The following is a 72089-nucleotide window of genomic DNA, read 5'->3' as shown; positions in this document are numbered from 1 at the left end:
GTTGTTTGCATTATAGTCTGATTCTGATTCAGTAAAGTTTGGGTATTTCACAATATTTTACTATCAAAAGCTTCCTTCACATTTCTTTCAGTTTACAGTGATTTAGATTTTCCCATAATCTATTTGGTTCCAACATAGGGTTATAGCACTGAGAGGAACTATGGAGGTCATAAATGTCCTGTCCCCTGTGTTAGAAATAAGGAAACTGAACCCTTGTGAGACCCTGTGACCAATGTTACTAATGTAACTAATATGTGGCAAATCTAGGGAGAAACCAGAGATCTCATTTTCTCCATGCCCCTCCCAGCTTGAATACACGGTTGACCACTAAAATATTTTGAGCTTTAAAAAAAAAAAAAAATTCTTTCACTTATGTACTATATTTTAAATTCAACCCAGAAAGATGTTTAGAAATTCCTGAGAATGACTGTAAATTAAAATGTTATATTGTGACCTCTCTTGAAAAATGTAACTTTAAAAACAAATCATTATGTTGGTGCCTCTGAATTAGAAACAAACTTGTACTTCTTCAATTTGTGTATTTTTTGAACATTTTAAACAAAGAGGTCAGTTTTTAAGCAGTAAGTCTTCTCCACTTAAGTAGTTTCTTGAATGTAAAGTCTGCAAATGAAGAGAAATGAAGTCATCGCGAGATCATGTCATCGAGGGTCATATGTAGAGCTTTACTTTACTCACTAGGAAAAGAAAGTTTTAAAATTTAATTCACATGGAAAGGAAAAACCTTAAAGAACCAAACCTTTTCTTAAACAAGACCAAAAAGAATATAATTCAGAAAATATGTACAGTAAACTCTAGTGCATAAAAATGCCTTCCTTTTAATCACAATCCACCTTTGATTTAACTGGTATTGAAATGAGGAATGCAAAGGCAAGTTTAAAGTGTTTTTTTTTTGTTTGTTTGTTTGTTTGTTTTTTTTAGTGGGATAACTGCCAACTACTAGAATTGAGTAATTATTTTCCCCACAGGACACCTTGGGCTCATTGGAATGTGGCTTAAGATAATAATCAGATTCAAAGAAATTCCGATGCCAAGGTAGCATGGAATTTGGTCTTGACGCTCTTTTCAGTAACATATTAAACTTTATTTATTAGAGAAATATACTCCAGTCCTGTTTAGCAGGATACACTAAGGATCTTCAGTGAGATGAAGTGAGGCTTCTTTCCACCAGCTCAAAAAGTCCACCAAATTTCATCTATAGGGTTAGAAGACCCTGATTTAATTGTTCATCATCCATCATCTTCAGTAATGAACTTTCAAGTACCCTCATATAAGTGTACTGTGCTTGATATGGAGAACAGAAGTTGATTCTATTTAAATCAATGTTTTCCCCAAGTGTATTTAGTAGAATACCATTTTTTAAAAGATTTTATTTATTTATTTGAGAGAGAGAGAAAGTGAGAGACAAAGCACAAGGGGAGTGGGAGGTGCAAAGGGAGAGAGAGAGGAACAGACTCCCCACTGAGCAGGGAACCTGACCTGGAGCTCCATCCCAGGACCCTGAGATCATGACCTGAGCCAAAGGCAGACGCTTAACCAACTGAGCCACCCAGGTGTCCCTAGAATACTAGTTTTTTTTTTTTTTTTTTTGAGAAAAGTAAAATAAATGTAAGAATCTTTAAAAAAAAATAATGATAGCTAACATTTATTTAGATATACCATGTGCAGATACTGCATTAAACACTTTATATTTCCCATATCATTTCATTTAGTCCCCATGAAAGTCATAAAAGTAGGTACTATATTCTCTTTCTGTGAGAATCATTGAAGATTAAAAAACTATTCTAGATAGCTAAACTACAGTGAAGTTGAACTTCAAATGCCTTCTGATTTTAGACCTGATACTTTCAACTCTGTAACACAACAGTGTGTCTAGAGGGCCTCCACAATTATTTTCTATGATTAGCCAGTTTAGTTGATGCTATGTTTTAATGTGTAAGGTGAATTGTTGATATCCATTCTTGGAATCACCTTGAAACAAATGTTAATGTACCTAAGATTTAGTGTCTGTTAGATGTATTTTATTACATCTGTGCTAACTGCAGTATTAATTTGCAATTCAAATTCTGTGATTCTTCTTCAAAAAGGTTTGACTATTAAGAGGGTTACCAAAAGATGGAGGAAGCTGAAAGCAAAATTGTAGTTCATAGAATAGCCCTTAAAGATTCTCATCCCTTTACTGACAGGAAAGTTTCTGCCATGAGTTGATGATGAAATTTCTAGGGGATTATAAACCCTGAGTTTGTTCCATGATCAGTGCCATAGGATACAGTATACTCTGAAGGACTGGAATAACTTGGAACACTGGGGTTGTGAGGCATGGATTGCTGATTTGGTCAACCCAAACCAGGTACTTCAACATCACAAAACATCAGCCCACTTGAACACATGTAACAAGATAAAACTTTAGGAATTCAGTGAGGGTAAAGCTTGGCAATATCCAATATATGATCCTGACCTTGCACCACTGGTCTGGACTATGGCCGGTTCTAGGACATAGACACATTTCCAACAAATGGGAATCTGAGGTTTTTGAAAAAGCTGAACTAGTCTATTATGAGTCCCTTGCCTCTACATGGAAGGATTGGTACCAGGAAGAGATTGGGCTGCTTGCAGGAAGACATGACACTGTATAAAATATGATGGCCTGTGTTTTACAGAATGATCTTGCCTTGCTATTTTTATTATCTAATAAACAGCATGTACATGGAAAATAACTTTTGATATAACATAGTATATCTTCAATCTTGGAGATTCACCTTGTTTCTGCATGTGGTAAAGATGCTAAAAAGTCTTACAGTCTTATAAAATAGTGTTTCTCAAGCTTATTTGACCATGTGTTCCCATTTTAAGTAATCGTTATTAACGTTTAAGTAATCAAATTAACATTTAAGTAATCATTATTAACAGAACTAGTATTCTGTGGAAAATGACAGTCTTCACATCAGAATAACCATTCTGATATAAAATGTCTCCTTTTCCACATCTCATTGATTTCTTTTTGTTTTCTACTTTTTATCCTGCAATCTTTTAAACATACATAAGAAGATATGTATAATGAATTCTATATACCTATCACTTTGATATAACAACTATTTAGATTTGCCCACATTGCTTCCCCCAATTTTTGAGGTTCTTTCTTTTTTAAAAAAATTTTTTTATTTATTTGACAGACAGAGATCACAAGTAGGCAGAGAGGCAGGCAGAGAGAAAGGGAGAGGCAGGCTCCCTGCGGAGCAGAAAGCCCGATGTGGGGCTCAATCCCAGGACCCTGGGATCATGACCTGAGCTGAAGGCAGAGGCTCAGGTCTCTAAGTCACCCAGGCACCCTTTGAGGTTATTTTCAAAGCAAATCCCAGACATCATAATGTTACATCCTTAAATACTTTGGTATGCTATTACAAAAATAAATAAATAAATAAATTCTTCCATATCTTCCATGCCATTATCCCATCTAATAAAATTAATACTACTTCTTCAATGCTATCAAACACACAGTTGATATTAATTTTTTTCTAAATTGTTCCCCATAGGTCTTCCTTATGAAGGGTGCAATTCAATGGTTTTTATTAAACCCATAGAGTTGTGCATACACTACCACAATCAATTTAAGAATATTTTCATTAACTGCCCTCCTCCCAAAGCCTTCTACTTTCCTTAGCCCTCACATCCAAGTCCCCACATCTTCTCCAGTCTCAGGCAATTACTAATCTAATTTTTGTTTCAGAGATTTTAGTCTATTCTGGACATTTCACACATAGGGAATCATACAATATGTGGTTCTTTGTGCCTGGATTCTTTCATGTAGTATGATGCTTTCAAGGTTCATCCATGTTATAGCATGTGTTGGAACGTCATTTTTTTAATGGCTGAATAGTATTCCATTGTGTGGATAGACCACATATTATTCATCCATACACCAGGTGAGGGAAATTTGGGTTGTTTCTACTTCTTTGTGATTTCCTTTTTATTAAAAAAAAAAACAAGCAAAACCTTTTTACTATGAACAATTTCAAACATATAAAAAGAGAGAGAATAATGTGATAGTAACATTTCATAGTTTCCATATTTTAACTTCTGACCCATCTGGTTTCATCTATATCTATACTTCAGCACTCCCTTGCTTTCTAGGTTATTTAAAGCAAATTCCAGACATCACATCATTTCATTCATAAAGGTTTTAGTATGTGTTTGTCAATGTTAAGGACACCTTTTTTAAAAAATCACCATTACTTTTCCTAAAAAACACAGTAATTCCTTAACTATCAGATATACGGTTCACTAATACATTAATGTTCATCAAGATGCTTGTCTTCATACATTAGATTTGTTTTATCTCGTGGATATTGAAATGATCAAAGCCAATTGATTTATATTTAGAATCACTTACTGTGCTAGAGGAAAATGCTGATTCTTTCTTTGGAATTGCAAGACATGAATACTTTCCATGGTTAGAGCTATCACATGCAGAATCTGTCTCTGCTTGTCACTCCTAGGTCCTCCAAAGCCCTTTCAGGTTTAGAGGTACCCAAACCAAAATCTCAGAGATGAGAAATGCTGAGGTCTGGCAGAGACAAACTGGGTCAAGTCTCCATGAATTGGAGCGAGGGGATATTGTTCTGCTGTAGGAACAAGTATCTGCCAGCCAGGACTCCTATTTGTATATCCAGGTAATGGAACATAGTCTAGGCCTGAGCCATAATCAAGAAAGTGGAAGAGCAATACCACTAGATTAGATGGGGGAGATTAATGAAATCAAGTGCTCCAGGTAGGATATAATCCACTTTTTCAGGCAGAAAATGGGGACTGATTGGTTTTCTCAATGTACACTTACATTGATGTTTCTTTCTTTCTTACCTTTATGGAGGAAAATTGAAGTATTCGTTACTGAAATCATAACTTAGTCTTCAAAATAGTTTGTAAAGGCCTCTACAATTCTTTCAACACACAAAAATTTGTGTTTATCTAATCTATATGAATAACGCAACTCCTCTTCTCTTACTTTTTGTACTGAATGGTTATAGTAATAGAGAATGTATATTTTGTCCTGTAATAGAGTGATGAGCTTAACTAGTGTCAGATTTATTGAATGTTGTATGTGTGTGTGTGTGTTCTCAAGTGATTACTGAAGACAGGGAAGGTATGATACTGACCGGGTACAGACTATCAGCAATTTATTAATCGGAAGGATTTTGACTTAGAGCAGTGATTTTTAGGCATGTATCTTTTGGTAAATTTCAGGGACACTTGAAAACCTTTGAAGTAAATGTTTGTGTGTTTGTCTGGACTTAGGTATTTTGTTTTGTGTTGTTTTTTGGAAGGTCCATAGTTTTTAACAATTTCTCTAAGGAATCTGTGAGACTTCTCTATAATGTTACAAACCAGTGATTTAAGGGTTTGACAAGAGAAGCCAGTGAAGCTCATAAAAAAAAATTTTTTTTTCGTATGTTTTTATCTGGTCAGAAACTTTAAAAGGCCAGGCATAGATGACTATTTGTTGAATGAATGAATGAATGAAGTAAACAAATATCCACTTCCCTTAATTTACTCTCAATCAAATAATGATTATTTATTAATTGCTCTATTGAAGCCCCCAATAATACCTTCAGTGTTCAATGGAAAGCATAAGTATAGAGAGAAGGCTATATGACCCCCTACGGCACTCAGCACTTCCAGAGGTCCCAGATGTTCTCACAGACCATTACTAATGTGGAAGTGCTTAAGATTTAATTGATAGATTTTAGAGCTACTCTTAAGAATGCAGTTGTGTGGCTCTGTTATCTATAGCTGAGGAAAACACTAAAGATAACTTAAATTCACATAAAAAGCAGGTGTATTTTGCATGCTGGATACAACTTGGACCCACCTATCCACCTTCCACTAACCTTCTGAGAGAGATGAATTATTGCAAATGCAGAGTATTTTGTGATCTAATGAGCTGGATTATTTGGAGAAACTCAAATAGAGTCAAATTCTGGAGTGAGCAGTTCCTCTGAGATTGTTGTTATTTGTGTAATTCTGTGCTTTATTAATTCTTCTCTTAACTCATTAGGAGATCAGGAATTTCTGTCCCCCCAAACAAGAGCGTGATGCCATGGAAGACAATAGAATATAGATAATATCAAGAGATTAACACTGGTCATCTCAGGCCAGCAACTGGACTTTTCACATTGACCCTGAGAATGTATCTCAACCTTAATCCCTTCACCCCTTATAAAAAATGATTGTGCTCAGGATGTCTGGCATGGGAATGAGGTAGTTCACCCAGTTGCAGAGGTGCTATGACCCACAACACAATCCTGAGAGAACATGTGACTACAAATTCGGGCAGGAATAGAAGACTAATTCAAAGCCCACTGTAGTTTTCCTTCATTAGACGGTCAGCATTTGGTCACAATACTTACTGGAGAAGCGACCGGTATTCTTAAAGGCCGTTATGGGTGGCAAGATAGGTCTGCATCTTATTTGAAAAAAGCAGTTTAAAAACAAAAGAATAATCTTTCCTGAGTGCCCGCCTTAATTTGCATTTTGGAACCAAGAAAAGGAAAATTCATTTAAAATAGATTATCTGATGACAAGGAGTCAGACTTATGAAAAGAATATTTAAGCTTTATACCAATGGAAGAAAGAATAAAATACATTTCTTACTAGAGCATAATCTTTGTGAAATTAAACATGTATAACAATCATACTCCAAACATGTCAAGAGGCCCTGTAGTAACAATGAAGTCATAAGTAGAAAAGACAGGAAACATGATCTCATCAAAGAGGATATATACATAATCATACATATATATGCATTCATAATACATTGGAAAATTTCTGAACCTACTAAATTAATGAATTAAGTTTTTATCATGTAGATAGTAAGATGGATATTGAGAAAATATTAGATCCAAATTATTCCTGAACAAAATCAACGTAAAATATTTAGTTCAACTATACTGTGAATTTCGTAGATGTCCAGTAGATATTTTGATGAAAATGACAATAAAATATTGCCTTAATACATTTTAAGGAAGTTCAGATTTGGCACTTCCTTTTGCAACTAAATTCAGCTCCCTAAAATTCTGTTTTCTGCTTATATTTAGATATGTCTTCATAAATGTAACTGCCAGAGAAAGTATAATAGACACAGAAATCAAGTCAAGTATAGTGTGTTGGAAAAAAAACAGTTGATAAGGATTTGGGCATCTTAGATATTTATTTTTCTTCTATAGCTGAACTAGTGGTATGACCTTGGTCAGGCAGCTTAATCCTTTTGAACCTGAATTGTTGAGCTATATAATGAACTGATTGGACTAGGTTTAAGTAAAATTATAAATTGCTCTGTGAGTTAAATCAACATCGCCAATCTGGTTAATTCTGAGTCTCTAACCCCTTTAAAATGGAGAACAGTTTATGTGAATTATACAAAAAAATTGATTCATCTCTTCTCCTTTCCATTTTGCCTTTGAACACATGGTCTCAGATTTTTCGTCTGTATGGTGGCATTGTGGGCCTATTTATTTTTCCAAAGACCTTTTACTCTGATTGTTTGATAAGAAACAATATAGTTTTTTCAAAGGTATTGAGTTATTCCCTTGGTTTGTATTAGGGTAGATAAGTCCTTCGAGTTTTTAAATGAGTTTACATTTTCATTCCATCTCTTTGATTCAAGTTTGAAGGGATTCTATTTTGGCTATTTTATCTCTCTGCCCCTAGGAAAGCCAGACTTTAAGTTATCCCCCAAGGTATCACTGACAGCATTCCACACCATCTGTAATGTATAAATATATTCAGTTATTCAGTATATTCCAACTTCGCTCGCTCTAGTAATTTTATATTATTGGAGTCTTTGAGGAGAAAGGCATTCATTCTCTACTGATTTATTCCTGACTCTTAGTCCTGAACTTTTGATTCAGCTGACAAGTAATCTAATATAGAAACAAAACCCTAAAATTTTTCACAATGAGTTAAGTAACAGAGAGTTCTGGAGCCCATTCATTGTCTTTATTGCAGTTGACTGGCTGAATACATTTGAGCACCCTTGGCAGATTCCAGACTTGAATTTAGGAGACGTAAAGCAAGTCAAATCATTCTCAATAAAGGGTGCTTGTCTTTGGGTCTCCTCACTTGATAGAATCTTTTGTTCACCTTCCTGACATGGTATCCCATTAGTTGCCTTGACTATTCCTTCTTTGTTTAAAATTTCTTCTTTTCTTTTCTTTTCCTATCACAAAGAAAACACACCCCCCCCCCAACTAGTGTATGGTTCTAAAAAAATGGCTTTTTAAATTTAAATATTCAGTGTGAATTTTTTGGACTTTCATACAAGCACAGCTCCACCTACATAAAAGCTTGTCACTATATAAATGCTTGGTTACTGTATGTGACCTTTTGTAAAATGAACTCTTAGAGAAAAAGTACAATGGAGCACAGGGTTGTGAAAAATATCAGTGATGGTAAGACTGACAAGAGTTTTAGTACCAGCTCTCCCACTACAAGTTATATGACCTTTAAGTATGTCATCTTTTTCCACACCAGATTTTGTCATCTGTAAAATGGGACACTTTCTATAAAGATTAAATTTTATTACTCTAAACTTTACTGGGCAATGTAGGCTTTCGATAATTATATGTTATTTTTAAAGCTCCTATGTATTGAACAATGTCCTTGCCTTTGAAAAAGACACAGAAAACTCATAAGGTATGACCGTCCTTGGGAATTTATGATTTAGTTGAAGTGTGAAGTTTGCTGAGATAGATTGCAGGAGGCTTCATTCACCATCCATTCATTCTTTCATTCACTTACTAATTCATTGATTCAACAGATGTTTCTTTTATGTCAAATACTATCCTTAGGGTCGGGAGGTAAATCAATGAGCTACAGTCCATGAAAATATACAATTATAATGGACTTTCCCCCGCTAGATATAGCACGGTTGGCATATTAGAATGGTTCTGACAGTGCTCTGGGTTCAGATTGCCTGGGTTAAAATCTCCACTCTATCAGGAACTATCCTGATAATTCTGGGAAGATCATTTGTGACTGCTTTGAGGCTCAAGATCCTCAACTGCAAAATGAGATAATAATCATATGTAACTTGGTGTGAAAATTAAGTGAGTCAGTATTACATAAAGTGCATAGAATAATTCCTAGTGTATAGTAAGGCACACAGGACCAATAAAATATTAACTTTATTATTGTTATTGTTAACCACTCTTTTCCAGGTATCAGATTACTCATTTTCTCTTAGATAATAATCTCCTCACTGTTCTCAGTCTGTTTTGACCTTCATGTGCACCTGCAACTTACACTTAAGTGAATTAACATAGTGCATTTCTCTCAGTCATGGTGATTGGTTGAGTTAAGACAAAAGCAAGTCTGGGGCGCCTGGGTGGCTCAGTGGTTAAAGCCTCTGCCTTCGGCTCTAGGTCATGATCCCAGGGTCCTGGGATCGAGCCTCACATCCGGCTCTCTGCTCGGCAGGGAGCCTGCCTCTTCCTCCTCTCTCTCTCTGCCTGCCTCTCTGCCTACTTGTGCTCTGTCAAATAAATGAAAATCTTAAAAAAAAAAAAAAAGGCAAAAGCAAGTCAATAAAGTTCAATCCAAGTCCTTTCTAGGGCTTTTGGGGTGCATTCTCTCTTTTCTGGTAGATCTGAACCTGAATTGATGTAGCCCTAGAGTTTCTGGCAATCTTCATGTCACTATTTGAACCCAGATAATAAAAACTTACGGAAGAACAACTATTTGAAGAGAAACTGGACACTAATGATAACATATGAGCCTCTAGATCAAATGATGCCAAAGACATTACTCCTGAACTTTTCAGTTTTATGTGGTGACAAATTACAGTTTCTCTATCTTACTTTCTTTTTAGTGCTTGGCTAAGTTAGCCAGAATTGTTTTTGGTTGCTTGCAGGTTAAAGAAACCTAATGGATAAACAACTTAGTTACTTAGAGGTTGATGCAAGTTTCTGATTATGAAATATCTTTCCTTTCTTTCTTTCTTTCTTTCTTTTTCTTTCTTTCTTTCTTTCTTTCTCTTTTTATTATACTCATCTCATGCCACTTCATTAGCATCAACAGAAGTTTCCTTTTGGAGAGAAGACTGTGATTATCTTTTCTAGGACTAGAGCATTTTTGGAATCCACTTGAGGTGACTAGAGTATAGTCAGGAGATATGACAAAGTAAAGAAAACTGTAGATTGATCCAATGGTGGGTAAATAAGTGTTTTTGTGCTCAGCAAACAGGAGAATTGAATAGTACAAATTTGTGGGGGGGGGGTTATATTTTATTTATTCACTTGAGAGAGAGAGACATAGAGAGATGAAGAGAGAGAGAGAGCATAAGTGAAGAGAGGGGCAGAGGGAGAGGAAGAAGCAGACTTCCTATCAAGCATGGAGCCCAATTTAGGACTCAATCCCAGGACCCAGAGGTCATGACCTGAGCGGAGGGCAGATGCTTAACTGCTTGAGCCACCCAGGTGCCCCTGAATAGTACATATTTGTTACTGTATATATTACAACATAAGGGATCTGGTATATTTATTCTAAAAAAAAAAAAAACCCACAACCAGATTAAAGAAGGACAATCAATGAGCTATAAAAATTAATATATAGTTATGAATTCTTGTAGGTGCTATAAGAGGAAAAGAGGGTGCAAATACTGGAGCGAATAACCAGAAAATTGTCTCTTTTTCTATTTCCTTTTTTTTTTTTTTTGAGGTCAAGATGTGAAAAGGTCAGCAACTTGAAAAAAGTGGCACGTGACATACTTAGTCCATGACTTACTTCGTTGTTATCATTTTTGCAAACCACCCTGAATCAAAACAAAGAAGGGCATCACTAATAGTATTGTTGCTATTGAGGGCTTAAGTATTCTAAGTACTTAAAATTCCAAGTACATAAAATTCACCTGACTTCTCATCCCACATGCAGGGGTGAAACCCCAGAATCCTTCTTAATTTCTCCAAAGATTCTGGGGGCTGGGGGATTAGATTTCTCTGACTTTGATTATTTTATATATCTATATCTATCTATATTCGTATCTATATCTATATCTATATATCTGTCTTTGAACTTGTCACTGATTTTTCATCCTGATAATAAATTGCACTTTGGTCTCTTATCCATCAAAAGACTAATGAAAAATCTAGGGACCTTCCTCCTCTAAGCTATCTGCTAAAAATTTTATTTATTTCATACTTAAACCACTCCATGAACTATCTCTATATTTTTAGTGTCAGGTGAATAAATTGCCCTACTCAAATAATTTGGGGTTAGGAATTACCAGGATTTCCCTGGTGTAATATGTCAACATTTGGCCAATGAAGCAAGAAGACCTGTCCTGTCATGACTTCCAAGTGAGCTGGTAGAAACCTCATGTATCTATACAAGGAAAAGCTGTTGGTGGAAAGGGAGAAGTGGAGATTATAGAAAGCATAAAAAAAATTTTTTTAAATCTTAGGAGTTTTTATAAAGTCTGATTTGTATGTTTATAAGTAGAAGGGACAAATCAGCTAGGAAAATAATTCAAAACCGAGGGACAAATACCAAGAAATAGAAAAAAAATTTTTCTTCTCCTTCATCTTTTTTTTTTCATAGCAAAACCGTAACTTGCAAATTCCTTTTTTAAGACTACCCAATCAAGGTTCATCACTTTCTTATAAAATAATGAGTTCTTTTACCTCTTTGGTTAGGTTTGTTCCTAGGTATCTTATGGTTTTTGGTGCAATTGTAAATGGCATTGATTTCTTGATTTCTCTTTCTGCTGCTTCATAAAATAATGAGTTCTTATTTGAGTGACTGTTTTATTATTTATAAGGAAAGAGCTGAAAAACTTCTACCAAATTTCTCATACCTAATTTTAAATAGCAATGTTTATGTTGAAGTGGAATGTTCTGTTTTTTTTTTTCAAACTTGTTCCCAAAATGGTAATCACAGCTGAAAGCTTATCAGTTATAATTATAGTAATATGGTAACAATAGGAAATATTGATGGGGCTTTTATGGGATGGTAGGTACTTAGATTTACATGCACATTATCTCATTTAAGTCTCAGTGATTCTGTCGCTATCTCCATTTGATATGTGGAGAAAAGGAAGTGGATGCAGAACAGTGAAATGACACACCCAAGGTCACATCAAGCAAACATGGTGTCCAACTGCTCCTTGTGTTGTGAAGGCTAGCATCTTGATGATTGTTTTCCTTGTATGCCTCATGCTTACTTGGATAGTTAGAAGCATCATTCTGGATGCTTCCATGATTGATTCTCTTGCAATTTAGTATTTATAACAACTCGTGAGATGACCAATACCAAACCTTTCTCTTCTATTTTATAATTAACAATACTATTTTGAAGAAATGAGTTGAGTCAAGAACAAGTGGCAAAAAAGGCTGTCACCACAAAGATATAATCATAGAAATTTTAGAAAAATTTAAGGAAAATTTCCCAATGGGTAAATAATAAAACATGAAGAAACCCAAGGCAGAGAAATGTCAACTGAGTTGCTCAAGGTCAAACAAATAGTTACATAAGCATATCATTTTCCTTTGTCAAAGAAGTTAAGTGTTTTAAGTAACTAATTTATTTTAATGTTGGAAGATCTCTATAAATCTTCCTGCATTACTCACATAAATAATTTGCCACTAAAATTGTTTTTTAGTAATTTTGTTTGGCTATTTTAGTGTGTGTTTTTCATAATCTCTAACGCTGAATTTCTCATCAGTTCAGCCCTCAAGATTTTATTAGGTTCTGCGTGCTCAGGAAATAACACCATCAAAGCAGAGTTATCTTCACATACGCAGGACAATTATATTGATATATCATGTGCTGTATTTTAATTTCAGAATTATTGCCTCATTGTTTTCTCCTGGAGCCCAGTTTTTATTTCTTTCATCTTATCATTAAAGGCACAGCGACAAGTAATTCACCCTTTAAAAAAGAGGAGAAAAGAAAAGGTTTGCTTAAAAAAAAATGTAGCTAGAAAAATCTCCCACAGAGTGAATTCCCACAGTGTTATGGAGGATGTAAATTTAGCTCAGTGTGATTCAAACAATCAAGTTAGGAATTTTAATTTAATGGTTTGTTCCTTTGAATTGTTAGATGCTCACCTCATTGTGCAAGTTGTATTTGAATTGGAGAAAATGAAAGTAAAATGTGTTGAATTTGCCCCAATCAGTTTATTTTGGGAGGTCTGATTCATAGGCTGAGTGATGGACTGGCATGGAAGAGTCAATAAGCAAGAAAGGAGGCTCAATTAATACAAATTAATAATAATGGTCCTATTTTCTCTCAGTATGTTAGAACTTAAATATTTGCTTTGGCGGATGGCTATATAATTTTAGCAGTTTAAATAAGTTTGGGGAATTGTCTTTTTTTCTTCATTTCAATACAACCCAGAATCCAATGTTTTTAGTATGTTGGTCAGAAAACTCAGTGCCTCCAAAATTGAAGGGTTTGTGAATCCATTTCTGTCCTGAAACTGGCTTGGTTGTGGCAAATAAAATATTGGAGAGAAAAAAAAAAAAGGTTGGATGAGACAACAGAGGAAGAATAAGAACCAATATTTTTTATGATATCTCAGGGAACAGTCCAATATGCCAAAGGGCCCAGACAACCACAGCTCCTATCTGGAATTATGATTGAAAGACTTGATAAAATATAGCACTTTTCTTGGAAGTAAGAAGATACTATATTTAAAAAAAAAAAAAAGCCCATCAGGACATAAGTGACTTGGTTACAAAACTTTTTACATGTTTACCCATAAAGAAAGCAATGTTAATAAAGTGAGATTTTTGACAGTAAAATGAAGTTCTTACCACTTATAGGCTTGAAAAGTTTGAGCTGATAGGGAACTTAGAGCCAGATGTGTTGTTCAACCTCATTCCAAAGACATGGAGACTAATACCAGAGATATAGTGCATCATGCCAAGGGTCACACTCTTCCTGACAGAGTTAGAAAAGGCATTTTTTTTCCTTGTCATGCTATCTTGTCTCCTAGCTTTCCCTTGGGAGCCCTCTGTCTTGAATAGTTGTCATTGGCCAAGTCCCTTTCCCTGAATGTAATGTTGGTCTTAGGTGACAGTGTATGCTGCTGCCCTTATGAATGACCATGGCCGTGTCACACAGATGGTGGCATAATTAGTCCCACCAGTGTACTGATAATATCATGACTCTGGATCTTTTCACTGCCATGGTGGTTCTGAAAGCCTCAAGCCCTTCTGCTGACAGATCTATCTCCTGTGTGGTGGTCTGAGCCCAAAAGTGTGAGCTGGGGGATGCCACTGACAAAGGCTAGCCAAGACAGATGGTTCTACCTGCTTCAGTTAAGCATTTATAAAAAGCATTTCTCAAGTCTTGATGAAACATGTTAATACGAAACAATCAGTCCATGCAAAACAAAAGGACACTTTGAGAAAGTGAACATTTGAATGGAGATGGAATATTCAGTCCACTGTGCTGATTTTCCCAAGAGCCCCAGAAGCCAGGAAACTTATTCTGCTAAAGAACTAAATGGCTTCAAGCCCCTTGACTTCTCCAAATCTCAGTTTCTTCATCTGTGAACAAAGGGTTTGAATTAGGTCATTACTAATTTCCCTTTGTGTTCCAGCAAGCTTCTTTAAAACATAGCCATCCCTGTTACTATCTTTGAAGTGGGGGAAGAATTAACAAAAAGGATAAAGACTGATAATTTTTTAGATCCTGATTGAAAAATTGCTCTCAGCTAAGCTTAACCTCATTTCTATGGTTTCCTATTGGGCTTTAGTCCCTGACAGAAATCTGGATGCTTTTCAGTTTAATGTGTGTTAACAACGTATTTGTTCAGTGTTTAGAACAGTGGTTTTGGGAAATTCTTTTCTCTCCAGAATCTTCAACAAGCAATTCTTAAGCACTGACTGAGTGCAGGGCTCTCAGCATTGAGAGTCAAAGAATCATAGAGTTTGGTTGGGGGTCCTCACGGAGCATGGAGTGCTGTTGAAGAGAACAGAATTATGATTGAGGGCACATTTAATTAAGTGACAAATGAGTGATCTAGAGAATAATTGCAGAGTGTAGCCTGTTGTTATTTAGCCACTTAATTTTCCTATATTGAAGATTTCTGATCTTTAAAATCTTTTTACAGAGTTTAAATAAATCTATTAAGAGGTGACTCATCTAGGAGTGACAAGCCATCTTTTGTTTTCTTTGAGATAATTCTTAGGCTAAAAAAAAAAAATGTCCTGGCATTTGAGTTTAATGACTGAATGCTGTGGGAAAGAAGTAATTCCAATGATTATGTCTAAATAAATATGTTATATGTAGCTTTTCTTGCTATGCTAACACTGTCCTCAAACCATATACTAAGATAAACAGAGTGTGTAGAAATGGTTGGCCAGGAATCTTACGTAACAACTGGATAACGTTCCGGATGTTACATACTGCTAGTCAAACTGTGTCATCTATTCGTCCCCTTTTTGTTAACTAAATGAGCTCAGATTTCACATGGTGTGGTATTGCACATGTTCTAAATATTACATTTTCTAACTCCTCTTGTAGTGAGGGTAGTCATGTGATATGGTTATATCTAGTGAGATATAAAGATAAGTCACAGGATTGGGCTCCCATAAAGCTAATTAAAGTTCAAGGAGAGACCCATCCACGTGGTAAAGGCTCTTTGCCTTCCATCCTTCTTTTCTGTGATATGGATACAAGGGGAGATGTAAAATATCCATGTTGAGTTCACAAGGTAGTTCTGTAAATAATACATCCTAAGTAAGGCAGTGAAACAGTTAGATAAAGCCTGGGTTCCAAATGACATTGTGAGATGTCATACCAGCCATGGAGTCCTTACCTCTCTTACCAGGTTTCTCAGTGAAGAAAATATAACTCTTAATTTGTTTAAGCCATTTTGAGGAGAATGTTTCTTTTATTTGTGGCTGAACATGTCTTAATGCATATGAGTAAATACTATGTGCAAAGTGCTAAACAACGCTGGGAATATAGAAAGCCTTCTAGAAATTTCTGAGTCTCATGGGAGTGATATTATCATACATCTACATATATGTTATATGTATATGTATCATATGCATTTGTATGTATGTGTATTATATATATATATTATCACTAGTAGTACAATAATATATACATTATTTTATTTGCATGAATATTATTTAATAAACATATTCATAATATGCATATATTTGTATATTATAAACAAATATATAACATATACATATATATTTATCACTAGCATTAAAATAATGTATATCTATATAGCATATAGTGTATATAGTGATGGATGTGATTCTTTTTTTAAAGATTTTTTTTTTTATTCTAGAGAGAGAGAGAGAGAGCATGAGTGGAGGGTGGGAGAGAAGGAGAGAGAGAATCCCAAACAGACTCCCTGCTGAGCACAGAGCCTAACAAGGAGCTCGATCTCACCACCCCGAGATCATGACCTGAGCCAAAATTACCAGTTGGAGGCTTAACCAACTGAACTACCCAGGCACCGCATGATGGGTGTTATTCTGAAGAACTCCATGAATATGGAAGAAGGGATTAATCTATCCAGTGATATCAGAGAAGCCTTCTTGGCAGAAGATTTATTAGGACTTTTGTTTTTCTTCATAAGAGTGGGTACCACATTGCAGACAATTGGGGACCAGAAAGATGAGGCCTGGGGCCAAGGAGCAACATGAGTGGTTTGATCTCACTAGCCAATCAGAGAGCTCTAAAGCAATATAGAACATTTCTAAACTGCTTTAGTTTGTTACGGTGCAGATCACAAAGTTGGCCTGAACTGGAAGTTGCAATTGAAGTTGTAGTTATCCCAGGATTCCCGTATCAGCTTGTTTCTTGAGCTACCTCCTAACGGGCATAGAACCAACCATGCTTTGTTCTTGTTTAGCTCATATACTACAATCTGCAGGCAGAGAGAGCCACAGTGGAGCGATATCAGGAGAAGGAAATCAGACATCGATTTCTGTTCTTGGTCATTTACCTTATCTTTTTTTTTTTTTTTAAGAGCTCCTTTTTTTTTTTAAAGATTTTATTTATTTATCTGACAGAGATCACAGGTAGGCAGAGAGGCAAGCAGAGAGAGAGGAGGAAGCAGGCTCCCCGCTGAGCAGAGAGCCCGATGAGGGGCTCGATCCCAGGACCCTGGGATCATGACCTGAGCTGAAGGCAGAGGCTTAAGAAGAAGAAGAAGAAGAAGAAGAAGAAGAAGAAGAAGAAGAAGAAGAAGAAGAAAAGGAGGCTCCTGTTAGAGATGCATACTGACAGATTTAGGGATGATGAAGTGATACAATGTTTACATTTACTCCAAAATAGTGAGGGGAGGGGTTTGGATCATTGAATGGAGTTATGGTAGGTGAATCAAGATTGAGTATATGAAGGGGGCAGGGTCATTACACTACTCTATATTTTATATATGTTTGAGATTTTCCATAATAAAGCATTTACAAATAATATATCTAGTGGCTCTATTAGTATTCTACTCTGATGACGACACCCGCTTTGAAAGTTCACTTTGTATTTACCTGCATGGGGGTTGCTATGCAGAAAGTTTACTGTAAAGATCAGACATTACGTAAGTGCTTTGGTTTCCCCATCTGTAAAAAGAGATGGTAACAGGGCCTGCCTCAAAGCATTGAGGATTTAACATGCTAATACATGAGGATTTTACATGTGAGGATTTACCATGTTAATATATGAAAATGTTTAGAACAATGTCTGGCACCTATAAGTGTTAGATGTTATTAGGATTCGTATTAATTTGTGTTATGCTTCTTGTGAACTTAATCCACCCAGTACACAGCAGCCAGGATAATATTTCATCATGGACCTCTTATATTTGCCCCCTTCGTATACTCAATGCCTTTCAGGTCAAATTGAGCCATGTAGCTTTACCTAGCCTCATGATAATTGTGCCCAATTGCCTCACAGTTCAATTATGCATACAATTCATACTGTCAACTTTTGTTAATGAATTCTCCCATTTTGTGTATGTTTGGTCAATCTTTCAAGTGAATTGTAGGGTCCTTTCCTTGATATCTTCATTCTTAAAGAAGCTGGTTTAGCTCCTAACAGAGTAGTCATTCAACAATGTGTTTATGACTTCCAACTCCATTCAAAGAGAACTACATTAGAACTTCCTCAATTAGTGAAAATATAGTCGATTTATGGTGATTGCCAGAGTTAATATAAGAGCTACCACCTCACAAACTCATTACAATGCTTAATTATTTGATTGTTTCCTTCTGATAGCTACTTCAAAGAAACTGAAAATAACAAGTCACCTTCTGCTAGGTGACAATTCTCCACGTTCTTTAAATCTAGCATTTGATAAAGTGCTAAAGCATTGATCTCTCCAAACTGCCATTCTAGTTACCTCAAAGTTCTGATTTATTTCTCTGGCCTTTAATTGTACTGCTATTTCTTTGATAGTTTTTAGGTTTTCTGTGCCCCTTTTTTTGACTAGATGGATACTCCATTAAAGATGGAATCAATTTTCACAGTAATGGGAGTGTTTCCTCAGAAAGGGAAGAATTGTTTTGTAGGAATTCCAGTTTTACTGTATTTAATGGTGTAATTTATTGGAGAAGTCATTTTCGAGGAGGTAATTTAATTTTATGGGACACAAAATTTTTTGCCCAGTAAGGAGTGGTGTTGAAAGCCCATTAGCCTGAAGGTTACTTTTAATTTGCACAAGTTGAAGCTGATTTTAGCCTCCCACTTCTTTTGTAGGGAGGTGCCAACAAGGAAGACAAATCTCAGTAGGTGATGTGCTTTCTTACATGGAAAGGTCAGTTAAGTCTTCCTTCTCAGGTCTCTTTTGAAGATAAAGGCTTCAAACCAAAGCCTGTAAAATTCAATTTTTTATCTTATTGTTGTAGGATGGAAGAGAAAGGGAAACATATGGGTCTCGTAGTTTACAATTATTGTTTGAAAAGACCTTTGACTTTTACCACATCACAGTGAAATATGGGATAGCTCAATACTGTTATTTTGACCATTCGGATTAGTCCCTGTTCTCCTGAAAGTATTCTCATCCATATACCTGTAAACCTGTGCTTTTTATAAATAGAATCAGATTTTCTGGAAGAGAGGCATTTTCACAATTTTGCTAATTCAAGTATTGGATGTTTAAAATGAACCCTATATTTAAATACCTGAGAAACATTTAGGAAATGTCTAGACAATGCTGTGATGGATGTTGATGGCCTAGTGTGGCAATATATGGCAATGAGCTACAATAGCAAGATGTCAGCTGACTTCTTAGGGTAAGGAAACATTTCATGGTACCTGTGTTAATGGCTCTTTTTAAGTATGAATGAAGTTCTTTAACAACAAATGAAATAATGTCACTAATGTGATTAATGATATACTAGTAGTTCAAACAATGTGATTCCTGAGGTCTTCAATCTTTTAACACTCCTGATGATCTTAAGTGATCAAGCTGGAAAAATTCCAATTTGGCCTTTAAGCAGTTCTGAGACACCACGACATTCTGCAGATGGAATTCAGACAACACGTCTGCCTCGAAATACATTAAAATTGTTAGATGTGGAAAGAAAAAAAATATATAAAAAGAGTTAATTTGTGAGTAATTGCCCTCATTCTCTGTTCTGTATTTAATTTTAGCCAAGAAAGTAGTCCAATAGATAATCAATTTTGAAATCTATTCCATTTTCTTAACCTTTACCTAATCCTCAAATCTGGCCTTCTTATTTCAGTCAAGTACCTTAACCTGTTCAAGTCATATGTGAGAACATTTTAAAGCTTAGTAAAATATGTTTAGGAGATAGCATATTGCAGTAGTTTTAAGTACTTCTAAGACTGACTAACTATGGGAACTGGTAATGATTTTCAACAAACAGTTGGTACAATTTTGACGTTGTTCATTATGTGCAACTTGTCTTCAAAACTCTATACTCTCTATTGTGGGTTTATCTGTTATTCTCTCTCCAGTGATTCCTTTCACAGTGGATCCTTTTTGTTCTTCAAATGGAACAACTTTCTTTCCTTAATCAGCAAATACTCTCTTTTCCTAATCCAGAGACCTCTTTAAGATAGCTTTATAACTTATACTTTTTCTTCCTGATCAATTTGTTGAAAAAGTGGGATCTTACTCCTCATCTCCCTTTAAACCTCTCCATGCCCTTACTTCCTTTGCTCTCCCCAAGCTGTCCCTCATCGAGAGCTGCCACTAGGCTCTATCTTCGCTGATGTGTGGACATTCTGTTTCCCTTCATATCCACTCTTTTCCTTCTCCACTCATCCTTGTGACCGGGATGGTTGATCTTTACGGACTCCAACAGTTAGATTTACCACATTCCTTGAGCTCTGACTTGTGGTTCATTTTGGCCAATGGAAACACCAGCAGGGATTTGGAGGCGGGGAAGAGTGAGGTGAAGGTCATTTCTTCTCCCTTGTTTCCTCCCTGCAGGATAGTAGGTTGGAAATACCAGGTTCCTACACCAAAGGCTTTCAAGGCCACAGCCCATCCCTTAGCTTCTCCAGAGCTACAGCTGTCTCTGGGTTTTGGTAACTGTATCCCCTTTCCCCTTCCAGGCCTAGAAGTGGTGATGCCTCTCTCCTGCTGCTAACCCCAGGATGGTTCCCCATCCCTTGCTGCTTTCCCTCGTGTCTGCCCACATGTTTATAAATAGCTCCTTTACTAAATTTTTCTCATTCCCACCTTTTGCCATCTGTTTCCCACTGGTACCTTAACTGGTATCAGCAAAAATTAACTCCAGAATATTTAGCACAAAAGACTAAGCCTGGCTTGCTCAACACCATTGTTGTCTACCATTTAGTTGTATTGCAATGAGCAATATTGTCTATAAGAAATCTTAAACAATTATTTAGGTAGGACTGCATCCCACCCTCACCCATTCTCTACCTAGAAGAGCCACACCCAAGTTCCACTACCCCCAGAATTGATGGCAGGCAGGGGAGTATTGTAAATACCCATGGGACTTGTGTCATCTATGTCCTAAGCAGCTGTCGGTCTCAGACAGCTCGTATAAACTCCTGGTTCTCCAAATTCTAACCTTTGGACGTCAAGCAGCCTATATAGTTCCCCTGTTGACAATTCTTTAAAATTTGTCTTATAAAAACACAAAATAGCAGATCACCTGGGCCTCAGCCCAGGTCCTGCTCTCTCCATGAATGATGGGAAGTGTGGGGGAGCAGCAGTGCCTTCTTTCATGCTGATCCTGGCCCTGAAGGCTTGACCTTTCCCAATAAAACCTCCCATGCCATGTGGTCTGGGAGTCATCTGGAAACCAGGAGCGCCACGACAGCAAGGGGAGTGGCTTATGAGAATGCATGTGGTTCCCAGCTTCACTCGTCCCAACATATTTAGATTTATAATCGTATTTGCACACAAGTCCTACTAATTATTTTCATTTACAAATTATTCTTTATTGTATTATTTATGTCAATAGTTTCATCATTCCTTTTATGCTTCAGTGAACTACTTTTGAATCATCCATCCATATTTGCTGACTGGTAATTTAATGTCAAAAAAACAAGTTAAACCTAGGCAATGGCATATATATTATGTGAAATGCTTCAGCTGACAAAAACAGCACCCTGTTTCCAGAATGTTAGCCAAAGCAGCCTGACCTAAATTCTTTAAGTGCAAGCAGAATCTTTAAACACACGATTTGAGTTATTCATAAAGAATTTTTGTAAAAATCAAAATCCATCCCATATTTTACATTTGTGAAATATGTAGGATCAAAATAGTTACATTGATTTTCTCTCCTTTTAAAACTCCCTAAAAGTGACTGGGTGCCACTTCATTAATGGCAGGGAATTTATTACTCTTTCAGTGTGTTTTTGAGAACGCTTATCCTGGGGGATTCTGGGAAGTGCCTGACTGGGCGGGTGAGCGTTGCCTCCTTCTCTGCACTGCCTCCCACCCCATCCTACTTTTAAATATAGCAAGTCTAATTTTACCTGTTTTACATAATAGCTTTCTTATAAATTTTGTTAGAAGGAAGGATTGTGAGCTTGAAAAAGTTTGAAAGCCTCTAGATAATCTCTAAGGAAACTTCATCTATGAAAATGCTATTACAACATAATTTCCCAAAGCATTCATTGTCTAAAATGTTCACTTTGGCAAATAGACAATATTACTGTTATTAAACACTTCTGGTATATATGCTTGCTTATGAGTCTAAGAAAGTAAAATAACATACATTATATTATTTAATCACCTGAATCCACTGTTACAGTATTCCACATAGCATTGCTTTTGATCAAGAAAACTATTTCACAGCAAAAGAAGCACGGCAATGGGCCCATGCTCATTGGTCTTTTTTGTTTTTTTTTAAAGATTTTATTTATTTATTTGACAGACAGAGATCACAAGTAGGCAGAGAGGCAGGCAAAGAGAGAGGAGGAAGCAGGCTCCCAGCTGAACAGAGAGCCCGATGTGGGGCTCGATCCCAGGACCCTGGGATCACCACCTGAGCCGAAGGCAGTGAGCCACCCAGGTGCCCCCATGCTCATTGGTCTTAACAATGTTTCTCCTCATCCTGAAGTGGAGCATGTGATGGAACAGTGGCATGGCCTCTTGAAGGCTCAGTCACTCGGTTTGAAGATAACAGCGAGGTGTCAGTACCTGGCAGGGCTAAGGCAAGTTTTTCCAAAAGGCTGTATAGACTCCAAATGAGCATCCAGTATGTGGTGTTACTTCTTCCATAGCTAGGATTCACGGGCCCAGGAATCAAAGAGTGGAAGTGGTAGTGACAACATTCACTATCACTACCCTAGTAAGCCACCAGCAAAAATTTTTCTTCCTGTTCCCATGACCTTCTGCTCTGCTGGCCTAGAGGAATTAGTTGCAAAGGGAGGAATATTCTACCAGGAGATGTAACAATGATCCCATTGAAATGGAAATTAAAACTGCCACCTGACCACTTTGGGCTTCTCATGTGCCTAAAAGTTAAGGTGTTGGCTAGGGTGACTAATTCTTAACACCAAGGGGAAATTGGGCTTGTACTTCATAATGATGGTAAAAAAGAGTATGTCAGGTATACAGGAGACCCCTAAGTCCTCTCTTAATATTACCATGGCCTGAGATTAAGGTCAATGGAAAACTACAACCCTATCCAGGCAGGACTACTAATGGTCCAGGCTCTTCAGGAGTGAAAAAGTTTCAGGTCATCCCACAAGGTAAAGAACCATGACCCAGCTAAGTTACTTGCTGAAGGCAAAGGGAATACAAAATGAGTTAGTGGAAGAAGGTAATTATAAATGCTAGCTATGACCAAGGATCAGTAAGAGAAACAAAGACGTAATTGTCATGAGTATTTTCTCCTTATTTTGTTATATGTTTGAGTATGTGTGATTTTTCTTTCCTCCCTTTCTCTCTTATGTAACATAAGATGTATTGACTTCATTTCATAGTATTTAAGTATTACTAATTTACATCACGGTATTCAAGTCATAGGAAATCAAGAAGACTAAACATCACTCCAGGACTTTACCTTCTTTTCTGGGAAAAGGGATGGTGCATTTTCAGTCATACATGGGATTGTTGTATCATGTTAAACAGAATTATGACCATGTTATTTTCTATTTGGAGATTAAGTATGGTTTAAGGAAATGCACACAGTTGCCAAGCTGACAAGGTATAGAGTTTTTTTTTTTTAAAAGATTTTATTTATTTGACAGAGATCACAAGTAGGCAGAGAGGCAAGCAGAGAGAGAGAGAGGAGGAAGCAGGCTCCCTGCCGAGCAGAGAGCCTGATGCGGGACTCGATCCCAGAACCCTGAGGTCATGACCTGAGCTGAAGGCAGAGGCCCAACCCACCAAACCACCCAGGTGCCCCAAGGTATAGAGTTTTGATGGCTAATTTTTATATTTGTTTTTATTTATTTATATATTTATTTGAGAGAGAGGGAGAGAAAGTGAACATTAGTGGGGGTGGGGGTGGGGAGGAGCAGAGCGAGTGGGAGAGAGATTCTTCTCACAACCTGAGATAATGACTTGATCTGAAACCAAGAGTTGGGCACTTAACTGAATGAGGCACCCCAGGCTAATTTTATGTGACAGGTTGATGAGGCCATAGGGTACCCAGATATTTGGCTGAACATTAATTCTGAGTGTGACTGTGAGGTTGTTTCTGAATAAGATTAGTGTTTCAAGCAGTAGACTGAAGCAGAAGTATATTGCCATCCCTAATGTGGAAGGCATCATCCAATCCCAGGAGGGCCTGACCAGAACAAAAAAGGTAAAAGAAAAAAGAATTGCTTTCTCTGCCAGGCTGTTGAGCTGAAACAGTCTTCTTTTGCCCTTGGACTTAGAGTAGGAGCTACACCATTGGTTTCCCTGGTTGTTAGGTCTTTGGACTTGGACTCCACCATGGCTTTCCTAGGCCTTCAGCTGGCGGATGGAAGACGCAGAGATCTTGCCTCCATAGTCACTTGAGCTGATTCCTTATAATTAATCTCTCTGTCTCTCTGTATGTATACATATCCCATCAGTCCTGTTTCTCTGGAGAACCCTAATACAATGGTATTATTTTGTTTTACAGATGAGGACACGGAAGCTCAGAGAGCCAACTGACCTAATGTCTGTGATGAAGTATATAGCAGGCAGGCCCAAGTATGAACTAGTCCCTGTGATTGCGTGGCCCACTCATTCTGCTCTGCCGTGTCCCACTACCTCAGCTGTGCTGTGCACTTAAGAGCCGGGGTGGATTGATGAGGTTTGTCACTGGAAACTTTCCACCTAACCCTCCACATTCTCCTCTCATCCCTGCCCCACTTCCCCAGTACCTTCACAATAACTGCTAATGCATTTAGTGTTTTACTCTTGGCAGGTTATTACTTACCAAGTGTACAGTCATAACTAAAGTGTGAGGTGATAGGACTTAGCACCTACTAAGGTATATTCGTATTGTACTAGGAGACTCTTTAAAGATGGAAAATTCTTTTGTAACTCAAATGCGTGAGGTTTTAGTAATGGATTGCCAAAATTGTGGAGTTTATATTTTGGACACAGAAGGTCTCTTCTGGTGTCTTCTTAGACCTCACCTAGAGACAGCTTAATTCCATTTGCTACAGTCATAAGATGCTGTGATTTCTTCTATCCTCCACAGCATCTATTGTGGTGCTCTAGTAAGCATCCAATTAATAGGTAGAGCAGGATGATGAAAATGTAAACAAATCAATAGAAAATATACTTGTAGCTATGGTGATGCTTGATTCTCTACAAGAAATGGTATAATTTTAAACATTATTTTTCTGTTTCATCAAAAGTTTCAAGTGTGTCTTTTAAGATGGAACACGTTTTTGTATGCCTTTATGCTGGGTTAAGCATTTACACTACAGGAATTCATGATATCATTATGCAGCTTTCAGAGGAGTACACTAAGGTATCACAGAATTTTCTGTCATTTTCTATTTTATTTTATAATAGAAGTCATTAACTTTTTTTTGAAAGAGCTGATTGTCTATATGTGCTGGAAAGCTAGTTCTGTAAGATTACAACTCAGTGTCATAGCAATTTGTAATTATTGGTTAACTTCCATCTTGTTAACTGTGATAATAGTTCCACATGCCCATTATGGTGCCACCTTATGGCCACAAGTATCCTGGTAGACATAGCTTGAGTACAGGGTAGTACAGTAAATCCTGTCAAGTGAGACTTTTGATTGGCTAGTAACTTTAGGAAAAATGACTTTTTTTCATGTAACATCAATTGTTCTTCTTAGAAAATCATTAAATATTTCCTTATGCTGAGTCATCTAAACTGCGAATATTTGCCTAGAAAAAGGAGAATATAAGATTGGAAAATAAGAAAAGAGAAGGTGGATGGTAGAACAAAAGTCATCTTCAGACTTTGGAGAGAGAAAATGAAGTCAAATTAAAAAACAAAACAAAACAGAACAAAAAAACACCTTATTTGAAACCACCACAATGCAGAACTGCACTCCTGTCTTTAGGAGTAAGCTCCAAAAGAGATTTGGCCAGAGTCTTCTGATAAGTTCTACTTTCTCTGGAATTACCTTCCCTTGGTAGAAGTGCTAGGACAATCCCCTCTTTGGGACCTAGATCCTCTAAGCAAATGAGACAATTTTTTTTTCTTTCTAACATTAAACTCTCTCTCAAAGTAGTTAACACTGTGGGCATAGATACTAAGTTGACTGATGCAGGTTTGTTAAAGTGCAGCAACTCAAGTAAGTATTAGAAATATGTTTGAAATGTAGATTTTGAAAGGGCTAGTGGGCTGCTCTTGTCTAGGCAACCCACTCCTGGATGCCTAGCTATCGTCTATGTGACAGCCTTCTCACGAAGCTTGACCATACTCAAGATGAGCTGGACTATTCCCTGGATTTCATGAATGGTAGAGCAGTAGTCTTAGGTCCAGATTCCAAGAACACCCCAAGACAACAGGGCAGAACATGCTTCTAGTTTCTTATTGTTGTTGTGTCCTCTGGAATCCATTGGCAGAATTACTGTTCTCTCTGGACTGGACAGAAAATGTCCTGTTTTTCCATACACTGCTGGAAAAATTCTATCTACTCCTCTCCAACATCAGGTGTTAGGCTCTTTCTGAAGTGGTAAACCACTATAAATTTTAACTTTCCTCTTTGCCGAGGGAGACTTCTATGTCTTCCCTACTAAAACCTAGATGGGGGTGCCCATGAAACCGGCTTGGGTTGTATCCATTCGTGGGAAGACAAACACAGTGCTAGAGTCCTGCTTCTAACTAACCACCTCCAGTAATACTGCTTAATTATATGATTATATTGGGTTGTAAGAACTGAAAATGGAGTAAAAGGAATTTTCTCCATAATTTAAGGCAGTTTAAAACTGCTGATAATAGAGCCTGAAGCATTTTTTTACCATTCATTCATCCATTTGTTCAACAAATGTTTATTGACTATGGACTAGGGGCAGGCACTATTGTGAGCTTTTGGTGAACAAAAGCCTTCTTTCCTCTCAAGTTCCACTCTAATGAGTTAATAAACCTAGATTCTATTTCAAATATAAGAACCCACTAATTAATATTTTGGAAGGCTTTTTTGCCTGTGTGAGTCTGAGAAGTTAAGATCTTCAAAGAGCATGAGGTAGGTGACGTTTCTTGAACTGGAAATCATATCCTACTGGTTGATGGTTAATGGTTTGTTAGAAAGTGGTAAGTGCTATGGGGAAAAAATAGAGCAGAGTGAAGGGGATCCGAAGGGTGGGTTTGGAAGAATTTGGGCACGTTGCATTTTTAAGTAGGATGGTCAGGATAGGCAGCACAGAAAAGATGATGCCTGAGTAAAGGTTTTCATCACCGTTATCATAACTAGTGTTCAGGCTAACTGCTTTCTGCACATTATCTTATTTAAATCTCACCCCGGATGTGGTCACTGAAGCTTGAAGAAGTTAATTATTTACTCTGGATTACACAGCTATTTAGTAAAGGTGATAGAATTTAAACACAGGACTACCTGATTAAAAGCCCAAGCGACATGACACTGTTGTGTCTCAAGGCAGTGGTTCACAAACTGTGTTTGGAGGTTGCACCGAAATTTGATGTCGTATTAGTTTTTCAAAACATCTATTATTAGCCATATCTTTAAAACGTGTATTCACAATACTATAATCCACATGTTAACATACTGGAGGATTCTTGACCTCTGAAAACTGGGTTAGGAACTTTTTGAATGCCTGCATGCATACTTTTTTTGACCTCTGTGCATACATTTGAATGCTGTATAAATGTTTCATTGGTTACACATGTTTAAATTTTGCATGATTTTTTAAAAAATCAGGTCTTGGCATGTCTGTTCAACATAAAACTATGAAATACCTCATGGGTAGCACAGGGTAGGATCAGAAATGTCTGCTGGGTATGTGTTCTCATCATTATGGAATTGTTGACAATTCATTAACAAGGGAACCCATAACATGTTTATATAATGTGATATGAAAGGTAATTTAGTACTGTTTGTTAGGTTTGGATGCTTTTTGCCTGACTTATATTTGAGAAAAGCTGAGATATAATTAGTGACTAAACCTGGATTTTATCTTAAGTTTTGAATTACTTAATTGAAGAATATCTTGAGAATCTTGAGACTATGGGAAAGCTTGGTTTTTGTTTGCTTGCTTTTAAAACTTATCATTTAAAATTACTTATGTAGATCAAGGTTTTGTTTTTGTTTTAACACTATGTAACCAAGTTAGAATATTGGAATAAATTTAATAGTGAGACTGACATGGCTGGAATAGTCTCATTATGCTATTTTTTTATAGTTATAAACAAGTATATGTTATAATCAGCGAATAAATGTTTATAGTTATAATAATCATATGTTAAAATAGACTATAGGCAGTACATTTATATAAACAATATAACACTTTCATCTATTTATGTTTTGAAGCATAATTTTAAAAAATATCAAGGGGCCGGGCATACAACAGTTGAAATCCATTGATGTAAACATGGAAATGATTCTAAAATGACAACTACCTAAGGAATTAGGAAATAGCATAGATTGTGCCCATACTTGCCCACATGAAACTAGGAAATATTGCTCCTTTTGTGAATATAAAATAGTTCAATGATCAAAACAGTTTTTTTCTCTCACCTATTTTAATCTATATAATTATACCATTAAGGAAATAGAATAGTGTAAAAACCTTCATAATTTCATTACTTAATCATTGACGTTAGGTAATGGAACTTGAAGGGACATTATTGTTGGGATGTTGGGGGCAAGATAATTCACTTGAATTTAAGACTGCCACTGCTATGTCAACAGACTTCTATAATTTCACCTTGTCACCCCTCAACTCATTTACAGACTTAAACCTAAAGTTCACCTTCTTATCCAGGTGGAATGTACACTATTTATTGTTAGTTCTAACATGAGATGTAGGCATTAATAATGTCATTTCCATAATTATTATTTTGGTCACTAGAGTGAATTCTCTCCAGTGGTTGATTAATAAGTTGAAAATGGTTTCCTTTACATGGAAACTATATTTTAATGTGGAAAAATCAAGACACACAATATAAACCCAAAACTTATTTTGTTTTGAACTAGTGGAATTATTTAAATGGAGGTGAAATAGTAAGAGAGAGAAAAATGTACCCACCACCTCTAGGAGAAAACTAGACAAAGGTGTATATAGGCACATCTTAAAAGAAGAAATATTAATGAAAAGAAACACATGAAAGCTGTTCAACTTCACTAAGGATGAAAGAACTAGCAATTACAGAAAGTGTAGCATGTCTTGCTTATCAAGATTCACAAATGTGTGGATCAGTGCACATTCTCAGGCACAGTGGTCCTCCTTTACCTATGGTTTCATTTATCCTCCAACAACCCTGGTCTGGAAGCAAGTGATCTTCCTTCTGACATATCATCAAAAGGTCATCAGTAGCTTGATGTTATGTCACTCATAATGCCCGCGTCCTTCACTTTACTTCATCTTATCACACAGACATTTTATCATCTCACATTGTCACAAGAAGGGTGAGTATAGTACATGGTTATTTTGAGAGAGAGAGAGAGAAACCACGCAAAATAACTTTTATTACAGTATATTGTTATAATTGTTCTATTTTATTATAATTATTGTTAACCTCTTACTGATCCTAATTTATAAGTTAAACTTTATTATAGGTATGCATGTGCCGGGAAAATGTAGTACATATGGGGTTTGATACTATCCTTGGTCTCAGGCATCCACCGGAGGTCTTGGGAGGTATCCTTCATGGATAAGGGGGGAAATACAGTACTTTTTATGGACATCTGAGTTAGTACAGTTTCTGGAAGTTCATATGACTATATACGTAAAAATATAAATGTTTGCATACTCCTTGGCTTGTGAATTACATTTCTATAAATGTATTCTAAGGGCATAAATGTAAATGTCTACAAATCCCATCTGTACTTTTTGATGTAACATTGGGGGTGGAGGGGAGAAAAAATATAATGTCTAAAAAGGAGGAAAAGATAAAATAAATCTAATTAAATACAAGACATGAGATTTTATATAGTTATAAAGTATCATTTTTCAGAAATCGTTCATGATAAATTAAAAGAGTATAGTACAAAGACATACAGCATAATAATCATGTGTAATCTATACACATACATTTAGTACAAGAACTGGAGAAATGCTCATTAAAATATTTAGTTTCTTTTGGTGATTTCTTTTTTTGTTTATTTGTACTTTGTAAATTTTCTATAGTAAATAAGCAATATCATTTTCCATTTTTAATGGAAAATTTCAAACTTACACAAGAGTAGAGAGAATAGTAAAATGAACCTACATGTATCTAGTTATTCCACTCCAACAGCTATCAACCAAAGTCCTTTTAAAACAATTTTTTAAAACTTTAATTACCCACAAACCATTGTGTTCAAACTCCCTGGAGCTAATGATCATATTAATTATGATTCTTCATAAAGAATTTCTCATATCTTCCCTTGAAAAATAACTTGTTTCCACAGCCCAAATCCTGTTTCCAAAACATTGGCTTACTCACTAAATTTTTTTTTATAAAGGAAAACTAAAAGCATTTCAATGTTGTTAACAAAAATAGTACATCAATAATATGATTTCTTACTTTTTTTTAATCAAAGTAAAAAAAAAAACACATCTCTGTTTTCTGGCAGTTCGTCATTGCTGCTTTGAATATATAAAAAAAGAACCTATGAACAATGAGATCCAAAAGATGATGTGTACTCTTCACCATGCCTTTCTTTCTCTAGGTTAGGGATGAGGCAAAATTTGGTAAAGCACATTTAAGTTAAAGGATCTCTATATTCTGTAATCAGTTTTAGGCGCTCTTTCATTCTTGAATTCAGAAACTGAAATACAGAACATGCTGTGCAAGCAGATGTTTACCAGGGTTTTCTAGGAGAATTGAAGACCCATGTTTGCTCCAAAGGATTATGTGCTTACATGCAAATAAAGGACCCCCGCAAGTTAAAATGTTTTCCCCACTGAAGAGTAAAAGACACAAAGAGGTGCAGAAACCACCATCTAGTATGTTTACAACTAAAAACCTTTCTCCAGACTCTTGAGTTTGTACCAAGCTTTAAAGACAACTTTTCACACTGTGTGTTAGCAAGAGTGTGTGCGTTTTGATAGACTAACCCCTTAGTCTTAATTGTGCGAACTTAATTGTGCACTATTTTTTTAAAATCCTGGATAATTTACTTTTGGATAATGGAAAATTGTTTCCTTTTTTTTTTTTCCCATAAGGCCCAATACTGTGATTCCAATGCACTCAGTATAACTGGACCATAAAAATAATAAATGTGTGACAACATGAGTATAAACATAATAAATGTCATGTTCTCACATGGCAAATTGTCAATATCTATTGACACTTGTTCTTATGGCATCTATTAAGGCCACACCATATTTATTAACTCTGGTTTGATTACACCGCTCCATTAACTTGGTAATTTCATTATAGTTTAAAAGGGATTTTAGCTGCTGAACTTAGTTTAAATTTTATGTACAAGCCCAGAAGTCCTTGGGCAGTGAACACATTTCATACATATAAAATAAATAATTAATGAATAGAAGTTATTTTGGAGAACAGAAAAGAACAGAATGAGGATCAGATAACTTTTTAACGACACAAACTGAGAAATTGCTCACAGAGATTATAGTCATAAACTGGGCCAGGTATATTCATTCATATGCTTGTTAGTAAAATACTTTGGAGTGGAAATACCCATGTCAGAGGGAAACATTACTCCAGAAAATAGATACTAAGGCTGCACGGACAGTGTGAACAATAAAGCCAGATGCTTGTATGGGGCGAGAATCTGAGTGAGTTTGTTTGCATATGAGCTAATTTTAAACATGATGTTGCAGAAATTGATGAAAAAAAAATCTTCCCCTTCCTATAAATCCCACAAAAATTGCCAAAACTGACTAAAAGCCTCTTTAGCCTGTAGTCAGTATCACCAGTAAAATACAGACTCTTAGTCTGTTAATTTAGGTAACATCCACTGACAAGTTACGGACGATACCTGGGCTTGACCCTTCAGTCCTCAGCCCACTAATTGGTTTAATTTATTATCCTTTCTGAAGGCACTTAGAACATCAAAAAATATTTTTAAAGCCTTGGAAACAAATGAGTAAACACATGCTCTACTTATCATTTTGTCAGACTGAACAAAGCTCTTTGGATGTGCTCAACAGCTTTTGGATAAAGACAAACGCAATCAGTTAAAAAAATGAACTTCATTGGGATCAGAAAGTTTTGGCAGAATCTATTAATTTTTATGAACATTAACTGACAAAAATCTATGTATTTGATGTAACCTATATATCTGTAAAACACTCCCTCCATGTTAACATCGTGAATGGAGAATCAGGCAATTCAGATAAAAATTGTAGCACATGGTAGAGTCTTTACAATGGTGGGAAGATAGGCCAAAAATTATGTTTGTAAATTTCTGAAATGATTTCCAGAAACGCATTACAGGCTAAGTGCTTTATACAGTATGTATTGTTAGCAGGTGTTATGAGCACTTTATTTCTTACACACAATGCTGACATTTTACTCCTTTATACTCTTTAAGGGAACAAGCAGCATAATTGGAATTCCTTTGAGAATGATTTGTTAGTTATTCTGGACCTTTATGGGGAGTAAATGGTAAATAAGAGCTGAGTTTTTGGACATTAGTATCTATTGGTTGAGCAGATTATACTGTAAATTTTAAAAAGGAAGGGCAATTTAGGCAATGATGCTAACAGCTGCACAGTTATTGTGTAATAGTGGCCCACCTGGGCTGAATTGTGAATTACAAAACAAAGCTGAATGCTTTCAATTCCATGATGTATTATGCTACAAGGGAAGCTCTCAGCTAAGCAAAATGCAGAGCTACTGTCAGACCATCCCTCTGCCAAATGACTACTGCACTGAAGAATGACTGCAGTGATATCACTTGGTGAGATCATCACGATCTCCTTCTCTTAATGCTTCCATCATTTCTGATCCCAACTTTGCATCTCGGTAATTTATTTTTGGTAATGAATTGTTTGATCCCCCTTCACTTTGGTAGACCTTATATTAATTTTTTAAAAACTTACTCAGTGCTCTGAAAATGAGAACACCAGAAGTTTTTTCCCAACTTCGTTATGAAAAATGTAATTGGTAAAAAATATCTAGGCAAGGAGTTACATGCTATGATTTATATATGTCAAGCGCAATTATTTTAAATATCAAGGAATGTTCTTATAAGTGGATTAAACATAAGCCTATTTGCACTTAAGAATTTACTACCAAAAGATGTGATTGATATGCTTCCCATAACTTAAGGAAGAAGGAAAAAATATTTTCTATATCTCCCTCAGGACTCCCAACTCTGCAATCCTCCAATAGTCCTTTCTATTTCTTAGTGTTGTGGATAATGCAGGCTTCTAGAAACATGAGTTCTTAGAAAAAGGAGTTGAGACATAGGGAAACCATGTGGTCTTGCTGTGAATCATCACAAATGAGAACCAAAGGAAAGCTGGGCCTATATCAGCACTGTTTTCTTTCCAGGTTTTGCTAAATCTGGCTATGTTTTACAAACACTTCAGGGAAAGGTTAGAGTTCTGCATTATTCCTTGATCTTTCCTATGACCCTGAGAAGTCACTTAAGCATACAGATGTGCTTGAGATGTATTTTAAGCCACCTTTCAAAATGTATCAGTCGTGAAGAGTATTCATTTGGATGCTTTCTCTTCACAGGCACTCAGACAGAAGCATAGAAACTGTTATTATATTTTGATGCAGAGAATAATTCAAATTTTTAATAAAGCCAAATGGCTGCATGGATAAATCTGTTAATCGGTTTTTCTCTTTGCTTGTTTTCTTTCAGTAATGTGGTTTCCATGAGACGTTTCAATTCGGTTTCATTGCTGGTAAGCATCTGTTTTAAAATACAGTTAAAAATTGGTACTCTTGGTCCAATTCCAAGGGGCAAAATCAGAAGGAATAAGTAATCCCACAGCCTTAAGAAGAACCTTCTAAACCATGAAAAAAAAGTACTAAGTACTAAACTTTGAATAAAAGAGCCATAAATGAGTCCGGAAGCCTCATTTACATTGTAATGTGCACACCAGCATGATGTCATTATCAATTAGTGTGAGTATTTTCTAACAGCCTTCTATTCTGAGTATGTAGTCATTTAGTTTATGGTTATGATTGCGGTGTGTGTGTGTGTGCTGATATTAGAGAGCAAACACTACAGCGGTAATGTCCGCGGAAAGTAGTAATACAGAAAAAAATTTATGCCAGCCATGAATCAGCCCTACTTCATTTAATGTTATTTATTGATATGAGGTAGATATAGTACCTAGAAAATCTATGCGCATTGAGTAGAATAATAAAATCCAGCTGTAATATAATCTTTCTACTGTATGAGTTAAAGCAACAAATAAATATATATATATATATATTCTTTTTTGTCAGTCCCATCACAATGTAATCTTTTTTTTCTTTTGGATTTTGGAATGCCATAGGTATTGTCAAGAATTCATATTTCATTCTTTGTGTTTTAATGACTCAGTCGGTCTGTTTTGATCATGTTTCAAGAATCCTCATGCACTGATTGGAGAAGTGGTATCTTGGCGGTGCGGTGAGGCTGTCCTCTTGAGTTGAAGGTTAGTTCTTTGCAGCTCTAGGCTCTCTGGGAGAATCTAGGGGAATACAGGGCAGTTTGCATGGACATTGATGTCATGAGTGAAGCAATCTTGATGAGAGGCTGGACTTCTTGAGCCTGCTTTCTTGGCTTTAGGCTACCTTTTAAAATTTAATTTAATTTGTTTCTACTTCTCTGAAATATTCTGTAGCTTCCCTAGCCTTATTATTAGTAGTAGTAGTAACATTTCCCACTTTTCTGTATTTCCACATATTAACTCATCCCAATGACTAGGAAAAAAAAATTAACTCATGATTCAGAACATAAATACTTACGATGATTGAGACTCATACATGAATGCTATCCAGATAGTTCATATTTTTGCGGTATTTCTCAGTGATATTCTTACATAATACTGTTGAAAAATATAAAAGGGTTTTCTGAAAAATGTGTACCTTGATTTTTAAAAAAAAAATACCTTAAAATGATGCCTGGTTTACCTGTGTAATTTAAAAAAAAAAAAAAAAAGGTAAACAAAACAAAACAATAAGAAAACCCTGTTTCTGGACTTTGCTCTAAGCATTTTTACAGATAAGGCTGGTTTCCCTCTGGACAACAGTTTCCATCCAGTATATACCCAGTCCTCAAGGCTCTCAGACTAAAGCTGTATCACTCTGAGCACGCTGCAGTCTGGTGATATGTGTAATGTTCTGTGTCTTTGTTAATCACACAATGGAAGGATTCAACTTACTGAATCATTTGCTTTATTACAACTCCAGAACAGCACTGTAACTGCCTCGTGGGAACTTCCGTGGAGGGAGTTATTCTGAGGCAGTCACTATGTAAATACATTCTTTCGATTCCTGTAAATGGCATCAAGATGTTCTGCTACCACTCAGTTAAAAAACAAATTACCCTTTTGATAAACTTTCCTGGTGGAAGTTTTTAATGCATTTAATAATTTCATGGTGTTAGCATGCTAAATCGCCAGGGTGGTAACTGAATGGGATAACGTATGCGAGAGCTTTGGTACAGTGTGTGGTAGGTGATGAACACTTGGCGCATGCTAATATCCAGCAGTGAGGCTGCCTGTTGACCATCTTCACATCATATATTGAGATTCAAATGGACATCCACCTGAGCTGTCATGTTTGAAAACTTGGATATGCTTTCCTTTATTTCCCATCACAGACCAATGTGTATTTTTAATCTTATTTTATGTATTTATTTGTGTTTTGTTGTTGTTGTTGTTTATTTTTTAGAGAGAGAGAGAGAGCATGCATGCAGAAGAGTGAGCCAGGGTAGGGGGAGAGGATCAGAAGGAGAGTGAGAGAAAGAATCTCAAGTAGGCTCCACATGGAGCCCAATGTGGGACTCGATCCCACAAACTTAAGATCATGACCTGAACTGAAATCAACAGTCAAATCCACCCCTACTTTTTTTTGTTTAAGTATGTGAAACACTTCCAGCTGACGCCATCCTCTTTCACCATTTCTGAGATGTTGCATCATCAGCCATCACTTCAGGCTGTCTTGCTCCACCACCCTCTTTCCTGCAACTTATGGACACTCTCAGTCTCTCTACGAGCCCTGTCCATAAAACAATCCCTTTCCTGATCCCACCTCCTCTTTATGCAATTGACTCAGGTTTTTTCATTCTTTCATAGCCAGACTTCTTAAAACAGCCATCTTCTTGATGTCACATAATTTGAAAAACAATGATTGGCATAATGGAATGAAGACAAAGTTATAGTAGTGTGTCCAGCATCTCCCAGGTCAGTTACAAATCGAGTGTCAATCAAAAAAAAAGAAGATGCTGCCTCTATCTAAGTCAGCCTTCTGGTATCTCCATTGTGACTATAAGAAAGAATTCTCATATACAGTGGGAAATGCCCAGAGAGGTAAGGCATGCTTTCTATCTCCTAGCTGCCTATGAACTCATTGTGGAGATGATCACATAAACAGAAATCACAGAATGAAAGAGAGGATAATGGTTGGGTGTGAGTGTGTGTGTGTGTGTGTGTGTGTGTGTGTAGGGGTATTGGTAGCAATGCTGGAGCAGGGTCAAAAGTCTTGGTGGAATGTAGCAAGGTTGAGGAGAGATAGTTTCAGGTTGTGGAATGCTAAGTAATATGGTTAGTGATGGAAAAAGGAAGGTAAGATGTGTTTTGTAGACAGCAAGGAACAATATGCTTAGGAAAGAACTTTTTTATGGGAGAATAGTGCAAGTCAATGCAAAAATACTATTCAATGTTCACTTTATTCGACAAATATGTTCCTGGAAAGTGAGAGGACATAAGGATACTGTATCTGGCTCTTCTAGAAATAATGACAACTGGCCCTCTCATCAATGAATGAATGCTAAAGAATCAGATTCTCAGTTTTCAGTCTTACCCTAGTGTGACTGAGGCAATTGCATTAACTCCTTCAAGCCTGTAGGTGATCTATTATTTGCTATATGCACCTGCCATTTAATGTGTTAATAATGAGTGCTGAGTGTTGTGGGCCTCTTGGATGTTATTTTAATAAAGATTTGAATGCTATTCATGTCAACCTGATTTTTACTATTAACCACCTTAATAAATCTCTGTGTTATGTGGTACACTATGGTACAAATTTGGGGATAAGTTATACAAAATTTATGAAATGTTAGCAATCTCACAGGCCCTGGGTCATTTTCACATTCCACAAAGTTCACTGATATGGATAGGACCCTCTTTTATAAAGGAGTTCAATTAACCTTACTTCCTCAGGATGTAACTTACTCCTCAAAGCTATATAAGATCTTACATGGCTGAAAAAAAAAAGATTTTTCATGGCTGGAGTTCCATTTAATAAATGACTTCTTCTGTGCACTAGATAGGACCCAGGAGACCTGAAATTGTTCCTGTGGCTTCCGGTCATCTGCAGACTTCTCGTACTTATTTATTGCTCTGTGACAATATTATATTGATACACTGTATGCCAGTTTGTCAGACTGGGTCATTCTGTGTAATGTTGCAAAATATTTCTGATTTTTTTCCCTTCTAAAAGATGTGTCCCTCTAAATAGCTTCTGTGCAATACACATGCATTAGTAATTTTAAGAAGTGATGGGGTGAGCTAGAGCTCTGGGGCTAGAAGGTGCAGACAGGTTTTCTACTTTGTATGCAAACTGGTAGATGTCTGACGATGATAGAGTGTTATTACAGAAAACATGAAATCAGGCCTTAATTCAGTGACTTGATACTAGCTTTTCATCTAAAACATCATTGTCAAAGGAACTCTATGACACATTTATTCAACCCTGATCTTTGGAAAGCAATCAAAGTAGAGTTTTCCTTTAACTTCTGAATCTGACTTTGATCTCTTGAGCCAATTTGGAAAACAATGTGTTAAGATGAGAATCACAAGACTCAGCAACAAATACTAATCTTCTTCCTGATTTTCCTATTGGACATTCAAAATCATAAAGTTTTTGGCAGGAAAACTGCCAGTATTATAAGTAACATATTTTAAAGATCTATGTAATGTAATATAACAGAATCAGCCAACAATTGATCAGAAAAATCCAAGCTAGACAAAACAGTGTTCTATGTATGGAATAGCATCAGCCATATTTCTTTGAACAGAATCTTATTTTTCCTGGTTGTGTTATTCCATGGAATAACTTATCTGGGGATTGAAATTGTCTAGCCATGATTCAGAATCCTTCTAATGAGGTTATAAAAGAAATATCTAATATCACCCAAAAGATGAATTTAGCTCTATATTTAAAGACTAAAACTGAAACTTCATATAAGGTTGCTCTGAAATCTTCCTCTGACAAGGCTTACGTGATTATATGAGCTAGAAGGGAATTTAAAAATTACTCAGTTCACTGGGTCATTTGCAAGATGAGGAGCCTGAAACCCAGAGGATGAGTTTACTCATTACATTCCTACATTACTCCACTTCCTTCAAGTAGGTCACAGCTCTTCCTGGTACCCCTCTGTCACTTGCTTGAGGGCATGGGGCTCTGAAAACTCTCTAAGATTCTACAGATCCATCATTTTGTTGTGCTTTGTACCATTTGACTTTTTGAGTGTTGTTCTTATGAGTGAAGCATGTATCTCCATGAGGATGCCAACGACTTTAAACAATAATTGCATTTAGTCTTTTGAGGTTTGGATACATGGTGGGCGTTCAGAACGTAAGCTTTGTGTTTGACAGACATGGACTCAAGTCCTGTCTCTGCCACCGACTTGGTGACTTTTGACAAGTTACTTAAACAAAGCTTCAGTTTTGTCATAAAGAAAATAGCTTTTGTTTATTATTGTGAACATATATGTAGTCAATAAATATTACTCTCATTATTATTCAGTAAATGCTTATTCATCACTTGAATCTAGGAAACATTTTTGAGGCTTCATTACTATGTCCAAAAATATTTTTTACTCTATATTATTTAAAAAGTGTTAAAGATAGTATTAAGAGAAAAATTTGCAGATGTGTTCAACTCTCCCATGCTGGTATTTCTAGATTTATAGACTTTACAATCTCATCTGCATGATGCAGAAAAAACAACCCAAAAGGTAACTTAATAACCAGCTGGTGAGTTAAAGGTAGGTGAGCATTCAAGCAAGGTTTGATTCAGAAATTAATGAAGGATTAAATATAGAGGTTCCTCAAAAAATTAAAAATAGAACTACCATATGATCCAGGAGTTCCCCTTTGCATATTTATCCATGGAAAATGGGAACACTAACTCAAAGAATGTATACACTCCTATATTCATTATTTACAATAAGCAAGATAAGGAACAACCTAAATGTCCAACTGTGAATGAACAGATAAATAAAATGTGGAACATATATACGATGGAATATTATTCAACCATAAAGAAGGAAACCTTGGGCGCCTGGGTGGTTCAGTGGGTTAAGCCACTGCCTTCGGCTCAGGTCGTGATCTCAGGGTCCTGGGATCGAGTCCCACATTGGGCTCTCTGCTCAGCAGGGAGTCTGCTTCCCTTCCTCTCTCTCTGCCTGCCTCTCTGCCTACTTGTGATCTCTCTCTGTCAAATAAATAAATAAAATCTTAAAAAAAAAAAGGAAACCTTGCCATTTGCAAAAATATGGATGGACTTTTAGAGCACTATGTTAAATGAAACAAGTCAGACAGAGAAAGGTAAAGTAAATTAGCCACAAAGATGTAATGTGTAGCATGGTGACTACAGGTAATAATACTGCATGATATATTTGATAGTAGATCTTAAAAGTTGTCATCACAAGAAAAACAACTTTGTAACTATTTATGGTGATGAATGTTAATTAGATTTATTATAGTGATAATTTTGCAATATATACAAATATGGAATCATTATGTTGCACACCTAAAGCTAATATAATATTATATGTCAATTATACCTCAATAAAAAAATTTTAAAAAGAAATTAAATGTTGTCAAAGAGCCCATTTTCTTTCTGACTGTCCTCTCTACCTGCAAAGTCTATGCTTCATCCAAAAAAGGCTCAGCTTTGGGGAACTAAATGCTTCTTAACTCACATTAAGCAGTAAAAGAGAGATCTTCCCTGGTAGCTCTCAGAGAAGAGGATATAAACTTATTTTTTCCAGAAACTCTTAGCAAAGATCTGTGTTTCACTGACCCTCAGTGGGCTATGGTCATTATGTCAGAGAGTAAATTTGCTGACTCATTTCAGCCAGTCTGGATCCATCTTTGTGTTGGGGATAAGTCATCTTTCCATTACTAAACATGTTGTTTTGGGAGGAAATTATACTCAAAAGAAAATTAGCATAGGATTACTAAGAGAGAAAGACAATGGATAACGAGTAAACTAAAATGCTATATTTCCCCAAAGCTAGTGGTGTATCCCAAGTTTGAGATCAAATGTTAGATATAACCACAGTTCTTTATTTTATAGATCATCAAATTCTTCGCTTTTTCACAGATTAGTAATCATTATAGACATAAGTATATCACCATGAAGATATTTAAAGAATTACTTACTTCTATTCAAATTTTCTCAACCTCCTCCCAAAGCAGTGCCATATGGAAAGTTTTGTTTCATTGGACAGGAGGTCTAGATCAATTAAATTAAATACAGCCCATTGCAGAATCTCTGGAGGGTGGTACTTAAAGGGTCGTATTTTGTGTTATGTAACCAAATTTTCTTCTTTAGAAAAAAGCATTATTAAGTAAGATAGAAATGAGATTTCAATGAATTCCTTTGAATCATTTTCACCACAATCATAATTTCCGCTTTTAGCAATCCACAGTGTTATCAACATGTTATCTTTCTTATTTTCACACATATTATTTAACAAAATACTCATCAAGTTGGAAATTCTTTTCTATTTCTAGCAAAAAAAAATTATGCTCTCAATTCTGACATTCTCAGAACACCATGGATCACACTGCATGAATATCAGAGGATACGACATGTATCTAAGCTAAGCTGCAATAGCCAAAAATAATTATGGCTCAAAATTACTTTGTATCCCCATGGAGAATATACACCTCACTTACAGGAAGAATAATCACAGAACAGAGGATGCCAAGTACAACAAAATGATCCAACTATAGAATCCCAGAGGATTTTCAGAACAAAGAATATGGCTTATTTTGGACTTCATGGTTTTTGAGTGCACTAGGGTCTCATGATAGTGACTGAGCAGCTTAGCAGAAGGCAGTACATCAGGCAATCTGGTAGTGCTTGGAGTCATGGATTCTGTAAGAATCAGGTGACAGCTACAAATGCTCACACCAGGACAATATACATCCACTCAGAATTTCACATATAATTTTGAGGGTTCATGAACATCCTGAAACTGATTTTTAGACCCAAGCACACATAGACCATTTTTATCAGAATACAAAATCAAAACTCCCTTTCCTTGAATTTTAAAATATAATAATTGACTTTTTACAGGCATAGCTTTAGGGATATGGAAGAGCTTGAGTTCACTCTTTCTCAAAATGTATTTCCAGTTGTTCAACCTTGTAGGATTAAGAACATGTGAATGGAGTATGAAACGTGGAACACTGATGGATTCTTCCAAAGCCTTGCACATAGTAGGTACAATGAATCTTATATAAAGTGACAAAAAATCAGTCTTAGAATTATGCTGATGTAGCAGCTCAATTCTAATGTCACAAAAGTAACATTACATAAATACTTATTACAATAATTCTCTTTTTTTCTAAATAGGATTTTCTTCATTTGTGAATTCATTAAAATATACAAAATAGTTAAATTGTCTATCTACTCTACTTCTATTTCTTGCCTTTACAACATCAGTGCAATGTTTTCCAAAATAAACAATATATTATGTTCATGGGTATATTCAAATAGTTCTGTGAATATATGTTCCTTACAGTTTATGTTTTAAGGGATATCTTAATTTTGTCTTTTGATTTTTAAAAATTCTAAGAAACTCTTTTCCTAAATCAGTATTCTTATTAGAGACGATCCAACACATCGGCTCAAATGTCTGAAAAAACACGATTGGTCCTAACATTGAGCAAAACTATGTGGAAAATTTGTAATGATTTGTAAACATTTTCACACTTATTATGATTCAGATATGGACTGTGGCCCAGAAAAGATTTGGATTTATTTTGATAGTCCCTGTAATTAGCTCAGCAATGTTTTCCTAAGTTGTGATTTCATGCTGACTATTAGAAATTGCACATTGTTGAGATGCCACATGCAAAAAGGTATGGTATTATATGGCAACGATTAAAAACACTACAAAGTAAACAGGATTTCAAACCAAGAAAACATAAAGTCAATGTGGCATAAATAGAATTTAGAAGGAAAATATCTAGACTTCAGCATTAGATACCATTCTCAGCACACAGCCCAATTTAGTTTTAAACAAACAGAGCAAAACTTCAGTACGGATGAGGCAACAGGACATGTGGACTTCACTCTTGCATCCCTGGCAACAGTCTGAAGATCAAGGGCACGTGTCTTGACCTAAATGCTTGACCACCAGTGTCTTTTCTTCTAAGAGGTGTGAGAAGCAGGATTGGCTATATTATTTGGGGGAGGGGAGTGCAAAATGAAAATGCAGGATTTCTTGATCAACATTCATCGGAACAAAAATTCAAGATGGTAACAGCAGTGCATTCAACCAAGCACAGGTCCTGTGCCACTGCCGGTCCTGGTGACAAAGGAAGGGAGTAGGAGAGACTCGTCAGTATCCTGTCTGTCCCAGTGCTGGCTCCTGGGCTCTGAGGAGATGCTCATACCAAGCCCTGGGGAATGGCCAGTGCTCTGTTTGGTGTAAGTTTCAAGGCGATTGAGATGACAGGGGCTACTCTTACCCGAAATCTATCCTCTGGATAGGTTGTGAGGATTAATGAGTTAATATCAGAAATTGCTAGAGGGCAAATCTTCACTTGCCTAAAAGAGCATAAAATTTTTATTTTGTCTTTTATGCTTTCTGACAATCCCTTCAGTCTGCCACTAGGCTTTTAGTGGAGTGTGTGGAGAATTTAGGACAAGATGATGAATCTCACTCAAGGGCATCTCGATAGCTTTGCAAACTTAATGCAATAATGTAGGTCTTGGGCCCTGTGTCATGGAGTAAACGAAGACAGCAGAAATTCAGATAAAAGAGGCTATAGCTCATCCTGTTGTTATTATTTAGGAGACAAATTATGGCAATGAATTTTTTTAAATCTTAAAATCCTCTTTATCATTGCACAGCTACCTAATTTTATTTTGAGTAACTACAACGCTATAAAGATACTTGATGGAGCACTGAAGGCCGTATTTTCTTTGAAATGGTGTATAAATGATACTCTTTGGCCCTTCAAAGGAAAAGAAGTGGCGGCCAGGTTGTACATCCGGAAACTGGGTAAAGCCCCAAGTGAAAGCTGGTGCAACAGCTGAGATGGAAACAAGGTTGCAACATCTTTTGCTTTGGTGCCCAAGTGAGAGTACAGGAGGCAGGCTCCTGCCCCATCGCCAGGGCCCTGGGCTGGGTCTCTAGTTTTAGGAACCACTCTAGGGCATCTCTTCCCCCGAGTCCCTAGCAAAAAGGTGCCAATGGGGCATTTAACACGTGTACTCCAACACTTGAGCCAAAAAAGATAGGCGAACTGTAAGCAGAGAAAACAGGCAGCAGCACCACAGGGAGAAGGGACAGAGGGACAAGAGCCCAGAGGGAGCATACCCTCAAAGAAGCTGGTAAACACCTGCGACATCTGTACTGGGGAGCTGCTTTCTTTCCACACGTTCCCCTTTGCTATGTGTCTTCCAGTGTTTGAGTAGAAGTTACACGAAGTCTTCCTTCCAAGAAACCTTAGGGGATGGAGGGATTCGGTTCCTGCCACTCATCTAGGAGCTTTCAGACTGGCAGTGGAGAGAAGGGGATCAAAGATGCAGAAAACGACTCAGAACATTGTAAGGGATTTGATGAGGAGACAGAAAGAGGGAGGTTAGCAACGGTTTCCTGAGGGAGGCCTTCGGGGGCCAGGCCTGGAGGGCTGTGATGGAGCGAGTGGGCAGAAGGGAGAAGGGAACACTCTTTACAACCGCGTGCCCACCTGGTGCCAGAAGGGAGCCGAGAACTTTTCATAATTCATCTCCTACAAACTTCATGAATCCCTTGCTATTAGTTATATTTAAAGATTAAAAAAAATTAAGATTGTATTTTTTTATTTGACAGAGAAGAAGGAAGAGCGAGAGCACAAACAGGGGGAGTGACAGGCAGAGAGAGAAGGAGAAGCAGGCTCTCCCCTGAGCCCGATATGGGTGGAGCTCAATCCTAGGATGCCAGGATCATGACCTGAGTGGAAGGCAGTGGCTTAACCAACTGAGCCACCCAAGTGCCCCTAAAGATAAATTTTTTTTTGGTCTCATTCATGATCAAAACTTCAAAATGAATGAATTAATTAATAACTTCCCTCATACACACATAAAAATGAGACATGATTAAGATCCTTAGAATAGTTCAACACCAAAAAGATTATAATACCCTTCCCTATATATAATTCAGAATAAGATAAGATATCATACATTATATTCATATATATGCTAGAGTCAAAATAGCTTACTTTAAATTTTCTTACAGCTAAATCCTGGGTAAGTCAATTAAAGGTTGACTTGTATCAGGTTTGAGGGAACCTCATTTGTCTGTGCCTTTATTACGAGCTCTCAGCTAGCTTCTTAAATAAAGCAGAAATTGCACCCAAGGGTGACATAGGCAATAAGTGGCAGAGCAAGTACTCAAACTTTGATCTGTCTGATGCCAAAGCCCAGACTCCCAATCACATGGCTTTCCCAGTGAGCCATGCCTGAGATACATCCAGCGCCTTCATGTTACTTAACTCAGAGTCATGTGGGTAGAGACAGAACCTCTATGAAGAGACAAAGTCTTCCTAGGACACTCCTTGAGACTTTGCCACAGGTTTTTAAGTCACATAAACCTCCCTTGTATCTATAGTGTATTGTTAGATGACAAAAGCAGGTTGTAGAGAAATGTACACAGCACCATCCCATTTTTTCCTAACAAAATGCTCCTAGATCTACATTTATTGATGTTGTTACCTGTTTGTAGAGTTACTTTGGGTACCGGAAGGAGATTTAGAAAAAGAGGGCAGAACAGTAAGTAGGTTCCTAGTATAAAGTTAAGGGAACATACAGAATAACACCATTCAATCTACAATGATCTCAAATAGGTAATCACTGAATATACCTATGAAGAAATTCTCCAGGTAACACATTCAAAGACAGCACTGATGAGGCTGTGGGTAGTTTTCTTCTTTGATTCCTTCCTTTTGCTATTTTAATTTAGTTTTTGCTCTGGGTAAAATAACAAAGCAAGCATAAAAGATTTCCCAAATCTGTGTGACCTTAGTGGTGCCTATGGGTAAACAGCCAATAATGACCGAACTGCTGGCCATGGAGTCCCCTCCTCCAGGCCGCTCGGCTCCCCTCTGTGCTTCTGGATGGGGAACTCCTCCCCACTGTGCTCCCACAGGGCCAGGGCGGAGACTAACAGTGGCCAGAAGTCCCTAACCACACACCCTACCCCATGTAAACAGTAAAAAAGGTGCCAGGCCCCCTCTGGGAGCTTGGGAAACTACAATGTGTCTACCTTGTTTGAGGGGAAGGGGGTAGCAGCCCCTCCACTCCTGGAGATTGTTGTGCTGCAGGATGGTAAACCCAGTATCTTTAGATCCCCCAGTTGTTTTGGAGAAGTACAAAATTCAGATTTGTATGTTAACACTGTTCATTTTTCATGATTGGCACTAAATCACATCTGAAAAGATGCTATGTGAGCCATGACAGACACACGTGCAGTCACATGTCATTGTGCCTGGAAGGGGAAAGGGTCCAAGTCAATATTTTGACAAGAGCTCAGGAAAGTTCTGGCATATGGCTTTTGGGTAATGGTAGGGTAGAGTGGTTAGGATGGGAAAACTGAACATAAAGGGAATCACAAAGTCACACAATGGGGGAGAAAGGTAACTGTGGTCCCATAAAAAGACATTGGTGACAACTTTTACTGATTCCCCAGCTTTGCTGAGCATCTATCTTTCCTCAGCTACGTATTCTCTCTTAGATCGACTGTTAAACTTGAACTATGGGGCTCAAACACCAAGAGGGGCACTTCAGTAAAGAGTAAAGACATTTTCTTTCCAAACCTAACCCCATATACGCATGCAACCCACACATCCTCAGCATGTAGAAACATGGAGGGTTGTTTTGCTCTTGTTATTACTTAAGAGCCAGGGATAGGAATGAACTGATATAAAGTACTATAGTGTGTCTTTGCATGCTCTGAATTCCAGCATAATTCAAACACCTCCCGCTAAGATACGTCATTCTGCCTCTAGGCAGGACTGTTCCTAAAGTCTTCTTGACATCTGGGCACCTGTGGAATTCATTAAGCCCTCCTGGGAATAAGATCTCTTTACAAATATTCAGAAAGTATCTTTCTATTAGAGAATGAAGTTCTATATCACCATCAAAAAGATAAAGGTATAACCTTCACTCTGCTATATCTTAAAAGGCAAGAAAAGTAGATTGGCAATGGAGAGAGTAGAATTAGGTCTGTGCCAGCAAGTACTCAAGAGGTATGCCATATGTAGCTCATGACTTGATAGCAGCAAAGCCCTCCTCCCCCACTCTGTGTCTTCAGAAAAGGGGCAGGAGAATTCTGGAACATTATACTCCACTAATTTTCAACACTGCTGGAAACTATTGCTTTTAAACATTGAAATATTAAGAATTGTTCTGTACCCAAAACAGATATTCTTATTTTAGAAAGTGCTTCTTCACCAACTATCACAACATTCTTTTTCAAGGAGCTAGCTAAGAGGGAGTACAGTTTTTTCTGCACTACAAGGCTGTCTTCTCTGTTCTGGTTTAAGCCAATAACTTTTAAGCAGCCACAGACCAAGAATTTTGAAATTTCTGAGTCATCATTCGAACAGCATATCTCCATGATTCTGAAGACACAGTTCTTGATAACATATTGATTACTATATCCCTAAATGGATATTTCTGGTACATTGCTTGTCTAGCAGCCATATATTCCCACCTATTTGTCTGGGTAATTTCTGACTTCAGAAGAACATAGGGCCATATTCACAACTTCTACCATTTTCAGTGTTTATCTTTATTCTGTCAAATTTCTTTAGAGTTCTCTCCATTTCCCTTCTGTCTCTTTATTCTCTACATTTTCTTTGATTAGTAATTCATTTACGTAATGCTCCAATTTTAAAGTTTGTGGAATAGGCATGCTCAGGGATAAGAAAATGGAAATCCACAGGCTGATGTTTTAATCCTTGCTCTGTCATTATTTAACACTAACAATTCAAAGAGGCATTTAAGACACTCTTGCCTAAGATCTCCCACTTATCAAATACCATGAGGGCAGTTTTCTTCTGCCAGTTTAACAACAATATAGTGACAATAAATAATGCACAGGAATTACTTTGAGAGTCTTTGGGAAAGTCTGTGTTCTTGAACTCACCCTGCCAACAGCGCTCTTTGCAGCCTATGCCCATCACTCTGACTGTGGCTTCTCCATCAACACAGCCCGAGTAACAATTCCTTTCTCTACCCGTTTCACAGAGATGCCTGAGTCTCCAAAGGCAAATGTCATACTTTGAAAAGACAAATGCTGCTAAAAGGCGGTGTAGCCTAGCTTCTGGATTAGAAATAGTAATGAGTAGTGTGGTTACCCATACCCTGTTCAGTACAGGTACATGCTCTGTGTTTTAATTACAAGATCTCTCACAGTCTTTGTACAGTCTCTGCAATTTGGGTATAATTATGTGCATTTTTATATGGGGATCAGGAAACTAAAACCTGTTATGTGAAAAGTAATTCAAGGTCACAAACCTAATAAGAGGCAAAACCGGAATTTGAACCAAGTTTTTGAGTATTTTTTTAATAAATGATGGCTATTTAGTTATCTTATTTATGGACACATACCTATATTTATGCTTGCACAATAGACTTTTATTATAAAAATTTTGGAATATATAGCAATCTGATCTAAATTTCTGAATGTCACTTGTTCATGCATCAAAGAAGATGATAATACCAGAAATGGCTTTAGGGCCAAACAAAGTAGTTGAGCATAGTTTCTAAACTGGGTTTAAATATAGATGTCACAAGGGAGTGTACGTTGTATCTAATCTATAGCGATAGAAAGTAAATTGCCAGGTGCCAGGGGCCAGGGTTAGTTAGGGGCAGCTTAGAAAAGACATAAGGGAACCCCTTGAAGTGAGGGCAATATTCTATATCTTAATCGTAGTGCTGCTTGCACAGATGTATACATTTATCAAAACTCATTAATCTCTATACCTAAAATGGGAATAATTTACTCTCGATAAATTAAGTCACAATAGACTTGATTTTTGAAAGACTGATTCTGTCATTCACTTGCCGTTTCATTAGGCAAGTTATTAATCTCTACGTCTCATACACCTCTGTGAAAATGGGGAAACTAATTGTGTCCAACTTCAAAATGTTGGGGAGTATTAAATAAAATACACCATATTAAATAAATTACACCAAGTATTTATTAAAATTACACAAATAAAATACACCAAGTATGATAGCTTACTATCATACTTGTTCATAGGAAACATTCAACACATGCTTATTCCACAACAGTCAACATCAGACAGTGTCCTAGGAATCAAAGAATCAGTGATAAATAAGAGAAAGCATCTGCCCTCACAGAACTTATCCTCTAGACTGGGTGAAACAGACACCAAGAAAATCAACAAAGAAATGACCAAGACACAGTCAAATAGCAGTAAGAACTATGAAGCCAGGATGTGAGTGTGTGGTTGCAAGGATGGTGGCCTTTTCCCTGTGTGGTCTGTGAAGAACTCTGTGGAGATGTGTCACTTCAAACCAGGTGTGGATAATATCAAGGAGATAGCTATGGGAAATGTTGGAGGCCGATGCTCCTGGCAGAAGGGACAAAATGTGCAAAGGAGCCAACGGAGGGGCAAGGTTCTAGTGAAGGGACCAAAGGCTGGAAAGACAAGTGAGGCGTGAATCTGGAAAGCTTGGCAGTAAGACCACTCCTCTGTCCTGTGGGAAGACATCGGAGGAAGGTGAGCAGGGAACAGTGTGCTCTGACTGACATTTAGAACAATTTCTTTGACTTCTGTGTAAAGTGTGAATTCCCAAGGGGTGAGAGAAGCAACAGGTGAGAAGTGACAGTGCTTGGACAAGGGCTGGGAATGAGAGATGCTGAAATATGGCCAAATTTGGGATCTATTTAGAGCCAAGAAAACAGGGTGGCCAATAGTTTGGATGTGGCAAGAGAGAGAGAAATCGTTTTTGGCTTAAACAACTAGGTGCCATTTTCTGCCTCGACATTTAGACATTTACTGATATTTTGTTATAATAATTTTTACTGAGAAGCCATTTGGTGAGCTCTTAGGTATTATATCAGAAAGCATTTCTGAGCTAACTACTGATATTAAAGTGACTGTGTGCTAAGTGCTTGTTTGGGATCCAGCTCTTAACTTTAAGTCTTAAATTGTTTATTAGGTCATTAAATGCTTATGCGGGAAGCATTTCTGAAATCAGAAGGGCACTTGTGCTTGTGTGTGTGTGTGCACATGCAAGTGTGAATGTATGTGCATGCAGAGTGTGCTCTTGAGGCTATGGAGATCTGCTTACAGGACAGACATTCAAGGGCAGAGCCTAGAATTTTCAAGAGGGACCTCATCTGTACCACCCTGCACTCTGCATAATCTTCACAGAGCTAAGACTTTGTCTATCTCTGGTTCCTCATTACTGCTTTATGTTTTGAAACCACCTAGACTCCTACCAGTCTTCCTCAGTATCTCTGGAGTGGCAAGTGAGAAGATGCCCAAGACACTCCTATAGTTTGAGCTCACAGTTTAGAGTTCAAAGGCTGATGCTTCATTTTTTCCCTTTAGTGGGGAGGTTCACAGTCAACGGCACATTAGTTGATGAGCAGAACTTCTTCTCCCACCTCCACTTCCCTCTTCCTTCACTGTTCTCCCTGTTTCCCTCTGCTTCCCTCCTCTGGGAACTGCTGGAAGTTTCACTCCGTATGAAGAACTCTACTCTGGGATGAATCAATGAGCCAACACCCCTGAAACCAACTGACAACTGATAGAACCTTTAATTCAATAATAATAAAATAAAGTCATTGCCCTCCATTGAGTACATACTACCTGCCAGGGCTTTTTAGGAATTCTCTCTCTTAATCCTTCCAGCAAATTTAGAAGCTCTCTTGTACAAACTTGTAAAGCTCTTTCATTTTCCACTTCTAATGGTTGAGTACACAGGCTCAGAGAGTAAAGTAATTTGCCCAAGGCCGCACAGCCAGTAAATGACAAAATTGGGACTTCAACTCAGGTCCGTCTGGCTCCATGTACCAAATTTATAACTGCTAAGCTACAGCGTCTCACTCCACCTAAAACTTTGAGTACAGGGCTGTTACAGCAGAACTCCCCAGAATCTTGGCTGATTACTAAATCACCATTGTGATGCTGACCATGAAGCTCGAAGAACATTACCACAAACATGGTGGCTGCTGTCTTAATTAAAGGCCAGGTTTTCCTTGTTACTTACATAGAAGGAGCCGTGTGTTATATTTTTGGCCTTTTATCAGGGCATGAGAGCAGGCATCACCTTCATGTTCAGACTCAAATTTTCTCCATTTTCTCTGGATACTGGATATGCTTTTTTTTGGGGGGGGGGTAAAATGCACCATTAATCCATTGGTATTCATTCACTAAAAAACAATGCATAGATGATTAACTCTTAAGTTTTACATGGCCCCACATCTCAGTCATACTGAATACTTATAATACTTCCTGTCCTTACATGACAGAATTCAGACACGTGATATTCAGCAAGTAAGTTCAAACAGAGGTATTGTTGATGGACAAAAGCACAAAAAAACTATTTTTCAGTTTCATATTGCCTTAAGATCTGGCCAGAACTTGTGAAGAAAAGACACACACACACACACACACACACACACACACACACACGACAGACACACACACATACACACCAGAGAGAGAGAAGACAAAGAGGGAGCTGAGACAGAGAGGGGGCAGGGAGGAGGAACATATTTGAAAGCAGAAAGTGCTAGAAATACCGTTTAAAGACAGGATCTCTGGAGATTTCTACTCCACTTTAGCAGGATAAAATATTAAGTTTATGCAGATAATCAAACATTAAACTGACACTAGAACCAGTCCAAACACAACCTGCAATTCCTTACAAACTTTATTTGCTGGAATGAAGGAACAAAAATGATTTCCCCTTCTATGACAATTTGCTATTCAGAGACTATGTCTTTATGTGACTCAGACGTGCTTCATTTGAGTGATGGAGAAATGAAAGTCTGAACCACAGATTGCTAACAAAGCAATGCAGATGAATCTATTAAAGTGTATCTCCTCACTATTTTGTTTTTGACTTCCAATTGGCACTTTTTCTTGCCTCTCAGCTTTGAAACTCGAGAATAAAATGCCTCTGGAAACAAAGCAAAGAGAGCTGAAGTGTGTGTGTTACACAGAATACTGAGAGCGATGTTTGTGCCGCACACAGCTACAGCTGTCACCGATTTTTCATCTACAGAGAGGTCAGCCAGACAAAAAGACCCAAGACAACACATTCAGTAGCATCTTTGTTCTTCTCTCCGTCTAGAAGATGGAACTTGTATTGACTCCCAATTATGGTCAATATGATTTTTCAGCACATCGTTGGTTTGGATATTAATTGTTGGTCAAATGGGGGAGTTCTTTTAAGCTCCTCAAATAAAATAAATGTAGCTGTCATTAAAGATGTTAACCCAGAAGGTCCAGAGACTTAACTCTCCATGCTGGAGACTGATTGGTTTACCTCCAGATTGTTTTGTGGGGATAAGGATTAGCTATGAATTCAAAATGATTCTCAATTAGAAGGAGCTGCTCTATTATTCAGAGTTTGATCACATAGGTTATTACTGAGATCCTTTGCTCTACCTCACTTGTCTTCCTTATAGTTTTCCTCCACCCCTTTCCACATCAAATGGCCGGATGGGGTCAATCTCCTACTTATTGGACACCTAAGAAATAGTTAATACTTTGAGATTTAGGGGTTGTCCAACCATCAGTGCTATCCATCTCCTTCTAATTACTTGTGGCTATTCAAATATAAAACTTTTGCACATTTTTTTCTACTAATATTAACCATTACACAAGCTAAATAAAAAATTAGGAAGCTTTTAATCTTGGTCCTCAAATTTTGTGCTTTCAACAACATGATTTGGAAAGCATTTCGTTCTTTCTTGAAGCACTGTACATGATAAGAATGTTTATTTTGGGTGATTAAACAAAATAGAGAGTGCCAACCTCATTTTTTCCAGTAGATGGTTATGTTTTTTTAACGTTGAACTTCAGCTTGAATGAAACTCAGTGTCTCCTCCCGTTTCTTCCTGAAAGATTGTTTTATGTGCTGTCTACTCCCAGAGTATTCAATTTTATGAAAAGTACTAAGGGAAGAAATTGCACACCGTTGTACCGGGACCAATGCAAAACAGTATTTTCCTTGGGTTACTATTTACCTTTCTCTCTATATTACTCTTGTGGTTATATCCTGAATGGAAGGAGGTAATGCAAGCTTTCACAGATCTCAAAATCTGTAATTAAGAACTGCATCTGACAAGAGTTTTTTTTTTCCTATTGACAAAAAAAATGTCATTTTAAAAAGGAGTATTATTGGAAGAGTGATAAAAATAGGCAAAAGGGCAAAAACTGTTCCCTCTCTTCTTCATGGCCAAATACAAAGTGGGTTTTTTGGGGGTGGGTTTTTTTGTTGTTGTTGTTTTGGGTTTTTTTTTTTTTTCTTTTTTTTTTGGATAAGTACTTACAATGACTACACTGTTGACTTGGCATGCAGATCAAAAGACTGACAGATTTAATTCATGTTTCTGTGCTATCCAAACAATGACATGTACGAGCCAATCTGTGCTGCTTTCAGCAAGTAATTGAAGGTAGTACAAACACAGACTTTAAAAGATCAGTGGTACCCAACTGAACTGTTCGACAAAAAGAGGTCCGACAGTGCATATTCTCTTTTTCTGTTTTGTTGGGATTCCGCTTTGCCTGCCCTCTGCCCTGCCCTTACTCTCCTGGAATTAAATAGCAACTGATAGCCTGTACATTGTGTCAAGAGAAATGGACACACACGCACCGTGTATTAACTCACTTGTCTGCTGCTGGGTGAAGAGATAAGCTCCAAGAATGCCCAAGAATAATCTGAAGACGTTTGGAAGTTAACCACAAGAAATCAATGTTTGCATAAGCTTCCATTACACAGGCAGCTTTTGCTCTATAATGCTGGGATGTTCTGGGTAGTAAAGTAATAAATTCATCCTCAAATGTATACAGGATGACCCTGCAGGATTTTGACATAACATTTTCTGTGGATCTAACTTGGTTGGAAACTACAGGCAGCATTTTTCTCCAGTAATTTGTGTACTTGGTGTATTTTTTTTTTTTTTTACAAATTGCGTAGTGCCAGCAATTTGGTTTTTAAATACAATAGTCCTTTGAAAAGTACTGAAGAAAATGAATAGGAAATCACCAGCATCATAGCAAATTATCCCAGGTCAACACATAATGCCTCCATTTTCCAGATGTCTCAATTCAGGCAGCTACTTTGGGCATTTTTGTCTAAGGATGCTTATAAGTATTCCAAGTTTAATAATACATTTTCTGTTGTGTGTTACCCTGGGCTAACATCATTGTATGTGTATCTTCCACATTAAGGTTCCAAAAGAAATGGATTTAAAACAATGTACCCAGAAGCAATGTTTTTGCTTGAATGTTTCCAATGAATTCTTTGTTCAGAATCCTCGCCTTTACTTTAGGGTCATGGATAATTTCTCATGATTTTGTCTCAATTATAAAACTATAATTGCTTTATACTGAAAGATGTTAAAATATAATTTCCACGTGTTTTTTTTAATGCCCAGAGTTTAAACATTTGGAAGTCGTCTGTGCCATAATAATTAATTGACAAATTGTTTTAGAATATTGAGTCTAAAAAGAGTTATGGAAACAATGCCGGCTGTCTTAAAAAGAGTTACGGAAACAATGCTGGCCCCTTGTCGAAAACAAAATAGAAGCATCAAATAAGCAAAAGCAACACAAGGTATCTGTAGTACTTTCACTCCAGAAGAATTAGTATTATTATCATTTGGATTCTATCCTTTCAAACTTTAAAAAATAATATTATGCCCATTCTATCAGGAAGTAAATGGAAAACTTGATCCGTTAGTCATTGTGGAGCTATATTATATACACAAGATTTAATTTATTTTTTTTCTCTCCCATAGAGTTGTGCAGAGTGCTTGGTTAAATAAGTCTTTTTCTCTGCATTGGGTTTCTTCTGTGAATTTCCTGAATTTCGAGTTTTTGAGTAGGAAGGTGTGGCCTATGCATGTCTATTGTAGTATGAGTTAGGAAGTGGTTAAGTAGAATTATCAGGATCACATGGGTTGGTAAAGGAGAGAAACTGGCAAAGAGAGGTACTTTCTACAAACTTGAACAGAATGGTGAAATATTTGAAAACCAGGGAGGTGAGGGATGGCAAAAGAAATTGGATATGTTTAGTTGGTGAAGGGGCTTAAGACAAATTAGATAACTGCCTTTTTATCTGCATGGTAGCCATATGGAATATACTTCATGAGAGCTGGTTTGGTCCATTTAGACTGCTGTCATAAAAGTAGCATCAACTCAGTGGTTTAAACAAGAAGCAGTTCTTTCTCACAGCTCTGGAAGCTGGAATTCAGAGACCACAGTGCCAACACAGTGGGTTCTTGGTGAAGTCCCTCTTCCTGGTTTATAGAAGTCCATCTTGTACCCTCATTTGGTAGAAAGAGGAAAAGGAAGCAAGCTCTCTCCTGGGTCTTCTCATAAGGGCCAGCCCAAGGGTCCCATCAAAAGGGTTCCCTCCTCATGACCTAATTACCTCACAAAGGCCCCATCTCCAAATATCATCACACTGGGGATAAGAGTTTCAACATATGAGTCTGGGTGGACACAACCGGCCCCATAGCAAGTGCTGTAGAAAAGAGAAAAACAAAACAAAACAAGGCTCCAAGATGATTACCCCAGAGGATGGGAACCAGCAACTAGAAATACGTAGCAGTGCTACCAGCTGTGTTTAAAATCCTGAAGACCCCACCACTAAAGGTGACCAAAGGGTTGCTGAATGGTTATTGACCACAGATGCCAGATAAAGGTTAGCTGCATGGTGGGGCACCAGGGTGGCTCAGTTGTTAAGTGTCTACCTTTGGCTAAGGTTATCTGCACGGAGAGAAATGTTAGACTCTGTGAGAAACTCCTTCTTCCCCAGAACCATCATTCCTTCACACCAGGCAATCCAAAGGGCCCAATTCCGTAAGAATAAGATGGATTGTATACATCATGTTGAATCTAAATGACACCTGAAAGAAAACTAAAAGCAAAAGCACAATGAGCTCTGTTTATACATCTATTTGGATAAAACTTGCAATTATCAAAATTTAAGCAGCTCTTTTGCTATACCAATTCTAGAAACCTAAGATCTATAGGTTTCAAAAGACATTAATGGAAATTGTCAGGGTCTTGACTTTGGTGGTATGGCTTCTGTATCCCTCCTCAGAAAAGGAAACCATAAGGGAGCCTAAAGAAACAGGGAATTCTGTGTAACACACTTGATTAAGTGAACTGTATTCCTTTCTTTCTGTGCAGAGTCTAATCAGTTAGTCTGTATATGAAAGCATTGCAATAATATAGCCTAGAAACAAGCAAACATAAATCACAACTTTGGCAACAAACCAAACCAATAGGGAATGAAGCACAGAGATAATTCCTAGGTAGTAGAATAATAGCATAACCCAGGAAGACTTTATGTTATTCCAGAGACAGGACAGGGTTGAGCACTATTCCTAAATACTGCAATATCTGCAAAGGTGAGATGATCATTATAAATCAGGATGTTACAAAGAGAAGAAAAGAGCTGTAGCTAGAGACAGATGCTCCAATTAGCAAGATATCCATTTCCAAATTATTATGTTTCCAAATAAATTCTGACATGCAATTTCAGAACACTGGAAAATAATACTAAACCAACCCAAGTAGAAACAGGAAGTAAATCTTGGCAGAGCTATATACCCTCAGCATATTACTAATAATTCATCCCATTGCATGGGGAGGCGGGCAGGTAGTGGTTAACAGAATGATTTTAAAAACCAACCTTTAACTTGAGATGGTTTTCCCCAAACTTGGAGTTACCAATTGAAACTAGCAAAGTCAGAAAAAAATCATGTAATTACTAAAGCAGATAGTTCAACCAGATAGTTTAAATTGATCTATAAGGACCCTCATGTTCCAAAGTATCAAATATAACTGAAAAGCCTTATAAGCTTAATTTTACCCTCTGATACATGGTATGCATCATTATGCATCTCAGAAAATCTATACTGTTCTTACATGCAGGCATAAAATTCTGGTTTTTTCAATAAGTCTATTCACACTATCCATTTGGGACCAATGAAGGCCCATAAAAATATTAGCCCCACTCCCACTTTTGCCAGTCCCCAATATATACAAGCCAGTCTTTCAGAGAGAAAGGGGACATGGTGATGCATGTATTGACTTCAAAAAGCTGATCTCTTGATAAAGTAGAAGAAAGAGGAGGAGGAGGTTAGTGCTTTTCAAAGTTTGATCCAATGTAAGAATCAGCTGTATTGCCTCCTACTAAAGAAGTTTTCTAGAACAATCCCAGCACTATAAAAAAAGATTTTGTGAGCACTGAACCTACATTTTAAATACTCTCTGGGGATTTTTGTACACTATCTTGTGAGTCTCATTGGCTTAAGTGGAAGTGTGGAGGTTCTCTCCTCATCCTCCATAAACTCTAGAATTTGTAGGTGTTGTAAAATCAATATTAAGGAATGAGTACTAGGCATAAAAAAAAAAAGCCAAGGGAGATGAGATGAAGACAAAATACATGAAGAATGACAAGTTTGAAAATCAAATAATTTGAAGTCTGAAAGTCTGACTACAGACTAATGTATGACATATGTAGACATAAGCTACTGAAATCAAAAGCAATGGTTTGGGGATAGAGTGAGGGAAGGATATAAAATGGCTGTGTTCCTCAGCTGTCATTTATGTCAGCCTATTGCTTGTCACTGGAAATAAGCTGAGAATTCCCTTTGTATAACACAGCGATGAATCTTGGAAATTCTTACAAGCATGTTTAAGTGCCATTTACAACTCAGCTGAAGCTTTTCTGTTGGAGTTCAGTTTATACAGCTGTTGCCGATGTGATACTAATAAAGATGTTTTATGCCAGGCAATATTTGAAACCCTTTAGATGTATTATCTCAATTAATCTTTTCCACACTTCTCTCAGGGAGATGCTATTAATCTTCCTGTTTTACAGATGAGGACACTGAGGCCCAGAAAGGTTGGATACTTTATTTAAGGCTTCAGTTACTCAACAGCAAAACCAGGCTTTGAACAGAATACTGACTTTGGAGTCTATGCTTTAAACCAGGACATTATTCTGCCTCAAACTTTGGGACCACATTATATAGTAGGGATCAGCAAATTTTTTCCATAAAAGGCCAGGTAGTAAATATTTTAGGTTGTGTGGGCCATACAGTATCTATCATTGTAACATGAAATTCATAGATGAACCATACATCAATGGAATGACCATGTTCTAATAAAACTTTATTTATAAAAACAGATGGCAGGCTGAGGTTTGTTGTTCTACAGCACTTTTTAAATGATTCCCATTCATGGTGATGGAAAAGAACTACAAGTTTCTATTTTTAAGGGAAGCTTCGGTGAATAAAGATTTTTACATTCTCTTCTGATGTATTTGAAAATTTCTGCCTCTACCTACGGCCGAGAGGCAAAAGGGCATGTGTTTAGAGATGTGCTAAAGTGATGTGTTTGCTTTGAAGGGGTCACACTGTCTCACCCAGCTGCTCCTGTGATGAGAAATATGAATTTATGAAACAGCCAGTGGGGTTCAAGGGCTGGAACTTTCTAGAAGGGAGACATCTTGCACTTGGAGAATGTACCTCACCTGGGAGAGAATCAAACCTGTGATCTAAGCTTCTTTATCTCCATACTTTAATCCAGTGGAGTGTCCAGACCAGACAAAACCAATAGTTCTGAGGACTACACTGGTATATGTGCTGTAAGTTTTGGTGGGTTTTGTTTGTTTATTTGTTTGCTTTGTGAGCACATATCCCAATTGACTATTGATTGAAGACATTTGCTTCCTATTTCAACAAAACGAGGAGATCTTTCCAGGCTAAACTCTTTCAGATAGCCTGTTAATGAGTGACTCATAAATAATAAATATTATTGACAGTGGCTTTTGGAAATCTCTAAACACTCTAGAATTCAGTTTCTCTCCATCTGTAAATTCAGACTATGGCAGCTGCTATTCCCCACAGAACTGGGAAAACTGAATAAGGAAGTAGAACGAAAAAGCCTAGGTAAGTTCAGAGAGCTGAAGAACTCTTGTTGGGTACTGTTTTGATTTTTTGGGATCATAGCACTGGACAATATTTTTGACTATTCATAAAAAAGTTAATTTGTTACAGTCAATGTAGAACACTCTGGAACTGTCTGAGGGTGAATCTATATGCACTGAAAAAGGGGAGTGAAGGCCTTCAGGCACACTGTGAAATATGGCAACAGTGGATGTTGGCTTTGAATCTGAATGCTTCACAGTGATAATTGCCACTTTTTAAAATGCAAATGCTTATCCATGTTTTTTTTTAAAAAATGTAAAAGAAGGAATACGTTCGTTAGTTGTCATTCTAACAAAACTGGAAGAAGCTGGAAAGGAGTTGGCAGAGAGAATGATCCCTTTCCCCTGCTTTTTACAGGCTTTGCTTTAGGAAACTTTAGCATTTCTGTGAACAAGGCATGGATTGTTCTAGTGACCAGCAACCACTTGGTGATATTGGGGAGACTGACATCCACATTAAAATAAACAAACAAAACATGAAATTTACATAGCTCCTTGAGGTGTCCACAAATTAAGTTCATAGCTAAGGAAATTGAGGAATGTTTACTTATATGAGTTTTGAGGTTTTTCTTTCTTTCTTCTTCTTTTTCTTTCTCTCTCTCTTTTTTTTTTTTTTTTTTGGAAGAGGTTGGATTGATGAAGGTGAACTAAGTAAAATCAAGAATAATGTAAAGGGTGGGCGCCTGGGTGGCTCAGTGGGTTAAGCCGCTGCCTTCGGCTCAGGTCATGATCTTAGGGTCCTGGGATCGAGTCCTGCATTGGGTTCTCTGCTCGGCGGAGATCCTGCTTCCCTCTCTCTCTCTCTCTCTGCCTGCCTCTCCATCTACTTGTGATCTCTCTCTGTCAAATAAATAAATAAAATCTTAAAAAAAAATGTAGAGGGTGATGGGACCCTGGTTGTTCAATAACAAACCCACTAAAATGTTATGAATAATCTAAAATTTTGAATTCTTATTATAGTCTCCATTTATTGAGCACTTAGCTTGTGTCAGGAACTGTGATAATGGCATTACATAAAGTATTTTATTTATCTCACTCCATCTCTCTGAAGGAGGCAATTTTACTCTCCACATTTTTACAGATGAAGAAGATGGCCAGAGGCACACAGCTCATAAGTGGGATTTTAACCCAGATTTGTCTGATGCCAAAAACCATAGCACTTAATCACTAGTTAGAAAAAAAATACAGGGATGACTGAGAACTAAACTTGCCTCACACAGAAATGTAACTAAGGGAATAGAGCTCATGAGTAACACTGATGATATAATTAAAGTAGAGAAGACAGTATTTTTCTTTTCTTTGGAGAAGGACCACAAAGACATCATGAGTGGAAAACATCTTCTCAGCTGAGGTCCCCAAACAAGTACAAATGTCTCCTCTTCAGAACTTTCTTCACCTCTCTATTGAAAGGAGCATCTGCTCATTATTTTATTCTCAGCATTCTGTTCCTATCATATGACCTGTCAGAATTTGAAAATTTTTATTTGTATATACAGGAATCCCTCCACCTGAACCTTTTGTAAAGATCATGTTACACCATTTCACTTTTACGAAAACATCTACATTAGTGCCTGTTTTCACTACCTAAAAGAAATCTGAAGAGGACTTTCACTTTATTTATTTATTTGTTTATTTATTTATTTGACAGCTGTGGGGCAGAGGGTAGGGGGGAGGTATGAAGGGCCAGAGGGAGAGTGAGAGAGAATCTCAAGCAGGCTCCAGGCCCAGCGCAGAGCCCCATGCAGGGCTCTATCTCATGACCCTGAGATCATGACCTGAGTCGAAATTAATAGTCGGGTATTTAACTGACTGAGTCACCTAGACACCCTGAGGATTTTCACTTTTATGAAAAAAGGCAAAAACTGAAAACAGCATTCAGTGTTTGTTTTGCAGCAAGCTGTTCTAGAGGCCACACACTCGAGAGGCAAGGGTGACCCCACCAGCCTGCTTGCCTGGGAACTACACTCAACATCTCAGCATCAAGCCACCATATCTTTGAACTATCTATAAGCATCTGTGCTTTACCTTGATTTATTTTGTGTATCTGTTAGCAAAATGTGTCCTACGGTATCTGAAAAACCCAAGAGAGGTTACTTTGGGGTTTGGAAATGCTCAACATTTTTTTTCCACATAAATTAATGGTAATTATTCTTTGATTTACACCATTTCAGCTTAAAAAAGGTTCCAGAGGAATGTTCTACTTTTGGAAAGCAGTGAAAACTTGTGTAGTTGTTCCATGTTTATTTTGCTCATTACAGTATGAGCTCTGTGAGCCCTGGTTCCCAGCTGTATCCCTAACAACTCATAGTGCCAAGCACACAGTAAGCACACCAAAACCAATAGTAATTTAAAAAAGCTTTATTGAGTGCTTACTATGTGCTAGGTACTGCTCCAAACACTTTACACGTATTATCTCATTTACCTCTTCCAATGAGTCTTTGCTCATATTAGACTCAGAGGGAGGTAGTGAACACGCTCTGTGTGACTTCTTTTGTCCATGGCAATTCTTCTCATTCCCTGTCTTACAGCTCCACTGCCTGCAATTTCAATGTGCTTTCTTTAGTAAGCCCATCACAAAGCTATTGTTTATTTATTTATTCTTGATTGTTTACTTGTTTATTATATACATATATTTTATGTAATATATATTGTATATATATAATATACACACCATACTGAGATTTATCCTTTCTCGAAGCTGGGCTACTCTAGTTAGGCAAATCTCAGATAAAACCAGTCATGAGGTTGAACTGAAATCACTTTTATATACCAGCTAAGAAAGGGAGAAAATGAAGTCAGTTTCTGAGAAAGAATAACATCCAGAAGAAGAATGAATAAAGTCTATTTAATACATATCTATTGAGTTTCTAGTTTATTTATATCCTTGTGCTTCTGAAGAATAGAAGTGAAATTCAAATCACAGTCATATCATGAAGAAGTTTACGATTTTTGAAGTTGTAGAATTACGGTCATTCTTTTTTTTTCCCCCCAGGATATTACTCTATTTTTAAGAGAGGTTTCTAAAGTCACATTTCTCACACTAAGAGCAATTAAAAGCAGGGCAACAAAGCTTAACATATAATGAGGGGGACTACTGTCAACAGAGCTAAAATGAAATGGAGAAATGACAGTGACCTAGAATCAACACTGATGAATCATTTAAACCAAACCATCTACTCCAAGTACTAGATGCTCTTACATTATTTTATTTTGTAGGTGCTATTAATTTATCTGTTTATTTTATTTTATTTTTAGATTTATTTTTTATTAACATAAAATGTATTATCTGTTTCAGAGGTACAGGATTGTGATTCATCAGTCTTACACAATTCACAGTGCTCCCCATAACACATACCCTCCCCAATGTCATTCTTGAGAAAAATCTTTTAGGTAATGAATCACCTGTCCTTTGAGGCTTGTACAGAAACATATTTAATCAGCTTTCTGGTAAGAAGGGATATGCCAGGAACTATAGTGTGTAGCTTGGTAAACACATGCCAAAATACCCAATGTACATATGGGTGAGAAAAATGTTTGGATGACTAACAGCAAATGCTTAATATATCTTCATATTATCTTTAAATTAAATGGGAAAATAGGAGCTGAGCAAGATTCTAGGTTGCAAGACCCAGGAGGGACAAGAAGAAAGGCAAAAGTTAGCTAAACGTTTTAAAACTGAACTAATTCAAGTTAGAAGGTGAAATTATTCATAGATTCTTGAACATAGTAAATATTCGATAAACATTTGTTTTGACTGATTTGATTTCAAGAATGCTTACAGAAGGAATGGCCTCCTCCACCCACACGTCAGTACAAGTCTTTCACTCAAGCAGAAGGAAAGATTAGCCGTTTATTTTATTTTTTTTTAAAGATTTTATTTATTTGACAGAGAGAGATCACGAGTAGGCACAGAGAGAGAGAGAGAGAGAGAGTAGAGAGAGAGAGAGAGAGAGAGAGAGAGGAGGAAGCAGGCTCCCTGCCAAGCAGGGAGCCCGATGTGGGAATCGATCCCAGAACTCTGAGATCATGACCTGAGCTGAAGGCAGAGGCTTAATCCACTGAGCCACCCAGGTGCCCTAGCCGTTTATTTTTAATCATCCTTGGGAACAAGGCTCATGCAAGAGATTGCTTTATTCTCTTATCTTCCTGAACCATCCCACACTTTGACCATCATAAATCATTTTTCTCCTTTCCTCTATTCTCTGCCCATGGGACTGTGACTTCCATTCTTAGATACGTTTATGCCATATGAGTAAAAGAACAAAGTAAGGAGTCATTTCCTTTATCTGTTTTTGTAAACAGCCCAGGAACACCATACAGGATCTAGGGAAGTTTATATAGGAAAATGAATGACGTATTTGAGTGAGGGGCTAAAAAAGGGGGCATGACTGAAGGAGATTAGAGGTATCATCTTAAGTGAGAGCTTAAAGACAAAGTCTGGTTACTAAGAAATAATAATTGGGAATTTTTTTTTCAAATTTAAATTAGTTTGCTTTGCTTTTCACTTATTTAAAAAGAACCAATTAAACCAATTAAGGGCATGCCCAAGAGTCTGTAAAAGCCATGAATCTAAGAGTCACATTGCCCCAGTGAAATTGTTTAGTGGTCATGGGTAGATGCTGTGCCAAAAAGATATTCCACATCATGTTTCTGCGATGCTGACAAGGGGGAAACCCTGACATGGGGTTGCCACTCAAGACCTGATCTCTCACTCTTCCTCAGATGGAAACCTAGAATGGCAGCTTTTGGAGGAGCTTGATGTTTTGGAATGTGCGATGTACAGTGGACTAGAGGCAGTGTCTTTGATCATTGGTTTTCAAGTGACCTCAGCAGGGCTGTAGAGATTTAATTGCTCAAAGTGGCTATAGAACAAATAGAAAACTATGCAGATGGTCATAGTCATAGTCTTCATAGGACCACCAACCTGAATGTTTTCCCAAGGCAATGTGTCACCGCTCTATACTATAGGATAGGTGGAGGAAGGGAGGTAGGGCAACTCCAAGCAGAAGATGCTTCAGAGGGTTATCATTTGCCTGCTGGTGGACTCTAGAGGCTAATAGACTTGGGTTTAACTCCTAGCCCTGCTACTTGCCAGGTCCCCGACTTTATGTAAGTTACTTTATACCTTTGAGCTTCAATGTAATTTCCTCAATTCGAATACAGAGGTAATACCCATCCTGATACGTCTTGGTAAGTGGGCTTATGGTGGGATAATATTTTGGGTTCTCAATAAATAACAAGAGTGCTAGCCATCATTATTTTTATTATTATTATGCTTTCACATAACCTTGAAATTTTGCCTTGGTATATGCTTCACAAGATTCTGCTGTGGTGGAACTTTGAGTGATGTGTGGATAAAAATACCCCTAGGGAGATTTTCAATATTGCCAAATGAGAGCAAAGAAAATTTTAGCAAAAAATTTAAGCCCTACCAGCGAGAATGTTCCCAGCTAATTTGGGAACATTTAGTAGCCACAACCACCAAAAATGTTTTTACTGGAAAGGGTAGATAAAAATGTTCAACTGACTGAGAAATGCAGCTGTAAATCTAATTTAACATTTTTTTAAGGCAGAATTCTTGTCTGGGAAAGGCCTATCATGTAGACTTTCATAAAGATATAGATTTGTATTATATTTAAGATACAACATTCTAAAATCAATTAGGCCAGCATTGATATAAAGGGTTATGCTGATTGAGTTTTGTCCATTTCCTCGACTTGAGTATCTTCATTTCCCCTATTTTGAATATACTCTGGTTTATAGTAACCACACTATTATGGGTCATTTCTGTCTTTTTTTTTTTTTCTTTAAATTGTTCCTTTTCCCAAGGTTCTGATGTTAGCCAGTGTAACATTAACATAATTTGGATTTCCCCTTTTGCACTTGGTTCCTAACAATAACATCCAGATGTTGTTTGCATTATAGTCTGATTCTGATTCAGTAAAGTTTGGGTATTTCACAATATTTTACTATCAAAAGCTTCCTTCACATTTCTTTCAGTTTACAGTGATTTAGATTTTCCCATAATCTATTTGGTTCCAACATAGGGTTATAGCACTGAGAGGAACTATGGAGGTCATAAATGTCCTGTCCCCTGTGTTAGAAATAAGGAAACTGAACCCTTGTGAGACCCTGTGACCAATGTTACTAATGTAACTAATATGTGGCAAATCTAGGGAGAAACCAGAGATCTCATTTTCTCCATGCCCCTCCCAGCTTGAATACACGGTTGACCACTAAAATATTTTGAGCTTTAAAAAAAAAAAAAAATTCTTTCACTTATGTACTATATTTTAAATTCAACCCAGAAAGATGTTTAGAAATTCCTGAGAATGACTGTAAATTAAAATGTTATATTGTGACCTCTCTTGAAAAATGTAACTTTAAAAACAAATCATTATGTTGGTGCCTCTGAATTAGAAACAAACTTGTACTTCTTCAATTTGTGTATTTTTTGAACATTTTAAACAAAGAGGTCAGTTTTTAAGCAGTAAGTCTTCTCCACTTAAGTAGTTTCTTGAATGTAAAGTCTGCAAATGAAGAGAAATGAAGTCATCGCGAGATCATGTCATCGAGGGTCATATGTAGAGCTTTACTTTACTCACTAGGAAAAGAAAGTTTTAAAATTTAATTCACATGGAAAGGAAAAACCTTAAAGAACCAAACCTTTTCTTAAACAAGACCAAAAAGAATATAATTCAGAAAATATGTACAGTAAACTCTAGTGCATAAAAATGCCTTCCTTTTAATCACAATCCACCTTTGATTTAACTGGTATTGAAATGAGGAATGCAAAGGCAAGTTTAAAGTGTTTTTTTTTTGTTTGTTTGTTTGTTTGTTTTTTTTAGTGGGATAACTGCCAACTACTAGAATTGAGTAATTATTTTCCCCACAGGACACCTTGGGCTCATTGGAATGTGGCTTAAGATAATAATCAGATTCAAAGAAATTCCGATGCCAAGGTAGCATGGAATTTGGTCTTGACGCTCTTTTCAGTAACATATTAAACTTTATTTATTAGAGAAATATACTCCAGTCCTGTTTAGCAGGATACACTAAGGATCTTCAGTGAGATGAAGTGAGGCTTCTTTCCACCAGCTCAAAAAGTCCACCAAATTTCATCTATAGGGTTAGAAGACCCTGATTTAATTGTTCATCATCCATCATCTTCAGTAATGAACTTTCAAGTACCCTCATATAAGTGTACTGTGCTTGATATGGAGAACAGAAGTTGATTCTATTTAAATCAATGTTTTCCCCAAGTGTATTTAGTAGAATACCATTTTTTAAAAGATTTTATTTATTTATTTGAGAGAGAGAGAAAGTGAGAGACAAAGCACAAGGGGAGTGGGAGGTGCAAAGGGAGAGAGAGAGGAACAGACTCCCCACTGAGCAGGGAACCTGACCTGGAGCTCCATCCCAGGACCCTGAGATCATGACCTGAGCCAAAGGCAGACGCTTAACCAACTGAGCCACCCAGGTGTCCCTAGAATACTAGTTTTTTTTTTTTTTTTTTTGAGAAAAGTAAAATAAATGTAAGAATCTTTAAAAAAAAATAATGATAGCTAACATTTATTTAGATATACCATGTGCAGATACTGCATTAAACACTTTATATTTCCCATATCATTTCATTTAGTCCCCATGAAAGTCATAAAAGTAGGTACTATATTCTCTTTCTGTGAGAATCATTGAAGATTAAAAAACTATTCTAGATAGCTAAACTACAGTGAAGTTGAACTTCAAATGCCTTCTGATTTTAGACCTGATACTTTCAACTCTGTAACACAACAGTGTGTCTAGAGGGCCTCCACAATTATTTTCTATGATTAGCCAGTTTAGTTGATGCTATGTTTTAATGTGTAAGGTGAATTGTTGATATCCATTCTTGGAATCACCTTGAAACAAATGTTAATGTACCTAAGATTTAGTGTCTGTTAGATGTATTTTATTACATCTGTGCTAACTGCAGTATTAATTTGCAATTCAAATTCTGTGATTCTTCTTCAAAAAGGTTTGACTATTAAGAGGGTTACCAAAAGATGGAGGAAGCTGAAAGCAAAATTGTAGTTCATAGAATAGCCCTTAAAGATTCTCATCCCTTTACTGACAGGAAAGTTTCTGCCATGAGTTGATGATGAAATTTCTAGGGGATTATAAACCCTGAGTTTGTTCCATGATCAGTGCCATAGGATACAGTATACTCTGAAGGACTGGAATAACTTGGAACACTGGGGTTGTGAGGCATGGATTGCTGATTTGGTCAACCCAAACCAGGTACTTCAACATCACAAAACATCAGCCCACTTGAACACATGTAACAAGATAAAACTTTAGGAATTCAGTGAGGGTAAAGCTTGGCAATATCCAATATATGATCCTGACCTTGCACCACTGGTCTGGACTATGGCCGGTTCTAGGACATAGACACATTTCCAACAAATGGGAATCTGAGGTTTTTGAAAAAGCTGAACTAGTCTATTATGAGTCCCTTGCCTCTACATGGAAGGATTGGTACCAGGAAGAGATTGGGCTGCTTGCAGGAAGACATGACACTGTATAAAATATGATGGCCTGTGTTTTACAGAATGATCTTGCCTTGCTATTTTTATTATCTAATAAACAGCATGTACATGGAAAATAACTTTTGATATAACATAGTATATCTTCAATCTTGGAGATTCACCTTGTTTCTGCATGTGGTAAAGATGCTAAAAAGTCTTACAGTCTTATAAAATAGTGTTTCTCAAGCTTATTTGACCATGTGTTCCCATTTTAAGTAATCGTTATTAACGTTTAAGTAATCAAATTAACATTTAAGTAATCATTATTAACAGAACTAGTATTCTGTGGAAAATGACAGTCTTCACATCAGAATAACCATTCTGATATAAAATGTCTCCTTTTCCACATCTCATTGATTTCTTTTTGTTTTCTACTTTTTATCCTGCAATCTTTTAAACATACATAAGAAGATATGTATAATGAATTCTATATACCTATCACTTTGATATAACAACTATTTAGATTTGCCCACATTGCTTCCCCCAATTTTTGAGGTTCTTTCTTTTTTAAAAAAATTTTTTTATTTATTTGACAGACAGAGATCACAAGTAGGCAGAGAGGCAGGCAGAGAGAAAGGGAGAGGCAGGCTCCCTGCGGAGCAGAAAGCCCGATGTGGGGCTCAATCCCAGGACCCTGGGATCATGACCTGAGCTGAAGGCAGAGGCTCAGGTCTCTAAGTCACCCAGGCACCCTTTGAGGTTATTTTCAAAGCAAATCCCAGACATCATAATGTTACATCCTTAAATACTTTGGTATGCTATTACAAAAATAAATAAATAAATAAATTCTTCCATATCTTCCATGCCATTATCCCATCTAATAAAATTAATACTACTTCTTCAATGCTATCAAACACACAGTTGATATTAATTTTTTTCTAAATTGTTCCCCATAGGTCTTCCTTATGAAGGGTGCAATTCAATGGTTTTTATTAAACCCATAGAGTTGTGCATACACTACCACAATCAATTTAAGAATATTTTCATTAACTGCCCTCCTCCCAAAGCCTTCTACTTTCCTTAGCCCTCACATCCAAGTCCCCACATCTTCTCCAGTCTCAGGCAATTACTAATCTAATTTTTGTTTCAGAGATTTTAGTCTATTCTGGACATTTCACACATAGGGAATCATACAATATGTGGTTCTTTGTGCCTGGATTCTTTCATGTAGTATGATGCTTTCAAGGTTCATCCATGTTATAGCATGTGTTGGAACGTCATTTTTTTAATGGCTGAATAGTATTCCATTGTGTGGATAGACCACATATTATTCATCCATACACCAGGTGAGGGAAATTTGGGTTGTTTCTACTTCTTTGTGATTTCCTTTTTATTAAAAAAAAAAACAAGCAAAACCTTTTTACTATGAACAATTTCAAACATATAAAAAGAGAGAGAATAATGTGATAGTAACATTTCATAGTTTCCATATTTTAACTTCTGACCCATCTGGTTTCATCTATATCTATACTTCAGCACTCCCTTGCTTTCTAGGTTATTTAAAGCAAATTCCAGACATCACATCATTTCATTCATAAAGGTTTTAGTATGTGTTTGTCAATGTTAAGGACACCTTTTTTAAAAAATCACCATTACTTTTCCTAAAAAACACAGTAATTCCTTAACTATCAGATATACGGTTCACTAATACATTAATGTTCATCAAGATGCTTGTCTTCATACATTAGATTTGTTTTATCTCGTGGATATTGAAATGATCAAAGCCAATTGATTTATATTTAGAATCACTTACTGTGCTAGAGGAAAATGCTGATTCTTTCTTTGGAATTGCAAGACATGAATACTTTCCATGGTTAGAGCTATCACATGCAGAATCTGTCTCTGCTTGTCACTCCTAGGTCCTCCAAAGCCCTTTCAGGTTTAGAGGTACCCAAACCAAAATCTCAGAGATGAGAAATGCTGAGGTCTGGCAGAGACAAACTGGGTCAAGTCTCCATGAATTGGAGCGAGGGGATATTGTTCTGCTGTAGGAACAAGTATCTGCCAGCCAGGACTCCTATTTGTATATCCAGGTAATGGAACATAGTCTAGGCCTGAGCCATAATCAAGAAAGTGGAAGAGCAATACCACTAGATTAGATGGGGGAGATTAATGAAATCAAGTGCTCCAGGTAGGATATAATCCACTTTTTCAGGCAGAAAATGGGGACTGATTGGTTTTCTCAATGTACACTTACATTGATGTTTCTTTCTTTCTTACCTTTATGGAGGAAAATTGAAGTATTCGTTACTGAAATCATAACTTAGTCTTCAAAATAGTTTGTAAAGGCCTCTACAATTCTTTCAACACACAAAAATTTGTGTTTATCTAATCTATATGAATAACGCAACTCCTCTTCTCTTACTTTTTGTACTGAATGGTTATAGTAATAGAGAATGTATATTTTGTCCTGTAATAGAGTGATGAGCTTAACTAGTGTCAGATTTATTGAATGTTGTATGTGTGTGTGTGTGTTCTCAAGTGATTACTGAAGACAGGGAAGGTATGATACTGACCGGGTACAGACTATCAGCAATTTATTAATCGGAAGGATTTTGACTTAGAGCAGTGATTTTTAGGCATGTATCTTTTGGTAAATTTCAGGGACACTTGAAAACCTTTGAAGTAAATGTTTGTGTGTTTGTCTGGACTTAGGTATTTTGTTTTGTGTTGTTTTTTGGAAGGTCCATAGTTTTTAACAATTTCTCTAAGGAATCTGTGAGACTTCTCTATAATGTTACAAACCAGTGATTTAAGGGTTTGACAAGAGAAGCCAGTGAAGCTCATAAAAAAAAATTTTTTTTTCGTATGTTTTTATCTGGTCAGAAACTTTAAAAGGCCAGGCATAGATGACTATTTGTTGAATGAATGAATGAATGAAGTAAACAAATATCCACTTCCCTTAATTTACTCTCAATCAAATAATGATTATTTATTAATTGCTCTATTGAAGCCCCCAATAATACCTTCAGTGTTCAATGGAAAGCATAAGTATAGAGAGAAGGCTATATGACCCCCTACGGCACTCAGCACTTCCAGAGGTCCCAGATGTTCTCACAGACCATTACTAATGTGGAAGTGCTTAAGATTTAATTGATAGATTTTAGAGCTACTCTTAAGAATGCAGTTGTGTGGCTCTGTTATCTATAGCTGAGGAAAACACTAAAGATAACTTAAATTCACATAAAAAGCAGGTGTATTTTGCATGCTGGATACAACTTGGACCCACCTATCCACCTTCCACTAACCTTCTGAGAGAGATGAATTATTGCAAATGCAGAGTATTTTGTGATCTAATGAGCTGGATTATTTGGAGAAACTCAAATAGAGTCAAATTCTGGAGTGAGCAGTTCCTCTGAGATTGTTGTTATTTGTGTAATTCTGTGCTTTATTAATTCTTCTCTTAACTCATTAGGAGATCAGGAATTTCTGTCCCCCCAAACAAGAGCGTGATGCCATGGAAGACAATAGAATATAGATAATATCAAGAGATTAACACTGGTCATCTCAGGCCAGCAACTGGACTTTTCACATTGACCCTGAGAATGTATCTCAACCTTAATCCCTTCACCCCTTATAAAAAATGATTGTGCTCAGGATGTCTGGCATGGGAATGAGGTAGTTCACCCAGTTGCAGAGGTGCTATGACCCACAACACAATCCTGAGAGAACATGTGACTACAAATTCGGGCAGGAATAGAAGACTAATTCAAAGCCCACTGTAGTTTTCCTTCATTAGACGGTCAGCATTTGGTCACAATACTTACTGGAGAAGCGACCGGTATTCTTAAAGGCCGTTATGGGTGGCAAGATAGGTCTGCATCTTATTTGAAAAAAGCAGTTTAAAAACAAAAGAATAATCTTTCCTGAGTGCCCGCCTTAATTTGCATTTTGGAACCAAGAAAAGGAAAATTCATTTAAAATAGATTATCTGATGACAAGGAGTCAGACTTATGAAAAGAATATTTAAGCTTTATACCAATGGAAGAAAGAATAAAATACATTTCTTACTAGAGCATAATCTTTGTGAAATTAAACATGTATAACAATCATACTCCAAACATGTCAAGAGGCCCTGTAGTAACAATGAAGTCATAAGTAGAAAAGACAGGAAACATGATCTCATCAAAGAGGATATATACATAATCATACATATATATGCATTCATAATACATTGGAAAATTTCTGAACCTACTAAATTAATGAATTAAGTTTTTATCATGTAGATAGTAAGATGGATATTGAGAAAATATTAGATCCAAATTATTCCTGAACAAAATCAACGTAAAATATTTAGTTCAACTATACTGTGAATTTCGTAGATGTCCAGTAGATATTTTGATGAAAATGACAATAAAATATTGCCTTAATACATTTTAAGGAAGTTCAGATTTGGCACTTCCTTTTGCAACTAAATTCAGCTCCCTAAAATTCTGTTTTCTGCTTATATTTAGATATGTCTTCATAAATGTAACTGCCAGAGAAAGTATAATAGACACAGAAATCAAGTCAAGTATAGTGTGTTGGAAAAAAAACAGTTGATAAGGATTTGGGCATCTTAGATATTTATTTTTCTTCTATAGCTGAACTAGTGGTATGACCTTGGTCAGGCAGCTTAATCCTTTTGAACCTGAATTGTTGAGCTATATAATGAACTGATTGGACTAGGTTTAAGTAAAATTATAAATTGCTCTGTGAGTTAAATCAACATCGCCAATCTGGTTAATTCTGAGTCTCTAACCCCTTTAAAATGGAGAACAGTTTATGTGAATTATACAAAAAAATTGATTCATCTCTTCTCCTTTCCATTTTGCCTTTGAACACATGGTCTCAGATTTTTCGTCTGTATGGTGGCATTGTGGGCCTATTTATTTTTCCAA

The sequence above is a fragment of the Enhydra lutris genome, unplaced genomic scaffold (genome assembly GCF_002288905.1).
Source record: "Enhydra lutris kenyoni isolate GAN:26980312 unplaced genomic scaffold, ASM228890v2 scaffoldscaffold12, whole genome shotgun sequence".
NCBI lineage: Eukaryota > Metazoa > Chordata > Mammalia > Carnivora > Mustelidae > Enhydra > Enhydra lutris.
The sequence above is the reverse complement of the archived record's forward strand: the minus strand, read 5'-3'. Positions refer to the sequence as shown.